Source organism: Polypterus senegalus, chromosome 10, assembly GCF_016835505.1.
Source record: "Polypterus senegalus isolate Bchr_013 chromosome 10, ASM1683550v1, whole genome shotgun sequence".
NCBI lineage: Eukaryota > Metazoa > Chordata > Cladistia > Polypteriformes > Polypteridae > Polypterus > Polypterus senegalus.
In genome coordinates, this window is record NC_053163.1 from 4,072,579 (window position 1) to 4,144,667 (window position 72,089).

Consider the following 72,089-nt stretch of genomic DNA (forward strand, 5'->3'; position numbering starts at 1 on the left):
ACGGACACTGCCATGACGCGAGTCACCAACAGATGACCTCAGGGTCCTTCTGGGGTAAAAGAAAGTGGGGTTTCAGGATTTATCATCTCCATGCTAGGGAGAAGGTGAGGTGAGGTCATGAACCAACAGCTCCCCAAGACCGTCAGGGACTTCCTGAAGGACAATTGTGGCCAAGTTCATCTTTCCAGCTTTTGGTGATTCTCATTGAGACATGGCACTGGGCACAGACACTATTTGACTTCAGGGTCCTGCTGGGTCAAAGGACAGTGGGCTTTCATGATTTGTCTTCTTCAGACTGGAAAGAGGGTGAGGTGAGGGGATAAACGATGAGCTCCCCAACTCCTACAGGGGTTTCCTAAAGTGCAGATGGTAGAGGTGCCAAGCTTATCATGACATCCTTCTCAGTGAGAGAAGACACTGGGAACAGACACTGCCATGACGCGAGTCACCAACAGATGACCTCAGGGTCCTCCTGGGGTAAAATAAAGTGGGGTTTCAGGATTTATCATCTCCATGCTAGGGAGAAGGTGAGGTGAGGTCGTGAACCAACAGCTCCCCGAGACCTTCAGGGGCTTCCTGAAGGACAATTGTGGCCAAGTTCATCTTTCCAGCTTTTGGTGATTTTCAGTGAGACATGGCACTGGGCACAGACATTATTTGACTTCAGGGTCTTGCTGGGTCAAAGGACAGTGGGCTTTCATGATTTGTCTTCTTCAGACTGGAAAGAGAGTGAGGCGAGGGGATAAACGATGAGCTCCCCAACTCCTACAGGGGTTTCCTAAAGTGCAGATGGCAGAGGTGCCAAGCTTATCATGACATCCTTCTCAGTGAGTCAAGGCAATGGGCACAGACATTACCATGTCGTGAGTCACCAACATATGATCTAAGGGTGCTTCCGGGATAAAGATAAATGGGCTTTCAGAATTTGTCTTCATCATATTGAGAAGAAGGTGAGGTGAGGGGGTAAACCACCAGTTCCCAAACTGCTACAGGGGCTTGTTGAAGGACAAAAGTGGCCAAGCTCATCTTTCCAGCTTTTGGTGATTCTCAATGAAACATGGCACTGGGCACAGACACTGCCAACCGACGACCTTGAGGTTCTGTTGGGTTAAAGACAGACCGTCACGAGCACACATCTCCCTAACACACCACCTGTTCCTGGGCGGACTTCACCCCCCTAATCCCCCCGGATGATGAAATAACAGACAGAGGCAGGCTGAGTTTGCAGATTGGTTATTGAAATACAATCCCAGTTACAGGTACATACATTCTAGATGGGTACAGCATGTTACAGTAGATACATTCCATTCTCTCTGTCGCTCGGAAAGAATAATCTTTACAAGCAGCGTTAATGAAAGGCGCAGCCTTCTGGATCGAGATGTAAACGCGTAAAGAGCTTAAAAGGGTAGCGGTGGGCCGGGTGGGGGGCTTGTTTTTCTGCTTCCTTTTCCAATTTAGCTGCTGATCTTTTCTTCTGCTTGGCTGAATGTTGACATTTGTTTTTTTTTTTTTCTGTGATGCGATGAAATTGTGACCAAAAGGGGGCGCTTTGCTTTCTGGCTTGGGACCTGTAGCTAATTCAATTATTTGGGGTGGAGACGGGGAAGTGGTGGTGTTTTGGAGTGCAGTATCTGCACGCGTGTCCATCTCGTGCTTTTAAGTGCATCGCCCACCGCATGCAGGCCCCCGCAGCACAATGGCGGAAAAACAGCTGGGGACTTGGGACTCGCCAGCCAACTGGAAGATTTGGGTTCACCAGGCGGAATCCGTGCAGCTGCTGCTTGCTTTTCGCCCCCTCTAGGGAGCAGCCGACATGTTAAATTACGAGATTCTGCCTCGGGAAATATTCACAGTATTTTATATATACAGAAATTCACACATCATTTACAGAGTCGTTTATACAAGACGAGGCAGACCCGGAGGAGCGTTCTGTCCAGGCAGGCGCACGGTGAGACACTTCACCCAGTGGAACCAGCACCTCCAGTGCGATGGCGTCGTCACATTCAGTTGAGACCTCCGCTAGAGCCCGTTAGTCAAAAGTGTATGGGGGGAGTGGGACCTAGCCCCAGGGGAGGGGACCATTATACTGTCAGGTGACACCTGCCAGCCAATTGCAGCTGTGGAAATCCACTCTGACTCCAGCTACTGTGCCACGTTCATCTCAAAGTCGCCAAGCCGGCCTTGCAGAAGAGCAGACGAAACAGTCATCTTAGCCTAGATGACCTGAAAAACTCCAGCAGCCATCTCTGAATCGCCAATAAGGTCATTTTTTGCAAACAAATTAAAGGTGGCGGCCCCTCAGTGTGATCAGCCTGAGCTGTCTGAACCATGGCAGCCTTCAAGAACTTGACCCGCTCATTGGGTCATGCCAGTCCGGCCAATGCTGACCAGATCCTGCAGCCATTCCAGTTTGACCAGTTTCCAGTCACAATCTGCAGCATGGTTATGATAGGCTTCAGCAAGATGAATCAATTTAAGCCCCCCCCATATATACCCCCTTTTTAATGACCAGTCTGATTAGCTGAGGCTGCCCAAGTTAAAGCAGCTCTGCCAGAATGGTCAACTTAAACCAAATGAACATAACCTCCTCAGCACAGCCAGGATGACCAGCCTGAGCAGCTCCTTCAATCATCTTCAGCCAGGCTAACACTGGGAGACCCTTCTAGCTATTCCAGTATGATCAGATTTGCCAGTTTAGTCCAACCAGTTTCAGCAGCAATGGCACCATGATGAGCCAATTTAAGCTCCTTCATAATATGCCAAGTTCTGAATGACCACTTTGGGATCGGATTAGCTGAAGCAGCAATGCCAGAATGGGCAACTTAATCCTAACCAACTTAACCTTCTCAGCATGGCCAGGTTGACCATCTTGAGGAGACAATCCAAAATGACCCACCCGAGTAGGCCTTTTAATCACTTTCAGCCAGACTAACACTAGAAAACCCTTTAGCTATCCCATTATGGACAAATTCTCCTTTTGAGCCCAACCAGAGTTAGAAGCCATGCCAGCCTGACGGGACAGTTTAGGTCTCCTCACAAATGCCACTTTTAAATGTCCACTTTGGTATGATAAGTCTAATTAGATGAACTGACCAACTTAAAGCAGCTCTGCCAGAATGGACAACCTAAACCAAACAAAGATAAAGTTCTCACCAGAGCCAGGATGACCAGTTTGAGGAGAAAATTAGAAATGACCAGCCTTTAGCTATTCCAGTATGGTCAAATTCACCAGTCAAGAATGACCAATGTGAGGAGACCCTTCAGACATCTTCACCTGGACTAACCCTTTAGCTATTCCTGCTTCTCCAGTTTAGTTCAACCAGTTTCGGCAGCCATGCCAGCACGATGAGACAACTTAAGGTCCCTTAATGACCACTTTGAGATGACCAGCCAGTTTAGCTAAAGCAGCCTTCCTGAAACGCGGACTAACTTGAAAGCAGCTATGCTAGAATGGAACCAACCTAACCTTCTCAGTACAGCAAGGATGACCAGGGGACAATGCAGAATGAGCCACCTGAGCAGCCCCTCAGTCACGTTCAGTTGGACTATCACTAGCGGACTCTTCAGCTAATCCAGTATGGCCAAATTCTCCAGTTTAGTCCAACCAGTTTTAACAGACAGCATGATGGAAGAATTTAAGGTCCTTCATACACACCCGTTTTTAAATGACCAATCTTTTGGCAGCTATGCCAGAATGGTCAACTTAAGCCCAACTCAGCAATGACAGGATGACCAACTTGAGGAGACACCCTAAAATGACCCACCTGAGCAGGCCCATCAATCACTTCTAGGTGAGCCAACCCTGACAGATCCTTTAGCTATTCCAGTACGGCCAAATTCTCAGCCTAGTCCAACCAGTGTCAACAGTCATGCCGGCATGTTGAACTAATGCTTTATGTGTCATATAAGTGACCAATGTGGGATGGGATGACCATTCTTATGAACCGAAACAGTGCCAGCAGAATGGCTAAACTGTCTGCTTTAAGCAACCTGAGAAGACCGTTATGACATCTTCAGCTGGACTAACCCTGACAGACCCAATAGGCAGATGAGGAAAGAATTTAAGGTCCTTCATACACACCACCAATCGCTTTAGTTGAAGCTGACCAACTTTAAGCAGCTATGCCAGAATGGTCACCTTAAACCCCACTCAGTATTGCCAGGATGATCAATTTGAGGAGATGCTCTAAATGACCCACCTGAGTAGGCCCATCAATCACTTCTAGCTGGACCAATACTACTGACATGGGATGAGCATTCTAATTCTTAAACATCTTCACCTGCACTAACCCTGACAGACCGTTTAGCTATTCCAGTGCGGCCAGCTTCTCCAGGTTAGTCCAAACAGTTTCAACAGCCAGCATGATGACTGACCACTTGCTGACCACTCTGTTATGACCAGTCTGATTACTTGACAGCACAGACAGTAGGGTTGTGAAGGGTAGGACTTTTGGGACCTTCAAATCTTGCCTTGATGTTACATTAGACAATTCTGATGGACAAGCCTGTGGAGCTGAATGACCTGATCTCATCAAACTTATTCTTTAGTTCCCTTTAGTTTAGCCAGATTCTCCAGTTCACTCTGACCAGCTTCAGTAACTAGGTATGCCCCCTCGTTTACACCAGACTTGAACAGAGTGGCCAATCTGGGCAGCTGAAGCAGCAGCCACCTCACTAAGACCAAACTGACCGATAAAAAGCATCCATATCCAACATGGAAAATCTGACCACTTCAAGTAGCTTTCCATTATGACTGGTTGCAACAGCCACTGTGTTATGACCAACATCATGTAGCAATCACCCCATGAAGACCAAAAGTGACCAACAGAAAGCATCAGCTTTAATATGAGCCAATTGACCAATCCAAGTAGCCTTTACAATAAGGTAGCAGCCATTATGTTAAGACTAACATCATACAGTAATCTTCCCAGTATGACCAGTTCAAGTTACCACTCTAGTGTGTCCACCACAAGTAGATGACCAGTTAGAACATCCATGCCAGCCTGACAGTATATTCCAAAGAAGCCATGATAAACCCGACCTACTCAAGGAACCACCCTGGCCTGGCCAAATTGACCGTTTAAATGCCATCTTGACCGGCCCCACCAGTTTGTCCAGTAAGGACACAATTAAAGATTTTGCTCGAATTCCTTCTGCAAGCCATTTCTAGTGCCCCTGCTCAATTCTGTATTGACAGGCTTGTCCACCCGTCTATTTTTATTTCTGTTTGTTTGTCTCTTTCCTCGCCTGACAGTCTGGATATTTGTGACGTGCTAACCTTGAGATGATTTTCTGACAATGAGTGTGTAATGGAGTGCTATTATTAGTGCTGTGCTTATGCAGGGTGGTGCTGTTTGCGATGTACAGAAGTTTCAACTAACGACTCTGCCCGTCCACTTCATACCCACAAGCCTCGGCCCCTCCTAAGCCCCCCTTTGTTTTTTCACTGGTATATGTGTGCATTTAAAACATATCAGAAGATACACGCCAGCGTGCCCATGTCGGCAGTGGGCCCAGCCATAGCTACAGCGCACTACATTTCCGCCTGAAGACCATCTTTATTTATCCTTCCCACGATACCCCAGGGCCTGAGGGGGCAGAGCCACCAGACATATTTTGGCTTTGCACTTCATGTTTTTGTAAGCTGTTAGCCTGGTTTTTTTTTTTTTCTTCTTCTTCTTCTTGTTTTTCATTCAGTTTTTTCTCACTGAGAGTCGGGCAATCTGCCCAAACTTTGGCATATTTAAATTTCAACATTTCAGCTCGCTGTAGGGGGGCTCGACAAGAGAGAGAGAAAGTGAGCGAGAACAAACACACACACACACATACACACACCGCACGTAAACACAGGGAGACAGCTTTAGGGGGAATTGCTTGGCCAGGAGGACAATGTCCCCTAATTGTCATCTGCATCTCAATGAAGGAGTCAAAGCAGCCATTAGGGTCCTGCCCTTCGTCAGACCTGACTAAACACGTACTGTACAAACCAGCTACGCCTGCGTAGTCAAAGTCAGGGCTGCAGGGGGTGCCGACAGAAAACACAAGGCAGAAAACATCATGGATGAGATGCCAGTCCAAAGCAGCAGGGCACTTACACCCCAAGTTGGAGTGTGACACACCTACTGATCTTCTCTAAAGTTCATGAACACACCTAGACAGCCATCTGTTCATTCACACAAGAGTCCACTTGGAATTGTCGGAAGTCCTAACCTGTACGTCTCGGGAGGGCATGAGAGGAAAACTTGCATAGACTTGGGAAGAAATTGCAAAGTTCACACAGGCGTGGCATGGAAACCAAGATGGCTGGGCCCAGGAAGCCAAGCACTGCATCATCATGCTGCCCTGATTGACTATGCAAAGAAATGGAAAGTCTATTGGTTTTATAAGAATGGCAACAACTGTATGAACCAAAAATGCACAGTTATCAGCATTTTATACAACAAATGAAGTCCAGCATGGTGGTATTTTATATGGACTGGATTAGTAGCAATTAGGGTCCTAACCCTCCTCCTGACCTCACTAAAATGCTGAACCCGCTTACTCAAGTTCTGGATTTCAGGGTGTGAAGCCTATTGTAGCTACAATCCAGGATGAGGTGCCAGTGTCAGGAATGAGATGCCAGTTCATTGAAGAACAAACACACCCAAAGTCAGGTTCACACTCCAACCTGAGGTACGCCACACATACTGATCATCTCGAAATTTCCTTAACCAGGACCTTCAGACCTCAAAAGATGTACTTTCATTTTCGGTAAACCCTATCATAGTAACACCAAGGTCCATTTGGCTTTGGAAAAACATCTTTGGGGAAATTCACACAGATGTTGGGGGAGAAGGAGTGAGCTCCACAATAAAACAAATGGGCAAGGGAGTCACACCCATGAAGCAACAGCACTAACCATTCCATCACCATGCTGACCCTGATTTACATCCAGATGGAGATGAAAAGCCATTTTGTTGCGATCCAGAGCTTTTATGAGAATGGCCACAACTGCATGCATGTGTTTTATGCCAACAATCAAAGCCCAACAGGCCTGCACTTTAAACCAACTGCCATTCATACTATCAATTCATGACATCATGAAGGCCAGGCAGCAAAACGTGAAACCACACCATCTAGGGAACCAGCTCCAGAATCCAATAAGGATCTCATTACTGGCGTTTACTGATGATGTCGATAAAGCAGGAAGACCAGCCAGAAAATCTAAATAATTAGAACAAAAGAAATGGACACAATTAAAATTGCGATTGAGACACAGAAGAGAGATCAACACCAAAACTCAAGAATATGTGAAGCACCTAAGATCTGGTATGAGCTTCAGTGATGAAAGAAACAACAAATACCAAGGCATGGAGTTGAAGTGGAAACCTTGAGAACCTTTAAGGATCTGGGCGACATGTTGGGATACTTTAGCTATTGGCCAAGCAAGCAAGGGGCTGAATGGTCTCCTCTCGTTGGTCAAGTCTCTTATGTTCTTCCTATGTTCAGAATTTGAAAAAAAATCAAGTCAAATTTATTTTGTATGAGATTTGTGCAAGGTGCAAAACACAAAGCTCACTCTTAGAAGTTTTATTTTTAGACTTTTAGGGTGGAAACCGAAGAATATGTCTCCCTAAAAGTTATTATGAAGCCCAAATTGCTATCTCTGTCCTTGGAAGCTCTCCAACCCCAAAATGCTCTTCCATGGCTTCCTCCCTGCAGCTCCATGAGATCTTGTCGTCTGCATTCACATTTACACCACTCATTTGGGATTGCACTATTTGCGCTCACTTTTCCCATCTTTGTAAGACGATCCGAGCCAGGATCCTTCCTGGACTCGCCGGCAGCCCACCTTCCCAAGCTAATGGCTTTTACTTGTTGAGAAGCGGCTCCCAAGTGCTCCTACTTACTACGCCATACATACATGGAGATGAGGTGAAAATGTAATGATTCTTTTTGCAATGCTGTGGCGAGAAACTCCAGGTTTCAATTTAGTGTTAATCGTATCACTCATCACTATCGGGAGGGCAGATGAAGAAATCAATAGCAGCATCCCGGTTGCAGGAAAGCTGAACTGTATGTTAAATAAGACGTTCATGAGATAAAGCGAAATCCCTAAGGAGACTAAAGTAATGGTCTATAATAAGCTGTCGGACATGCGAGCATCGAGAGTGACTAATGGGGAAGTCAGATGGGGAAGGAGTTTGCTGATGTACCTCACCTCACTTCAGCCTTTGGGATGAAGGAGGAAACTCTCATGAAGCAGTGGCGAGAGTCCCCTTGTGTAGCCCAATGGAGTCTCAGGAATACTTTGGCCATACTGGTCAATTAAGCTTCACTTCAATGGGTTTCTCTCTCTCTCTCTCGCTCTCTCTCTCTCAGGCTTGGTATGGACCCCCATTACATTCAACCCACCCTTGAACGAATTTTGGTTACTGCACCTTTTGTTCTCGGAAATGAGCTCAGAGTGATGCCCCCACCTTTAACCTCCGGGATTTGAACTCAGGAACTTTGGATTGCAGAGACAGATGAATAGAGACTGAGCCATACTACCAAATGTCGGGCAATTTACATTTTTTGGGGGTGTGTTCAAAACTAGTAAAATGGGGGTTAGGGGGGGATCAGATCGGTGACAAAAATAGAAGTTGGGACAAACAAAACTCCAACTCCACAAACAGCATAAGATGAATTGGCTTCAAGAGAAGAGACCTTTGAGGGGCAGAGAATCGCCTGTGGTTGGAGGTTTTATTTTCCTTTTATCAAAGAGACGCCTGAGCTCCACCTTAATCCACAGGATCCACGTGTCATTTCCTTGAGTTTTTAAATACCACCTAATCCACTTTACTGGCTGACCAACTAAGCAACTCTTGTTGCTGGGTAAAGCAAATTGAAAATAACTGAACAACTACACCGAATAGCAATGCCTACCTAAGGAGTTCTTCACCACAGCTGCCCTCAGTGCCAGAAGCCGATTGTTCTACTAAGGTTACAAAGATGGTTCACCCAAAGGAAAAAAGTCAACAAGGACCGGGAGATGGAGAACTACGTGAAGTCCAATGAGGGCTAAAGTGGAATTAAGTGAAGCGGTCCGTGTAGGGCTAGATCCCTAGTAAAGGATCAAAAAGAAACTCATATTTGTATTCACTGGCCTTGAAATAATTTAAAATGATAGCAAAAAATCCTTATGTTTGAAATTTGTCAATCAATCAATCAACATTTGTCATTTCTACTTATCTGCAAGCTTCTCCTAGAGGGCTTAGGACCCCCAGCAAAGAGTCAAATATCAAAAATTGGATCATATCCGTGATCAGGAACCTCAATTTTACCGATCCCCATTTTCTCAAATGGTGAACCCCTGGGGTCGGTAGATGCTGCATGCACAACCTCAACTCCGTCTGATCATTTTTGCTGAAGACACTTGTTGAGGATGTCATTTCCTGAAACAAAATATGGTCCAAAAATGAGGGATGTTCAGGTCTAGAGAGACAAAAATAGGGACTAACCACCCAAAAATCCAACATCTTGCATAACTTGACATCACGCCAAGTTGCATGGCATATCAGGTGGAGGTTTTCTCGTAACCGTCAGGAGACACCGGACAGAAGAAAAACTGAGGCGACTCTTATGAACACAATTAACTAAAATATCAAAGCCCAAAACGTCAACCAAAAGTAAGTCATAAAGTCGCGAGTAAAAGAACTCGGCGACCTGAGGAACCTTTTCAGCCATCTCTAAATCTCACACAAGTACTTTCGTTGTTGTTGTTTTTTTTAAACCAGAAATTTCCCAACGTTCTAGTGCTTTCCAGGAAGTCGAAGCATTCCTTTCATTTCAAATCCTAAACCCTTGTGTCGCACTGAAAAGGAAGATGAAAGGGAAGCATGGAAAAAACATGGAGGGGGGTGCCAACCTCGTCTTACCCCTTCCACAAACATCAGAAGGTTCTTTCAACCTTATGGAGGCCTAAATTTTCCTAATCATGCTATACTGGGACGTTAAACTTTCCGAGATATTCCCTACATTTCCCTAACAGTAGCAGGAGCTGAAAGATGTCAAAGTGGGACTAAGAAAGATTTAGTGCCAGTGACAGACCTTTGCAGACAGCAGGCTGTGATGACACAGCGATATTATTTTAATCCACGGACAGCTGAGGATTTACCGTTTGTCAGAACAAAGCAGTAGCCAGATACAAATTTAGGCTAATTGGCTATAGCAGAAGCATCAGGCTTAGTCGGACAGGATGTAACATTTACAAGTATGAGGAGATGGCACTCAAGGACTTTAAGGACACCACAGAAAAGGGGGGTCACATATGGCCTCCAGGGCGAATCGGGAGATTTCCTTTCTGTCCAATCACAGGTGGGTTTCAGTATTACATCTGTTTAATCGAAACACACTGGTATGGCACCATAGGGGATGCAAAAAGGGAGCGTCATCCTCTAAACGACGTGCTTTGGGAACACCAGAGTTGCTTTAAAAGAGTAGCTGAGATAGGAAGTTTCTCTCAAAATGGAGCTTCAGGAAGCGCACGGTGCATCACAAAATGTGCCTGAATCTCTCCATACGAAATGCTAAGGGTTGACCCACTGTACCTTCACCCTTGGTCTCGGTTTTAATCTGGAGCTTAACACGTGATACGTGTAACACAACCCAGGAACTGGAGGCCTGGTCCTGCGCCTGGAAAACGGTGGCATGGCCACACGACAGGTCTAACGTGAGAACAACGGTAACTCAGATAGGCGAATTGCAAAGGCTGACAAATCGTTTTCATCGTGGACACAGGTCATGCACTCCGAGCGAAAATGAACGTTATAGCCAACTAAGTGATTGGAGGAGTGGATTTGATAAGAAAGGTGGTCAATAAAACAATGACGGACACCTTTAACGAAAAAAGTTACCGAGGGTCGTAACCAGAAAGGCAAATAATCTTACAACAAAGGCCTAATATGCAAGCAAAGGAAAGAGGTCCAGATATGGAGATTTTAGAAGGTAATACAGCGCCAAAACGTTTTCAGTGTTATATATATCAATAGCTTTGGACTAAGTGCTGACACCCCTGTCACCCGTATGACATCACATGAGGTGACTTCCAGGGCCACACCCCTGACATGAGATGACAGAACCTGACAAAACTCAGTAAATCCTCGCCATCCGTGGATTCTCTTTAGAGTCGTTTATCAAATTTCCATTACAAAAAGAGGGTTCGGAAAAACAAAAAACAAATTTATCACAAAGACAAATCATAACACCTGTTTTGTTTTATGTTTTGCATTGCTATATTCTGATTTTGTGGAGTGTTGTGTCTTTTTACATGTCACGGTAACCCAATTCTAACATTTAGTGTTTTGGCATTTTGTGTTTATCCGGTCATTGACATAATTATTCATCTTCCTGTGAAGTTTGTGCAGATTTGTGTAGCCATTGCTGTGTGGTTGTTAGGAGTGACATCATAGGTCACAGGTTGCTTGACATCACGGGTGAGGGTGTGGCTAAGGATCTGCACTGTTATCTCGAAGGTTGCCGGTTCAAATCCATTGTTAAATTCTACTCCATTGGACACCTTGAGAAAATCCCTCAACTTGAAAAATGTCTCCGGGGCTAAACAACAAAGGTCATGTGAAAAGATCATTTTCCCCTCAGGGATTAACAAAGTCTATCAAATCAAATAAAAGTCGGCCATTTTGGCTTCCTGATTGTCCAAGGCAACACCTGGGATGGACGGAGGAACGGTGACAGCCTGCTATGGGTAGAATGTCGCCTTTTACACGGGGTGGCAGCATCCAGTCTAGAGGAGCCCAGTATGGACACTTGCAGGGCTGCATGGGAGTTGTGGTGCTGTGGGGAGCTGTGGAATACTGACGACTCCAGGACTGTTGGGAATTCCTTCCCTGGGATGATAGATTGAGCACCAGAGGTACTCCCAGTCCTGGAGTTAAAATCGAGCCCTTCACTCAGTTTTGGGGGGTTTGAATCAGGAGGAAGTGGTTAAGACGTCATGGAAGATGATGGAGGAGAAACCTAATGCCTATTGTAAGTACTGAGGTGAAGAAACTGGAAACCTTGTGAAGGTGCTGTTGAATAAACGGCCGTTTGATTAAAGCCAGGACCGTGTTGTGAAGTTCTGTCAGGGGGTTTAGGGAGCTGCGACGACCCTGACAGGCCACCCACTTTTAATCACACTGACGGTAAGACCAGGCTACTTTTTCGCCTGCCACCCTATGGAAAACAAACATAATGATGTCTGTTGGTGCCACCGAAGTGAATCGGGCTCAGCAGCTTCTACTATGTAACGGTGTAAAGATCAGGAGGAGTGGGTTCAAGAGTAACACCAAAGCAAAAGAAAACTCCAGCATAGCTGTCTGGATGGTACCCACTGCTCTTGCATATCATATAAAGGAGGCTGGCATCAGGAAGGACGTCTTGTTTAATATTCTCAACATCTGAGGAGCAGACTACCAACCTAGATGAGCACAGAAGTAGTAAATGAAACCAGAAAAAGAAAGGGCGGGGGTCCCCTTGACTCAGAAATGTTGCATGCTATGGACTTAGGTGGACTTTAGCATTTTATCTTTGGTCTGTTGCCATTCGGGATCCTACTGCATTGGACTGAAAATCGCTCCGCTCTACAATAGCTGGCCCTGTGCTCTTATCTGATCCCAAACCCCATAAAAGGTCACGTGCAAAGACAATGGATGAAGTAAATCAAATCAAATAATAATGATAAAAAAAAATGAACATTTTTTGCTTTTCTCAATTTTAATTGGACACTTTGGAATATAATATGACGCATTGTGAACACAGAGGAGCCAAGCCTGAAACGGACCCGATCCATCCTGGCTGTAACAGCTGAGGGTTATCAACTGCCTTGAAACTGGAGCGTAATGAAGCGCTGGATGGCAAAGTCATGTTTCGTTGTTGTTAGGTTTCAGCATTCACCCACCTCGGATGATCGGTGGACATTTTAAAAGACCCCTTGACACACATGCCTGGTTCATGCAGGGGAGCTCAGTTGATGTCTCTGAAGCACGGCAGCCGCAACAGCGAAAAGCAAACAGCGTCAGTCGAAATTTGCAGTGGCGGCGGCGGCAGCAGCAGCACCTAAACTCGCGCTCGTCACTGCAGGGCGGCCAGCCCACCCATCACCATGGTGACCCCCTAGTCAACAGTCCTACTTTGCAATGGCCTGCATGCACGCACAAAAGAAAAAAAGAAAATAAAGAACAAAGCTTGAAAGAGCGTTGGGGGTTTTTATCTACGGGTCAAAAAACAGGACGGGACATCCCGTTTGGTGAGGGTTCTCCTCCTCCAATAGGGTTACGAGCATTGGGAGACACACACACACACACACACTCACACAAACTCCGCTTCATGTCCACTCGTGTTCTTCTTTGTGTTCTCATTTGCATTCCGCTCCCTACGTTTAGACACCACTGCTGCCACCAACACTTCCCTGCCTGGCGTTCATTAACAAATGACAAGAATCTCACAAGCGGGTCGAAGGGGACGGGTGGGGTGGGGGGGTCCAGTCAGACGAAACGGTGACCCACTTGTCAGGATTCAGCAGGCTCCTAGACTAGCCATCAAAAGTCAGTCAGTCAGTTAGCAAACAGAGCAAACACCTCAATGCGGGTCAAACTAACAATCAACTCCAAGTACTTCAGGTGTAAATATCATAAATAAATAAATAAATAAATAATCAATAAATAATAAATAAATAAAGAACTGAATTAATGTATGAATGGATCAAGAAATAAATAGTGAAGAAGACAAACCAACAGAGAAAAAGCTTCAGGCGGCAGCAGCTAAGAACGCCTTACCACGCCGTGATGCAGTTTGCCCTCCCAAAGAAAAATTCAATAAATGAACAAATACCTGTCTGTGCTAAGAAAAAGAAAAAGAAAAAGAACACAAATTGTTTGGGTTTTATCTCGGGGAATCTTCTGCTTCCTAAGGAACTTCCAGTGTGTCCCGGTTAGGTCTCAGTTTTAAGAGATGGACGATTCCCAGTTGCCCTCAAGCGGGTTGGTTTGTTGGTGTCTTTTAGGAGGGGTCACACTGGGAAGGAGAGAAAGAAACACGGGAGTGAGACGTGAAGAAGGAGGAGCCAATTTTGGGAAGGGCCAGACCGGAGCAGCTTTGTCATCCAATACCGTGAAGAACGCTAGTAATCCAGGAAGAGGTTTCACTTCCCTCATTATTAGTGCCCCCTGTTTGTAGGGGTAGAGGGGGAAGTGGGCAATTTCAAAGTCGGCTCCCGGAAATGGCCTCAGTTGTCCAGTCCCTGCTCCAGTGGGTAGCCTTCCTCGGATGCGTGTCCGTTCCTTACGTCCTCTTCACATTTCGTCCCTCGCTGCCGGAAGCTCCGCTTGAAGAGCCGGAAGGCACCACGGCAGATCAGAAAGAACCAGTAGACCTGGGGGGCCATGAGCAGGGCGGCCCCCAGGTTGAAATGGGCCGGGATGGCCAGAGGCACTCTGTACATCGGTAGCCCCACGTAGCGACCGTACACCCAGTACATGTAAGGGAAGAGCAGGATGCGGCACACGAAGAAGGTCATGAGCATCAGGGCACCGTTCACCTTGTGCAGGAGGGTGTGCTGCTTCTTGTACTGTCAGGAAGAAAACAGGAGGAGAGTTAACACAACGAGTTGGGTGGGCACTGCCATCCTTACCTGTGGGAACGTCGGCACCGAGAAAACGTTCTGGCCTTGCGCCAGTGGCCAGCTAATGCAGCACAGCATTTACTGCTTTAAATAAAAGAGCGCATCCCGCTGAGAGTTTAAATTAATACGCTTGTTACAAATTCATCCTACTTCCAATTTAAAGATAGCCGCACGGCTGCTAGGGGTCTTTCGCTTTTAGCCCTCCTGGAAGGGGGGTATTTTTAGAATGCCGCAGAATCTCTCAAGGGCACAGCCTTAATCCAAAGAAATCCCTTCAATGACATACATTTCATGTGGCCTAGCCATCGGGCCCACGGCCTGGCGCAGGAGAAGACCGAGTGTGACCGGTAGGGGTAGGGAATTTGAGGGTCTGCAGGAAAAGTTCACTTTTAATCCAGCTGAGCCCCTGCTAAATCGGAAGGGTGCACCTGGCGCAATCTGAAACTGAACACGGTCAACAACGGCCAAGGGCATTCGACCAGGTGACAGGGACAGTGGGCTGAGGGGGGTGAAGCTGCAGTGGTATCAGAGTAGCAGGGGTGAGCAGAGGTGGGGACATGGCATGCAAAATGGGATGTCAGAGGTGGCATCTGCGATCCGACACCAAAGTGGAAACAAGAAGTGGCTAAGAGACGACAAGGGGATTGTGGCGCAGTCCTCCTGAGGTCCCAGAGGAAACGTTTACTGCTCAGTGGTTGATCTTTCATGGCTCATGAGACACAAAAAGAGATTCTCATTCACGTCTCATTTAAGAATCAACCAACATTTCTTAGGAGAAATTGTGTCAGACAAACAAAGACACATGAGGTGCCACTGAGGTAAAAGGGGAATTTGGTTTAAAAAGCATGTCATATGTCGTGAGGTCTCTTTCTAGTCCACCACATAATCAAAGCACCATGATGTCCCTCCATTGATGGATTAAAGGCCAGAAGACCACGTGACCGTCATCATCCAGTCCTTCCATGAGAACTCTAAATACAATGAGGACTGATCGTTTATGTTAGGTAGAATGCCTAGAAGGGCCGGGTGGTCTCATGGCCTCGGACCCCCTGCAGATTTTATTTTTTTCTCCAGCCGTCTGGAGTTTTTTTTTTTGGTTTTTCTCTGTCCTCCCTGGCCATCGGACCTTACTCTTATTCTATGTTAATTAGTATTCTCTTATTTTAATTCTTACTTTGTCTTTTTTTCTCTTTCTTCATTATGTAAAGCAATTTGAGCTCATTATTTGTATGAAAATGTGCTACAGAAATAAATGATGGTGGAATCTCTTTCAAAATTTATCTTTAGACTGAGGTGACTTCCAGTATTTGAGTATTTCATTTGTTTTGTTGTTTTTCTACTTGCAGCACAGGCAGATCAAGTGACTTACTTGTGGTCGCACTTTGGTGTCAGTAGTGGGATTTGAACACACAACCTCAGGGGTCTGAGGTCCAAAGCCTTGGCCACTCTGCTAAACTGCCTGGCTTTCTGCTGTGATGTGAGCTTTTGCATGTAAGTTGATAAATATTTTAAATGTCTTTATCTGTAATTTAGGCAAAGCAAATGTAATATTAGTGTTACATTAGTGAGAAGCATTCATGTTTACCTTTGTCTTTTAGGAATGGGTCATGACAGAGTTAGGAAGGAAGTGCCTTAAACAAGTTTGGCTAATGTTTCTCTGAAGTCTCTCAGTTAACCCCCATTGGAAAGTCAGGCTGCCTAACTGGGCAAACTTTAGCTCAACAAATGGTTTTGGGGGTGGCAGGTGTGAAGGTGTTCTGTCCCCCCATTGGCCTGAAGTATGGCTGTTTGGAACTGGCTTGTATCAGAAGTCTTTAAGTACCATGACATCCTATTGGCTGTAGGGGTTGGACAGAACATCTATAAATTTGCTCCCTCCCTCACTCACTCTCTCTTACCAAACTGATGCATGAACTGGAAACGACAACACAATGGAGAGCACAGCTCGGCAGCCATATTGAGACAGGCATGAGGCCTGCTCTGAAGAAAGCTGACCACAAATGAGGACTTAACTAGAGACATTTTAAGTAACTGACAGGTCTGTGTGCCGCCTAAAACTACACATCACCATTTATCACATTGTATGGTTGCCAATATTCAAATGTATTTTGAATATTGTTATAATTTATGAATATTACCAATAATACATCGTTTAAATTGTAACTTAACTCCTGCTTGTCTTTTACTACACCTAATTGCCTGAGGTTATAGATGTAGAAGGGAAGGTGGGGAGACGTTATATACTATAGTACCTTATAAACAGTGGTAAGTCTGGGAGATCTGAGGCATTCTGACAAAGGCTACATATTAATAATACAAAAGGGGAAAGTAGAGTAAAATATTACACTACCAAGACAAAACACCTTTTCTTCTTGAAATCTAATCAAATCACAGCAGCTAATCCTATTATTCAGAACCAAGGAGTACAGTTTAGCAATCCTAGTAAAGTGAGTTATTACTGTAAACAGCTGTCCATACTTTTCACCAGCAACTCTCAAATTATAAACATCTGGAAAAAATAATCTGAGCCCACTGTGTGAGTTTGCGGAGGAGCTCAGGAGGAGACACTTGAGGGGGATTTTGTCTCGGGAGAAACAAACGTCTGAGAAGGATGAGACAAAAGAAAATGTCTCCATTGAATTGGGTTTAGATTTCAATATAGGTATGACGGAGATCTCTTTTTTAGATTTCTCATTCATTCCTATAGGTTGGCATGAGTGTGATTGTTCTAATGTTGAAATTGCACAATGGTGGCAAGGACAGCAAGATTGCAAATGGGCACTTGTGTGAAACATTATCGTGCATTATGGTGGGCCAAAAAAAAAAAATGCAGCATTCACAGAGTGGCAGAGGATACCACGTGGCATCAGTGTCAAAATCATTGAGGTTGTGCTGACAGCACGGAAAAGACGAATACGCCACATGATGGAATGTGTGTGAGAGGAACGTTGGGGGCAGACATGCACTTATATTTCTATTAATATTGTTATGTTTCTTTATTGTTTAGTGTTTTAATGCTCCTCCATTCCTGTTGTTTTATGGCTGAAATGGGGAAAAATAACAGGTGGTACTCCTCCTTGTTGTGCGCACCAAACAGCACTGGAGTCGCCCCCTTGGAGGTCCAAAAGTGCGGTGATACACACGGATTGGATGAACGAGCGGAGGGGTGGTGTACGCGTATTAAGTGTACGAAAGACAAGAGGAAGGACCTGCTGGTATGGAGGTCAAGCAGTGGGCCGGACCCCCAGGATATCAATGTGTTTATATTGAGGTCAAACAGAGGGTCCCAGCAGTGGATCATTGATCTTTGTACAAATGTTTCTCAGTATCGCTTGTCTTTGATGTTTTTTTTTACTGATTTCTGGCTTCTTCTTTTCTGCCTTCGGGTTTTATTTTCAGATTCTATACTTGGATTTTTTCTTTGCTCTTATTTGCTGTAGGCTTGCCTTTACTACTTTTGTTTCTCATTTTAATTTGTTGTTAAAATAAACTCTCAATTTATAAAGATTCCTATTGCAACTTGTCCCATCTAGCCAGAGGTTTTAAGGTTCCTCTCCCTAGAGGGTCCTACTTGCATTTAGTTTGGGACTATCGATCAACTTGTCCATCTTCCAAACCTGCTGTATCCTGAGCAGGAGAGTGGGGAAGCTGGAGCCTATCCCAGCAGGCACTGGGTGCCAGTCTATCACAGAGTGAACACACAAAAAAACACACACAGGCCAAGTTTAGCATTGCCAGTCCACCCAACCTGCATGTCTTAGGACTGCGGGAGGAAACAAAACCAAATGGAAGAAGTCCACGGAGAGAACATGCAAACTCTGTACAGGGTGGACCTGATGTGATGTCATCCCTGCAGTTTGGAGCTATTTAAAGATATTTTTGAAATTTGAAAACCAGGACCCCTTTTAGGCCTGTACAAGCCAAAGCCTGCCTGTTTGAGGTGGTTGGGGGCTGGCTATCTGGGGTGAGGCCATAGCTGGACAGGTTGAGAAGCTCCTGGCCTGCTTGGTGTGACTCGTACCTTATCCATGACACCTTTGCACAACTGCACTACACTCTTATCAGTGCAATGTAAAATGTATTTGCAGTTTTAGTGGGCAGAGATACAGAGTAGGATTACAAGGGGGGCATACCAGGTTCGAATGTGTCATTGTATGATTGATTTAAAACTTATTTTTAATTTTAGCGTATTTTTCCAAAGCTGAATATCTTCTAATACCCCATCTTATCTCATTTCCTGAAATCGCTTCTCCAGATGAGGGCAGCAATGGCAGCAGGCCAAGCAAGTCAGCCCAGACTTTCTTGTCTCCAGCTCTTCCTATGGAATTCCCAGGCGTTCCCAAGACAGCCAAGAGATGCAATCCCTCCAGCATGTCCAGTGTCCACCCAGTGGCACATTCCTGGGGTCACTCTAGGGTGAGCCACTTGAAGGGGTGTCCTTAAAAAATGCTGAAACCTTCTCAACTGGTTCCTCTCAATCCTGAGAGCAGCAACTCTACTCTGAGGCTCTCATGAATCGCTGAGCTTCTCACCTTATCATGGAGTGCCAGCCCAGGCACCCATACCTCCTGCTTGTACTTGTGATTTCATTCGTTTGGTCATTACTCACAGCTCATAACCATAGCTGAGGACAGAGATGTAGGTCCACTGGTGAACTGAGAGTTTGGCCTTTAGAGTCAACTCCCACTTCACCTGCACGGACTGCTACACTGCCCACAGAAGAGTTGTCGTTGCTCCGATTCACTTATTGATCGCACATTCTCTTTTTCCTAAACTTGCAAACACAATCTCGAGATACTTGAGCTCCTCCACGAAGGGCAGGTGCTCTTCCTTTGCCTGGAGTGATCAATCTGCTCTTTTCCGAGAGGGAACTGTGACCTCAGACTTGGAGGTGCTGATCTTCACTTCAGCGGCGTCACGCACAGCAGAATTCTGATGATGCTGAGTGGGCGCTGTTAATGTCTGGGCGCTGTCTATGAAAGTGAAAGTGCGCATGCACCATACTCTCAGGGGCACACACTCCTTAAAGTCCACTGTAAGCACACAAAGGGGAGCCCGCACTCTAAACACCAAAGGGGTCCCCCCAAAACAGATCATCTAAGTCTAAGAATACCAACTAACCAATACAGACAACAAGGAGCAATGACTGCCCACCCTGCCTAGAGCTCCAAATGGGGTATTAATGAGCATACACCCATTTGAAAAAGTGAGTCCACCTCAAGAAATATCATTTATTTTTTATTGTATGTGGACATATCAAGATTTGATCTTCATTTAAAAGGTGATTGAGCATAACAAACATCAGGCAACATTTACATATTGTGCTTTATTGTATAATTAAAATAAATATAAATCCATTTCTCGCTACCTCAAATACCTTAAATTAGAATCAGTTGCAAATGATCAGAGCATCATTAGAGAGTATCTCGTCTGAAGCCGTCTGATTTTCTGGTGTTACCACCATGTTGAAATTGAAAGAGCTCTCTGTGGTCCTCAGAAGGAAGCTTCTAGATGTTTAAAACAAATGGAAATCAACCATTCTGCTGTGCAGAAAATCATCTGACAAGAGGAGAAGCTTTCAAACAACTGCCAACTTGGCCAGGTCAGCCCAACCTATCAGGAGATGCTGAATGAAGTCTCATAGCCACACAGACTTTCATGACAGGACCTACTGGTAGCATTGGGAAGAGGCTGCACAAATTAGATCTACACGGAAGGACTGCCAGGAGGACACTAGAAAGAACATCGGGACAAGACTAAAGCTTGCTTATCCTAAACAAAGACCAGAACCTTTGGAACAGATGAAGCAAAGATAGCATTATGTGGCCACAGTATTAGAAGAGATGGCAAAAACCAAAGACAGCCTTTGATCATAAGAGGCCGATACGACTTTTAAAGCATGGTGGTGGAAATGTTCTACTCATACTTTGGGGCTGCCATTGCTTCATCAGGGCCTCATAGAATCTACTAGGAATTCTTCACTGCACCAGAGGATGCTTGAGGATAAGGAGAGACTGTCTGTCAGAAGATTGAAGCTCAACTAAACATGGACCTTACAACATCATGACAATTAAACTAAACATACCAGTAAATTCAACCAAGGAATGGCTAAAAAGAAAGAGATGAAGAGTTCTGGAATGGCCGTGTCAAAGCTTGGATCTGATACTGTGTGGGGGGCATTTGGAGTGGGGTGGTGCACAAAAGACACCCATCAATCATCACACAGCTGGAAGAATTCAGCATGGAGGAGTAAGAGATGCTTGTCGATGTCAGAGACAACTAGATGGTTATGGAGAAAGCCGACTTGATGAGCAATACCAGCTATCAGAACCATGGGTGGACTTACTTTTATCCACAAACGGAAATGGCACATCGGTTCATTTTTCATTTTCTAATTTTTCTTGGCAATGACATCCCCTTTATCTAATTTTACTGTATAAATGAAGATCAGATCTTGATATGTCCACAGATGTAAAAAAGAAAAATGATCTCATGGGGTGCACTTACTTTTTCACGTGACTGTTTTTTCCTGTAATTAAGTCAGCATTCATTATTTATCTTGAATCCTACTATCACTGCTAGGATTACTTGAACCTACAGCGTTGAGGACCAGCAGGCACATGGAGACCACAGGATGGCAGATCTATGGGTTGGGGTGTGTGGAGATCATTGGCATCTCACCTGTATTAATACCTTGCCCAGGCAGACTGACGGCGTGCTGAGCTCAGCCAGAAACATGCAACCCTGGAAAAAGTCTCCTTTCCCCTGTCGCCAGAACTGTAGAAAGAGCAAGAGAGAAAGAGAAATGAAGGTGGCCATGGAAGGTGGTCTGCTAGACACATGCACTGGCAGACTGAACAGATAGTTACCACTGAAATGGGGAAGCAGACGGTCACCATGACAACATGGTGCAGCACCATGAGGAATTCTTTGCGGAGGTAGCTGAAAAGAGCTGCACCTAAACTCTCCGAGCCTGCCCCATGGCCTTTCACCCGGTACTTGTACCAGTAGCACAGGAACATGGCGTAGATGTCGTACACGAAATAGGGCACTGCAAAAAGGATGTACGAGCTGGTGAGCCAGTGCCTGCCACAAAGAAAGACAAAGAGAAATGAGAGCAGCCCTGCAATAAATGGGTCTGGTGGTACCCAGCATACCACTTTGCCTCTTCCTAGCATCCAGGTTCCCAGCCAAAGTGTTGAGCTCATTTCTGTTAATGAGATTAAGGAGGGGAGCGAGCAAGGTCAAGGCGAATGGCCGAGCTACTGCTGCACCCGACACATCCTGGCAACTCAGAGGTGCCGCAGTCTGATATTGGCAGCGTGCCACCCATGCTGCACCTAAAATCCCAATGCTGATACAGCAAAAGCAAAGTGAGCCACACCGGCGTGCTGTGCCAAAATGGGCAGCTTTGTGCCAGAGGCTGCTGCTCTTCATTGGGCAGGCACATCGATCAGCAACTCCATTAGTTTTGTCGATAGTGCAAACCGTGGAAACAGCTGCCCAGGGGCATTGAAAAGGAAAAAAAAAAAAAAGGAAGCAGGGTCCTGCCCCGCAAGTGACCCATGCGCTCAACCGAGAACCACGAGAGCCTCTGGGCCTGAAATAAGAGCACTCAAGAAGAAAGCAACTCACTGGTCCTCGATGATGTCCTGGCAGGAGGTGGCAATGATGTAGCCTGCTGTGGAAGCCAAGATGGCCTGAATGCATGAAACCAGCCTGTGAAGGGACAGAGAGAGAGAGAGAGAGAGAGAGAGAAAGAAAGAGAGAGAAAGAGAACTGTGTAAGTGTGGTCGTGTCAAGGGGCTACATCACCAAAACTTCTTCATTTCAGTCCAGGAAAAGCCAAAGGATCTTCAGTCGGTCAGGTGTGTCCATGACATTAGAGGGGTGAACCTATAGGTGGCACTACAAGTCGGAAACCCAAAACATCAAGGTTCACATCGCAATTCTGCATTGCCACTGTCTATCTGTCACAATTCTGTTTTTACAGTATTTGGGGTAAATGTCTTCAGGTGTATGCACCTAGGAGCCTCTAGAGGTCATGATGTTACACAGTGGTGACATTCATGTCACAAGTCTGATTAGAATCAGCGGCACCCTAATTCTACAGGCACAGTATTTAGAGTCAGTGATGTCACAATTCTGTATCCACAGTATCTGGGATCAGTGACTTGATAGGTCTACAGGTATCAAAGGCAGTGATGTCATAGCTTTACACCTCAAGTATTTAAATTCAGTGATGTCATAGCTTTACACCCCAAGATTGGTCTCAGTGATGTCTTAATTCTGCGCTCAGAGTCAAAGTTATCATAAGTCTGAATGAAGAAGCATTTAGAGTTAGTGATGTCACAGGCATCTCTACCCTGAGCTTCTAGACTGGACCTGGATGTATGCAGAGATGGTGTCTGGACATGCTGAAGTCACAGCTCTTCACCTAGATATTCTAAAGTCAACAAAGTCAGAACTGTGGGCCAAGAGTACCCGCCATCACAGTAGAGACCCTCTAGTGATGGCACCAGTCGGCACCCAAAGCACTGAGATCCATACAAGTCTGGAATCATGCATGTCATAATTCTACTACAATGTCAGCATTCAGATGAGGATTTGTGAGGAAACCAGGAGGCAGACATATGGGACAGAAAAACCAAAGAGATCAATAATACATGCGTCAAAGTCAAAATGGGAGAAAAAAGTCACAGTCAAAAATAATAGGTCAAAAGCAGAAGAACATTTTAAATCGATTAAAGATCATAACATTTTAAAATAAATTTTTGCTATTGGCAGCTCACATAAGGAGCCATCTAAGTCTTTACTACCCAAGTGTCAGTCGTACTATGTGACACGCCCTACCCAGAATGCCATAAGGTCTTTAGACGTGATGTCTGGAGTCAAAGGCCTGCACCTTGATTGTCTCGAAGTCAGCGATGCAGGGCCTTCAGCCATCATAAGTGTGCACACAAAGCAAGAAGAGCTACAGATAACACTGTCAAAGATGTCACAGATGTAGCAACTAGCGTCACCATACAGAAGGTCTATGGACAGAGTACCTGGAGTCCAGGACGTCACACCCAGAACTTGTGATCTGCTCAGTTTATGTTCAGACCTGGAATCAGATCAATGCTGTTATTAACCTGCACCAGGAACATCTGGAAACAGTTGTCACACACGTGCACATTGGAGGCAGCTGAAGGGCTCACAAAGGGATAATTCCATGCCACACCAGGGGGTGGCGGAGTGCACTAATCCTCCCTCTTTTTCATCGACAGACCAACCATGGGAAATTTCACTTCCGGTTCCTGCCTCGATGACATCACTTCCCCTGCCTCCTTTAAAACTGCCATCTTTGCCTGTTATGTTTGCTCTATTGTTGGACTGAAGTCTGCTGAGACCTGTTCTATGGAACTGACTTTTTAATTTTGGCAGCCTAATTCAAGTATATGGACGGCCGACCCCAAACCTCTTCCTGTGTCCGTCCAATCTTTTCACATAGTGACAAGTGTCACCGCACATAGCACATCGTAAGTCCTCGATTTCATGGATCTGCCTATATATAGGGACCCAGGGCCACTGATTCCTCAGCGTTTTTATTGTTTCAGGGTTGTGTGAATCCTATGCCCTGGTAACTCTGAAGTGGATACCACACAAGGGCACTTCATGTACCCAGGGGCAAAAAAGGTGCACATTGTAAAAGGCAGGGGATTTAAGAAGATGGCTGCATGTCCACCTGCATTTTGAAGCCACTCCTAGATTTTAATCTCTGAGAAGTTTAAACAAACAGCACACCTCCTAAGGAGACAGCAGCAGGTATGTGACCATCTGAACAAAAGGTCTCACGATACCAGGAGTAGACCGTGTTGACCTCATAATGAGCTTGAAGGATGAAGGGCAGGCTGATAGACCTGAGGCGTTCAGTCTCTAGACCCTGTGACGCCCTCATCATCACCCTGTACAATCGCATCGCACACATTGTTGGACCACCTCCTCTCACTTCACTCCATCTGTTATGTTAATTTGGACAGCAGCATGACTTGAGAAAGTATGGAGTCCAACATTAATGAAATCATCATCAAGTGGACACCTCTGCTCTAGTCTCCAGCCTGTGACATTGTTTCTTCTTGTACATCATTGCTGTATGAGCTCTGAAGTTATCAAACTGTACATCACCGATCGCTAGAGTGTGACATCATCACAAAGTGACCAGTACTGGATAATAAATGGCCTTTGTTACCATCACAAAATACGCACAAGGTGTTGCATTCCTGTGACATCATCACTACTTGTACACCATCACCTGACTTCTTTGACATTGTCCCAATTTCAGTATTACTGACCTACACACTCATCCTCACCAAAGTGTTCACTGCTGGTCCACAGTTTCAGCATCCACGTTAAATACATAATGCTTGTTCAACACTTGACTTTTTGGCATCATATTGAATTTGACACTATTGACCATTGGGTCCATCTTTATGAAACATTCCATTAGTGGTCAACAACCTTGGAACCAACACAAAACACACATGACTTGTTCAGCTCTTTCATATCACTTGGCCTCTTTGATATTGTCCCAAAATTTGGTGTCACGGACTTATGGATCCATTCATCCATCTTTCTAACCTACTTACCTGGGACAGGCACAGGGGCAGCTACAGTCTATCCCAGCAATCTTTGGATGCAAAGCAAGTACAACACCTGGGCAGGGCGCCAACCCATCAGAGGATGAACTCACACACACACACACACACTCTTGCCTGGCGGATTCATCTTTATGAAACTGTCCATTAGTGGTCAACAATCCTGATATCAACATGAAAGACATATGACTTGTTCAACACTCAAGACTCTGCCAATGTCTTCGCCTCTTTATTGGCCATCTTTGACATAATCCCAAATTCATTATTTGGACTTAAGTACCTTATGGCAGTGACAACTTCTGGTCAACAGTCTCAAATATGACAGAAGACACACATGACTTGTTCAGCACTTACGACATGACCACTGTCTCTACGTCACATCTATTGACACTGCCCCAGACTCAGTATGGCCGACCTCTGCACAATGTCTTTGCTAGGTTATTTCGCGCCCAAGGCCGACTGTTTTGTAGCAAATCTGTGTAGCTGGGTTATTCCCCCTACTAAACGAATGCCTAATTCACCTTAATGGGGGCACGGGTCCTGGTCATGCACTCCATACAGTGAAAGTGGTCATTGTAGGTTAGTAATCTCAAAATCAACCTAAAACACATATGACTTGTTCATCGTTTATGACATCTCCACTCTTTGGACATCATCACTTGGCCTCCTCGTCATCATCTCTAATTCAGTGTCACTGACCAATAGACTAAATCTTTATACAAGTGGCCAGGACTGGTCAACAGCTTCTGATAGCAACCAAAACACTTGGGACACCATGAGTATTTCTATATCATCCATCAATATCTTTGATAGTGCGCCAGATTCAATATAGAGGGGATACAGACAGTACTCGGACCCCTTCACTTTCTGCACACTTTATCGTGTGGTAGATTTAATCTGAACTGAATAAATTTGACATTTGTGCCCATCAATCTACATTCAATAAATAACCCATAATGACAAACATGTTTTTATTAAAAATCAAGGTGAAATCTCTTACTTCTAGAAGTATTCAGACCCTCTGCTGTGGCACTCCAGATTGCACTCAGTTCCATCCTGTTGGTTTCTATCCTCCTGGAGATGTTTCTAGAACTTGCCAAACTGACTCGATTGGACGTTCTATAGAAAGGCACACGTGTACCTGTGTATAGAAGGTCCCACAATTCACACTGCACAGAGGGACACAAACCAAGCCAAGGAACTCTCTGTAGACCTCCACAATAAAATGGTGGGAAGGCATAGATCTGGGCAAGGGGATCAAACCATTCCTACAGCTTTGAGGGTTCCTGAGAGCACAATGACCTGTGGAACTTTGAAACAGAAATTGTTCAGGACGACTAGGACTCTTCCTTGAGTTGGCTGTCCGGCCAAACTGAGTAGGTCCTTAAGAGGGCAGTGGTCACTCTAACAGAGCTTCAGCAGTCCTCTGCTGAGACAGGTGAACCTTTTGGAAGAAGGACCATCTCAGCAGTGTTCCATCAATCAGGCATTTATGGTAGAGGGGCTAGACGGGAGATACTCTTGAGCAAAAGGCATTTAAAGGACTCTGAAAGCATGAGGAGACAGACTCTTTGGTCAGATGGGACAAAAATTAAACTCTTTGGGCAAAACTCCAAACACTGCATCTGGTGAAGACCTGGCATCACCTGCCCAATACCTTTATTGAAGCCTGGAGGTGGCAGCATCATGTTATGGGGACAGGCAAAGTGGTCAGAACTGAGGGACAAATGAATGCAGCCAAACACTTGAGGGGTCCTTGAAGAAAACCCCCTTCAGAGTGCACATACTGGGGTGACGGTTCATCATTCAGCATGACAATGACCTGAAGCATGCAGCCAAGTCAACGCTAGAGCGGCTTTAGGACAAATCCCTGAGTGTCCCGTCCAAAGCCCAGACTTTGAACACGTGTGGAGAGACCTGATGTTGGCCGCTGACAGATGCTTTCTATTCAGCCCAATGGAGCTTCGGAGGATCTGCCATGAAGATTGGGATCAAGTGGTCAAATCCAGGTGAGCCAAGCTTGCAGAGACTTACAAAGAAGACTCACTGCTGAAATTGCTAGACAAAAGGGGCTCCTACAAAGAATTAGGGGTCTAAAAACTCCCATAAAGGAGAGATTTCAAGTTCTGGTTTTTAATAAATTTGCAAACCTTTCTGAAACCGTGTGGTCACGCTGTCATTATGGGTTATTAAGGGTAGATTGATAAGCAAAAAATGGCAAAGGTATCCTTTTCAAATGAAATCTGCAACGCAATAAAGTGTGCCGAAAGTGAAGGCCTCTGAATGCTTTCTGAATCCACTGCAATTGACCTGTGCACTTGTTTTGATGAAAGCGTCCATTACTGGTCATCAATCTCGATAATCAGCGTAAAACACATTTGATTCGCTCAACGTTCATGACAATTGTTTGTACAACATCGTCAGCCAGCACTAAATCTACATGAAAGTGTCCATTACTGGTCAATGGTCTCTGATATCATCAAGAAACACATGTTATTTGTTCAACGCGTACGCCGTCACCACTGTTTGCACACCATCAATTGGTCGCTGACACATCAGAAAATGTGTTTTAGTTGTTCACCACGTCCAATGTCACCGCTATTACTTGTATGGATTGTCCTCCATGGTATGCTCCCAAATTCAATGTCATTTAACTATGGAGTCATTTTCCTTGAAGTGTCCATTACTGGTCAAAAGTCCCTGATATCATCAAAAAACTTGTATTATTTGTTCAACACTTACAACATCTCGACCATCAGCCTCTACAAAGCTACTCCAACTTTAACCTTATTGGTCAAGGGATTCAATTTTATGTGACATCATGACAAAATGCATACCACTCATTTTCTGACGCCATTTCAAATCTGCCAACACTGGTCTATGGATCCATCTCCATGACAGTGTCCATTACTAGTAAGCAGCCTCTGATGTCATGACATTATGAGATATTACAAGTTCAACACATTTGACATTGTCACATGTGCACACCATTGATGGGCCTTCATGACACTGTTTCCAGGTTTAATATCATTGACCCATGGACTCATTTTTGGTTCCAAATGTGACAACACTGGCCGTCTTCATGACTGTGTCCATTACCTGTAAGCAGTTTCTGATATCACAACACAGTCCATATTACTTCCTCAACACTTATGACACAAACACAGTCTGCACACTTCATCTAAATTTCATTTGTTTGGCCCATAGACTTGAAAGTGTCCATTACAAGGCAGGATGCACTTCACCCAATGTCTACAGACTAGTGGCACTTACGTCTAACATCATGAAGACATTTGAGAGGCTGGTCCTGGACTATACGAGTCCTCTTGTGGTAGACCACCTATCAGATGAAGATTGGAGTGGAGGATGCAATTATCTAACTGCTCTACAAGCACTATGAGGATAAAGCATTTTGATTTCTTCAGTGTCATTAATACCATCCAGCCCTCCCCATTAAGTGGAAAGCTCTGAGATATGCAAGTGGATGAGCCGGTGGTGTCCTGGATGATGGACTATCTGTCAAGCAGTTTGTGAGACTCAAAGACTGTGGAGGAACACTGGAATGCCTCAAGGAGCAGGCCTGTCTCCTTCTCTCTGTACTCTGTACACCTCCGGCTATAAATGTAACAGCAGGTCATGTCACTTATAGAAATGATTCTGCACTTATGAGGTGCACTGAGACAGAGGAGGGAAGTCAGGTGGAGGACTTTGAGAAAAGCCTGCAACTTAATAACAGCAAAACCAAGGAACTGCTCATTGACATTCACCACAGCAAAGAGCCTCTATGGCCAATCACTATTCACCTAGTGGGGTTGTTGAACTCTTACAGGTACTTGGGGGTCCACATTAATGACGGGTTGGACTGGTCTTGTAACACAGAGGAACTAGAGAAGAATGGACAGAGCAGACTCTTATCTTAGGAGACTGAGCTTCTTTAATGTGGTGTGCTGGGCTGGTCCCATCACTTCAAGTGAGGCCCACTGAGTCAACAGGCTCATTAAAAGGACAGGCTCAGTTATAGGACACCCAGGGCACCCCCTGGAGGAGGTAGTGGAGGAGAGAATGACGACAGACCTGACATAATGAGCAATGCTGCACATCGTCTCTCTGACAGGCAAACACTGAGGACTTTCAGCCAATAGAGAATTCAGCAGACATTTGTCAAGAAACACGACTGGGGCTCCATTACACTAACACCAGTACACCTGTATAGTGCCTTACTAAGCCTGGGACTGCTCTTGTTATCTTTGAACAAGTCAAAATATAACTTTCATTTTAGTTATTCTGGTGTATATTTGAGGTTGAAAGTTGCTTGTTACAAGATCATAATATTTATTTACATAATATTTTATTATCTGTAGTACTAGAGTGTTGTACCGTGTTAGCCATTATGAATATAGAGAAAAGCCAAGTAAAAAAAAAAAAAAATTTCCCCCTGAACAAACCAAGTTTTTTCATTCATTTCTATCTATCTATCTATCTATCTATCTATCTATCTATCTATCTATCTATCTATCTATCTATCTATCTATCTATCTATCTATCTATCTATTATATAGTGCCTTTCACTTCTATCTATCTATCTATCTATCTATCTATCTATCTATTATATAGTGCCTTTCACTTCTATTTATCTATATATTATATAGTGCCTTTAACTTCTATCTATCTATCTATCTATCTATCTATCTATCTATCTATTATATAGTGCCTTTAACTTCTATCTATCTATCTATCTATCTATCTATTGTGAAAAAAAGAAAACAAGAATTGAAAATATGAAAAATATATCTATTGAAACCAAAACAAATTAACTTAAACTACATTCTGATACTGGAAAAATAAATATAAAGTTAGATAAATGTTGATAAAAGTTAAGTAGGTGTAATAAAATATGCATCTATGATATATCATTAATTAAAAAAGAACAAATTGGTATTAATGGGCTCCTTTCAAAAAATGTTAGGGGGGGGCGCAATTAAAACTGTTAATGAAAACTCGGGTCGCAAATACTTAACGGTTGAGAAACGCTGCTCTATGACACTGTTCCAAATGTAATACCATTGACCGATGGACTCATTTTTATTGAAGTGTCCACTACTGGTCGTCTCCAAAGTGCACATTACTTGTTCAACATCTATGACATTTTCTGTTTGCACACCTTTTAAATGTCACTAATGGCCTATGGATCCCTCTTCATGACAGAGTCCACTACTAGTCTCAGATATTATCAGAAAATAAACCCCATCATTGATCTATGGACTACTTTTTATTAAAGTGTCCGTTACTGGTGAACAGTTTGCGCTATCATCACAAAATGCACATTACTCATTTATCATCTATGACGTCACCATCGTTCACGCATCATCAATCAGCCATGTTGACGTCATCAAAAGGTTCAACATTATCAACCTATGAACCAGCCAGCAATCTCTAACATCATACATTTTATAATTTGGGTTGGTTTTAATTTATTTTCTCCTTTCCTTGAGCTCTGTTAGTTACATTCTGCATTATAATAAAGGATCTTTGGGTTCACTTTAGAATTGGTTTTCTGATTAAAGATCATTTTCTAATAGTTTTTCCAACACTATTTTATTTTTCTGGGCATTGCTGTTTTGCGCCTTAGCTGCTGTGGCGTTGCTATGCAACAACCCTCGGAGATGCGCGGTGCACGGGATGAAAGGTCGGCCCCTTGCACTTCCCGGTCATCCAAGTTTGCGGATGAACCTAAAGACTTTGCTGATGATCATTACTCTTATTCATTATTAACGCTTGAGACTCTTTTTTTTTTAGTAAGACAGGGTTTTCTGATCTTCCCAGGATGTTGTTTACATGGTATTTTTTTTTTCTCGGCTAGTATCCTGTGCCTAAGGTTTCATCATTTTTTTTCCTCTATGCAAAAAAACACATCGTTCTTTTCATTTTCACTACGTATTTTGTGTATCGTGTCTCTAGGGCGCATCTCCCATGTGGGTGACATCGCTAGTGTGATGCTTTATAAATTATTTGATAAACTTCTTAAAAGAACAATGAATCATGTCTGCAAACTTTCTCTCCGACTTCCCAGATTTCAAATTTATTGTTCCTCCTTGTTCTACTTAAGGTTTTGTTTTTCATACTCAGGTTTGTTATTTAGGCCTCCTTTGTCCTGTTGGTTAAAACTCCTGTATTACCTCTGACCTCATTCGTTTCTCCCGTGTTCAACTCGGTTACGACTTTCTGGAGTTTTTCTTTGTTTAACATCTTTTGTCTCAGCCACCTCCATTATTCTAGGATCTGCCCTTTCGTTTGGCCGACATAACAAAATCAAAGACAGAACTACTGTTTGAGCACATATGACATCACAACTCTTCACACATCGCATTGACGTTGTCCCAAACCAAGCACATTGGACCATCGACCCATCACACTAAAAAAAAGAGTTTGTTATTGGTCAGTGTGCTCTGACATTCCCTAAAAGTTCATGTGATGTTGTTCCCTGCCGCCCAGCCATATAATGTTATGTCTTCCCATACTATCAAACAACATCGTTACCAAATCGGGCCTAAAGCTGGACAGGAGTTTTGATTCTGTGCGACTGACATCACCCCGCAAGACTATAGCCTGGGACCTCATCACAAAGCCTCGTCTGGAGCCAGAGAGGAGTTTACTTCTTCTTCATTTTCAATATCGACATCATCCCAAAAAGTGCAAATTGACTTGGCCATTCCATGGAAGCACATCACAAATCATGAGAATCCCGTCCTCCCGACCCGTAACGTTGTCACAAGTGTACATTATCAGTCAATGCCCTATGACATCCTCAAAACGTTCACATTACTTATTCATGACATGCAATGTCATCCTATCCCACCCCAGGCCATATGCTGTAATGCCGTCCCGTACTATCAGATCCAGCGAGGAGTTTGTACACTTTTAAGACCGACATTGTCACGAAGGCGCACAGCACCAGGGTATAGCCTGGGACCCCTCACCACAAAGCACGGGTCTTGAGAAGCCCATCTCCACAACCTGCCGCACTATCACTACTTGGGCACTTTTGTCATTTGTATACGGCTGTATAGTCGTTGTCATCCCATCCCACCCGGCCGTATTCTGTGATGTCATCCCATGCTACAAAATATCTTTATCAGGTGGATGTGAGAGAGGAGTTCACTTCTTGCACATTTTAAAATCGACATCATCCTGAAAATCCTCGGCTCTATGCTACAGCTTAAGACCTCATCACTAAATTCCAAAGTCTTCGAGAATTCCATTTCCCTGACCTCTAACATCAACATGCACGTACATCAGCAGTTGATCACCTTTACAAAGTTCATATGACTTATCCAAGGCTGGTGAAGTCAGACCATCCCACCTGGCCGTATGCTGTGATGTCGTCCCACCTTATCAAATCCTGGTCCGGAGCCAAAGGTGAGTTCACTCCTTGTACATTTTACGATCGCCGTCATCCCAAAAGTGCACAGCAGTGGGCTCTAACCTAGGAGCTCATCACAAAGTGCAAGTCTTCAAGAAGCCCATCTCTATGGCCTGTATCATCAGCTCGACTTGGACGCATCTGTAAATGGCTGTACAATAGTTGTCGCTCCGTCCCACCTGGCCATATGCTGCAATGTCAAACCGTGCTATCAAATATCTTTACCAAGCCCAGTCAAAAGCCAGAGAGGAATTTACTTCTCATACATTTTAATATCGTGAAAGTGCACCACATCAGACTATAACTTAGGACCTCATCACAAAGCGTGAGTCTTTTAAAGATCTCATCTCCCCAATCGGTATCATCATCACAATTTGGACACATTGGTCCTTTGTGTACGGCTGTACAGCAGTTGTCACCCCATCTCATCCTGCAATGTCATCCCATCCTATCAAATCATATCCTTATACCAAGTCTGGTCTAAAGCCAGAGATGAGTTCACTTCTTGTACCTTTTAGTATTGACGTCATCCCGAAGATGAGTGTGGGGAGCGCAGACATTCAGGAGGAGCTCAAAGCAGAACCGCTGCTCCTCTAAAACAAATGGAGCCTACTAAGGTGGTTCAGGCCCTAGATGTCTCCTGAACACCCCCCTTGGAGAGGTGGCCATCCCTTGAGGGGGCAACCTCAGGTGGAGAGACTCAGGGCATGGTCAAGAGATTATATCTCTCAGCTGGCCAGGGAGCGTCTCGATATCCCTCCAGAAAAGTTAGAGGAAGTGTGATCAGACTGCTGCCCCTGCAACCCGGACCTGGACAAGCGGTGGAAATTGGATGGATGGAGGGATCATCCCAAAAGTGTAGAACACTTCAGAAAGCCTAAGTCTTCAGGAATCTCATCTCATTGACCTGTAACTTCACTACAGTTTGGACACATTGGCCATTTGTGTTCAGCTGTATAGCAGTTGTCATCTCATCCCACCCAAGTCTGGTCCAGAGGTGAGGTGAATTCATGCACATTTTAAGATTGGCACCACCCCGAAAGGGCAAAGCACCAGACTATAGCCCAGGACCTTTGAGAATCTCATCTCCATGGCCTGTAACGTCATCACAATTGGGACACATCGGTCATTCTGCATAGTAGTCACATCACTCTATATGATGTCTCAGTTTACACCACTCATCCATGACTTACAACTTCACAATATGGACAGCTTCACTTCTATGATAATGAGAACATGTTCCCTCGATGTACAGAATGCTTGGGTGGCTACTTCTGACCAGACATGTGCTAACTCTTACAATTTGCAGGCCCTATGAAGCTCTGCAGATTGCCTGTCAGAGGAAAGCTTGCTGCACCAAACCCCACCAGCTCACATTTGTGAAACCAAGACCCCCAACCCCCCCGAAACAGATCACCATTGACCATCCTGGTGGATGTGACACAGGCACAGGAGCGCAAAGTAAAGGCAGCCTCCTGGACAACTTCAGATAAGGCAGCATGGAGCTCAAGTTTAAGTGTGCGAGCAGTCCATCAGAAAATGAAGAAACCAGTATGTGGACTGTGCCAGGCATTCAGCCATTCCATGACATCAAGCAACCCCTCAGCAGACCCCCTGACTGAGCAGCACGGCTCCACCACACACATCAGCTGCCCGGCGCCCCTCCAGCTTACCTGGCAGAGATGAAGACGGCGTCCGACTCATCCCACTGCGGGGCTGGCAGTCGCTTCAGGCAGTTCTTGGACAGCAGGAAGAGTCCTGGGAAAAAGAGCGAGCCAGCCGCTAGGATAACCAGCATCTTAGCACCGGGGGGTCGGGAGCAGCTTAGAGTGGGAGCCCAAGACGTGCAGGAGGAGGAGGACGAGGACAAGGACGAGGAGGAGGAGAGAGAAGCGCCAAGAAAGCGCTGGCCTGCACTGCTCGGTTCATACAGCGAGGAAGAAATGGGGATCTGAACCAAAGGTGATACTGAAGATCCTGGGCTGCCCTCCCCGGCCTTCCCTGTCAGCGGCTGAGGCTGAGAGGAGAAAAGACGCAGATTAAGAAGCTGTTTGCTAGGAGGAGGTGGAGAGAAGGAGGAGAAGCAGGAGGAGGAGGAGGGCACGGGGCTCAACACCGTCTGCGGAATTAAGGGGATTAAAATGAGCGCCTCAGGTAAGGAATCGGCAGCAAAGACAGCGGGGACCCTCAGCAAAGCGGCGCTCCCCACATGGCCACAAAAAAGAAAAGAGAGCGAGACCGCTAGGTGAGCAGAGCGCGGGCACGCGCGCGCTCTCCTCTGAGGGCGCGCGCCCCGGGCCCCGAGCACGCGCGCTCAATCTCGCCTAGTCTCCTTGGCACAATGCAACGGCAAAGCGCGGCCGGGATGCGCCGATTTCAAAAGACGCACTGCGCTAAGGATGAAGGCCGGTTAACGGGGCCACTGTGCTGGGCAGCTCCACTGGCAAATGAAGAAAAAAAAAATTTAAAAATGAAACGGACGGAGAGAGAAGAAGAGAAGGATAAAAAAACACCCTGCCCTCCTGGCTGCTCGCGACAAAAGAAGAACAAGTGTCCCCTCCTCCGCTACAGCATCAGCGGCATCCACGCCAGGCAACAATGAGCAGCATCACAGGAACGCGAGAGAAGGCAGTCGGGGTCCTCTGTGCCCGCGGCAGCAGCGGAAAGCTGGCGCATGGCGACCGCAGCTCCGCATTGTCCAGTGGCCGCACAATGTGGCTGCGTGAGCTCAGCTCCACTCCGGTCCCGAGAACTGCAGCGACCGCCTATGCCTGCGTCCTCCCCGGCGCTGGCGGTCTGCGTGTGCGACACCGTGCGTGTGACTGACTGGCGGTGTGTGAGTGAATGCGACTGTGTGTCCGGGATGGAGAAACGGGGCGGGGGTGAGGGGAATCTGCTTAGAACGATGTCATAGAACCGAGCGTGCCTGCAGGGGGTGAGCTTTTAAGGTGGAACGGTCCTAATTCCACCAGTATCTGTCTAGTCAGCGCCGTCAGAGCTTGATTGAGACATCGGCACGTTAGAGCCATCTACACTCTCGATACTCTCTGCCTTTAATCTCATGTTTATATATATATGCGTGTGTGAATACATATATATATATAAAACATTAAAATGTCAAACATAGGGGTCGATAGGGTTTCCAGAAGCATCGCAGGGCAAACACAACACCAAACCAGGACGGGCTGCCGGTCCATCCAAGTGACTAGTTAATCCAACACACCTGACATTTAAATGTGGGAGAAAACGAGAAGATATGTAGGAAAGTTCACATAAATATGGGGAAAACCCCAAACAGTCCACATAGATTGGATTTGAATCAAAGGAGCCAGATCTAAAGCAGTAGCAGCATAAACTATTGAGGCTCCCACCATGAGACACCTCAGCCATTCCATGTGTTTGTTAAATTCCCCGGGGTGACATCAAGACGTCATATCGCGTGATGCTGAAAAAAAAAATCTGTTACTACCACAGAGGAGACCGACAAAAATCTGTCTATTATATAGTGCCTTTTATCTAATTAGTAGTATTACCTTCCTACATTTCATATCAATAACACTTTAATCATAATAAATAAAGAAATCTATATATAGTGCCTTCCACAATTCTCTATCAATTACTTAAAACCTTTTATGTATTTACCTATAATTCAGAAGCCTTCATCTATCTATTATGTGCAGCCTTACATTTATCTATCATATAGTGCCTTTCATCTATTTAATTATTATATAGTGTCTTTACTCTTGTATGTATCTAGTGATTTTTAGACATCTATCTGTTATATAGTGAATATGTCTGTCTTTCTGTCCATCATATAATGCTTTGCACCTATGTTTATTCTATAACATATTCCTCCTATTATATAGTGCCTTTAATCTATGCAGTCTTTTGTACAGTCCCTTTCGTCTATCTATTTATGCATTACATAGTTCCTTTAATATCTATCTATCTATCTATCTATCTATCTATCTATCTATCTATTATATAGTGCCTTTCACATCTATCTATCTATCTATCTATCTATCTATCTATCTATTATATAGTGCCTTTCACTCTATCTATCTATCTATCTATCTATCTATCTATCTATCTATCTATCTATCTATCATATAGCACCTTTCACTCACTCTATCTATCTATCTATCTATCTATCTATCTATCTATCTATCTATCTATCTATCTATCTGTCTATCTATCTATCTAATATTTAAGTATTTATATCAATTCCCATAAAGTTTGTACTAAAATTTGCAACTGAAGTAGCGGGTTCAGAAAAGATGCCCCATACTGGTCAAAGTACTTAAAATCTGAAATAAATAATGAATTCAAATACTACTATAGGTAGACTTTAAAGGCCATTAAAATTAGGTTTATTAGAGCATTTAAAAACAGTTAAATATCGATTAAAGATAAGGACCCTGAAGGCCATTTTTAACATCAGGGCCCAAACTACTGAGTAGGATTAGCGCTGTATTTACAAACATTAGGGTTTTGCATGTTCATTTTTATTATTTCCTTTAGAGTTTGATTAAAATTTTACATTTATTCTACTTGGTATTTTTTTTTTAATCCAGAGCACTTTGGACGCGTGTGTGTGTTTTTTTTGCCTTACCTTTTCACCTTTGTGTTTCTCACTCCACATTTGGAAATATCTGAGCACCATTCCAGCATTGTCATGAACTCGGCTCCTAGTTTTACTAAGCATGTGATCAAACAACGAACAACACATAACAGCAGGAAACAGCACAACTATGTAGGAAATAAATCCAAATGGTATCCATCATCCCTCATCATGTGGTCTGGTGCCACAACAGCTATGCCAGCTCACCATCGCCATGCCCAAATAGGACAGGCACCACATCACAAACATATAGAAATAAAGCATTTAACTTGAGAAGTCATAAAATTCCAGTTCTGGATGGACTCAAAGGATCCTTTGTGAATTCTCGGAGCAGATAACCCCAGGGTGAATCAAATTATAAAATGAGGACAGCCAGTTCCTTAAAATGATTAATTCAGGGGTCTTCCATCAGGGGAAATAAAGCACAATTTAGCAGCTACTGGGCCAGAGCAGATAAAGTTCAGTGGGTGCCCAGAGAGACGTCTTATGGTACAGCCAAGATGGTGTTTCACTGGCTCAAGTTTAATTGTTGTTGCTTAATATTTATGATATTATTTAAAAATATTTTTTCAAAGTATGCTATTACTGCAACCCTCAACAGGCAAAGAAGTTTTAAGATTAGATGAAATGGCACATCATGCTATTCTGTTATTCTTTTTGTTTTGTCTTTTTATTTATTTAAAACTAAGAAACATCCAGTCCTCCCGAGATTGAGGCTCCAGTCTCAGTAGTTCTGCAATCAGCCTCACACTCAGCAGATGTCACTGCTCCTCTTTTCATTCTCTGCTACATCACCATTTTAATCAGTTCGCCTATGCAGTTTTCTGCAAGAAAGTCACAAACCCCAAATGCATTGCAGAGGTTGCCACTTGCCACATTTTTTGCTTCTCCAGACCATACACCAAATTCAAGGTTCTATCCCCAGTGGTTTAAGAGTAATCGTATGACAGACAGACACCACCATTAGCATTGTATACATTGTGACCAGTAGGGGGCATTACAGCACCCCAAACACAACCACATAGACTCAAGTCCTCAGTACAACTGCAAGATTTATTATTAACAACTATCTTACAAAAGCCTTCTTTTCCAATAAACCAAACTGTACATTAAAACTTTTTCTCTGTCTTCCTCTTGTTCCTCCACTCCTCCATAGCAAGTGTTGCCCTTCTCCACTCCTGGCTCTGACTCACTAAGGTATGTCTGCTGGCTCCTTTAAAGTTGGACCCTGGAGTGCTTTCAGTGGTGGCACATCGTGGTTTGATGGAGGCACTTCCAGGTCTTATGGAAATGAGGGAGATCCTCCCCTGGCAGCGCCCTCCATCGCCCCCAACCAAGGAACCCTACAGGGCTGCACTTCTGAACTCCAGTTCCCATGAGGCACTGCAGGTGTCCAAACTGGGACTACTTGTGAGGAAAAGTGCCACTTATTAATTTGGGGGATGAACACTTACTGTATATATAGTATCACACACATACACATGAGAGACCGTGTACAGGCTCGAATACTTCCCTGCGGGACTTGGGGTTGGCACTGACCTCTAGCAGACCAGCAGAAGAATCCTCCTCATAAACTCTTTTCTGGTCCTCAGAAGCCATCCTCCATCACTTCCACTGCTCAAGATCCCACCTCACTTTATCCTGATGTCAAATCCAGTTCCCAGGATTCCACCCATCAATTGCATCACTTCCTGTCTGCTCTGTATGTGTATATATAGTTTTTATAAAATATATTAATATATATTTAAAAAAATTTTTTTTTCCTTTGGTCCTAAATTAAATCTGATTACTTGGGTGGTTGCCTATCAGGTAATGTTGTCGGCCAACATCCGCCATGTCCTGTCAGTTACGAGAAGTAGATCATAGATACATGATACAGAATCTTCCAAAATAATACAAAGAGGACACGACACGTGTTTCACCCTTAATGGTGCTCGTCAGGTGTGTGCACTCTTGTATCCCCTCATGGGGATCAAACCTCGGATGTCACTGTAGGAGGCAAAGCCTCTGATGTTGTGCCAATGGTGGGGGGTTCATTTATTTGAAGTGCAAACACCTCACAGCTTTGTAGAAATCATTACAAGACTCATATTGCCCCATATATGTCAGTTAGATGAGTGTCTGGAAACCTTCTAATACTGCGATAGATAGATAGATAGATAGATAGATAGATAGATAGATAGATAGATAGATAGATAGATAGATAGATAGATAGATAGAGTGAAAGGCACTTATATGATAGATAGATAGATAGATAGATAGATAGATAGATAGATAGATAGATAGATAGAGTGAAAGGCACTTATATGATAGATAGATAGATAGATAGATAGATAGATAGATAGATAGATAGATAGATAGATAGAGTGAAAGGCACTTATATGATAGATAGATAGATAGATAGATAGATAGATAGATAGATAGATAGATAGATAGATAGATAGATAGAGTGAAAGGCACTATATGATAGATAGATAGATAGATAGATAGATAGATAGATAGATAGATAGATAGATAGATAGATAGATAGATAGATAGATAGACCGTCTCTTGTTAAAATCCTGAAGTCCGGACAGTCTGTATCTTTATCAATGCAATGCCAGGCGCCATGACTGGGGCAGCACTATTTCCTAATGGTCTAATATTTCTTTTAAGTTTCACATGAACTCCGGTTGGCAGGACTAAACCAGTTGCCCAAGATGCACTTGCCAGGTGGCATATCCCTCAGGTGGCCCACTTGACAGGACCCTAAAGGGAGGTTGGCTTGGTGGGCTCCTGCCGCAGACAGTTTCAGTGCCCTGGCACGGTGGCTCAGACGGCTGCCAAAACCCAATCAGTAAGACTCAAAGGACTCGCCGGAAGTCGCGCCACTCTTGAACGCATATATAATTAAAGTGGAGCATTTGGCGCTGACATCTCTTTCGCTCTCTCCTTGGCATCAAGCTGTGGCGCAGCCCGCACTTTCATTTGAATTTCATTTGATTACTGTGCACCCTGCCATTTCGCCATCATACCAGCTGGTGAGGAGATGTTTGATTTTTAGGCTCTGCTCATTTACCTTAAGTCGCCTCATGTTTGTCTTTTGCATCCCTTTTTCATTTTTTTTTTTTTCTTTGCCTCCTCAAATTTCTCAGAATCAGTGAAAGACGTAAGGCAGCAGGTTCACTGCTCGGTTAGCAGGGCTGGTGGAGGTCGCTTAACTCTTCTTATGTTTAACAATTCTAGTCGGTTGTGTGGATTGTTTGTTTTTTTTTCCTGATGGTCCAGATGGGGTCTCAAGTTTAAGCACAACACTGTTTGTCGCAATCAAAGTCATATCAGTCACCTTTCTTCTTCGCCATTCTGATGCTCAGTTTGAACTTCAGCAGTTCTTCTTGATGAGGTCCACTGGCCGGAATGCATTGAGTTGCTGCCATGTGATTGGCTGCTTAGATATTTGTGTTCACAAACAGTTGAGCAGGTGTACCTAATAAAGTGGCCGGTGAGGGTACATTTACTTGTTTTTTTATATGGATAACATGGTGCACAGTGATCCTTTCTCATCCAGCTTATCAATTCAGTGTCACAGATTCAAATCCCTGCCTGCTAGATACCTACACTCCTAAAATGTTGTCTCCTTAATGGCACTTTTCTAGGTTGTGTGGTTCCTCACAGAGCCATCCCTCAAAATAGAATTCAGGGAAGAGTTCTCATATAAAGTTGGTTCTTTGGGCTTTCAAAATGTTCCTAAAGTAGAAATCTTTAGGCTACCTAATAGGATACAACAGATCGAGAAAAGCTGAACTAAGCCTGTGTGAGTCCTTGTGAAAGCAGGAAGCCATTGGGATTTTCTGTTGTTACCTTTTCATTTAGGGAACCTCTTATGGATCCAAAGAAAACGCGCTTTCTCAAACCTTAACGTGAAGGGTTCTTTTGGAAAGCTAAAATGGCATCGCATTGAGGAGCCGCTTGGGCAGATTTATTTTAAAGAGTGTATGAGGACTGGCCAATCTTTATTTTATATAGCGCCTTACTGCTTACACTCTGACTACCCATTACACGCTTACTATGGAAAAACAGAATTAGCAAATCAAGGGAATGAATCCGCGGATTTGTTTACTAATTTTTACAAAGTACTACCGTTAATGAATTTGTATCTTTTCTTCTATTATTTTTAATTGTTGTCGAGGGCGCCGCGTTCGTCCGCACGATTACGCATAAAGCGCGGCAGACCCGCCCCCCTTCATCAGGCTCCTCCCTCCAGTCGCCCCTCCGACCGGCGTAATGGCGATCTGCGCTTTGAGGCTGCGAGTTGCGGCCGCGTGCGGGCTCGGCAGCGGCTCTCGTCGTGGTCTAATGGCCGCAGCCGGGTGGACCTTTTGCCCTCTTGCCGCGCCTCTGACCCTGCATGGCCACGAGCTGAGCCGCAGAATGTCCTCGACACCCAGGTAAGACGGTCGTCGGTCGCTTCTTGTTTTATTAGCAAACCGAATTGCGCTGAAGGCTGCGCTCGCTTAACGACGAAGGTACACCGACATTTTTAAAGATGGTCCCCTTACAGATTTTGAAAAAGTGATGAATGGATCCTGAAATTTGACGAAATTAAAAGCAATTGACCCCTATGTACCTGAATGTCTGTGATGTGTCATCAAGCAAAGCAAAGCAAGTGTGACAGGAGATCAAGTGTTGCTTATTCTACAAAGGTCTTCTGAAATGGCCTGGACACATTAATTGGGACCCCTAGAAAAGACACTAAAACAGTGAATTGGAGGGATTTTTGAAACTCACCATTTTCTTAAATTTGTATCACACACATCTCCAGTTGTGTAGTCAGCCATTCAGATTTAAATGGAGAAATCTCGTCACCCTGCTGTTTGGTGTCCCACGCTGGTCATGGACCAGAGAAAGCAAAGGAGAGAGATGACAGAGAAGATCAGAAAGGAAATGAGAGGCAAGGGCTAGACGACCATCTTCAAGAAGCTTGACGTTCCTGTGACAGCAGTTTGCAAACATTATTAAGAAGTCGAAGGTCCATGGGACTGTGGCCAACCTCTCAAGAGGAAGATCAACCCCCAGAAGTATAGTGAGAATGGTAGACAAAAATGAAAGGACAACTTCCAAAAAGCTACAAGATGAACACCAAGGTCGAGGTGCATCAGTGTCTGATCATACCAAAGTGACAGTGAGCTCCATGGAAGAAGACCCAGGAGGACTCCATTATTAAAAAGCCAGACTGGAGTTTGCTCAAATGCAAATTGTCAACCCACAATGTCCTTTGGACAGATGAGACCAAACTGGAACCTCTTGGCAGGTCACATCAACTCTACATCCACAGGCCAAAAATGGAGCTTGCCTAGAAAATGAACACCACAGCTACTGTGGCTCAGGGGGGAGACTCGCTTATGTTTTGGGGCTGCTTTTCTGTGTTTGGCATGGGGGGTCTTGGCTCTGTGTAGGGCAAAATGAAATCTCAAGACCATCAAGATCTTCGGGAGTGAAACGTCCAGCCCAGTGTCAGTCACAGGTCGTGGACCCTCTAACAACATAATGAGCCAAAGCACACAACTAAAAGCACCAAGAATGGCGAAGAACAAAACCTCGGACTATTCTGAAGTGGCCGACTATGAGCCCCAATTTGAATCCAAAGGACCATCAATGGAAAGAACTGAAACCTGCCATCTGGAGAAGACCCCCTTGAAAGCTGACCCCACTGGAGAAGTTTGCTCAGGACAAGTGGGCCGAACAACCAGTGAACAGCGCAGAAGTCTCATGGTGAGCTCCAGGGGTGAGAAGGGAATGAAAACTCTAAATGCTGTGCAACAAAATACGAGGTGCAGGGTCTCACCATCTGTGTTCTTATTTGGATTAGTGTGTTGAATCAAAACTCTAAAGCAAAGTCTGCTTATATATGAAATGTGTCTTCATTAAGGGCTCAGACCCCTCCATTTTTCAATATGCTGCAGCCTTGTGCCAAACCCTTTAAATTCATTTTATTCCCCATCATCAAGCAACACTCAGCATCCCAGAATGACAAAATGAAATTTTAGAACTTGTGATAATTTATTAAAAATAAGAACCTGAGGTATCACACTGACCAAGCATTCCATTCTAACGCTTTGCTCTTCCACTCAGGCCAATGGTGATCATCACTGAGATGTTTCTTCACCTTCTTTGGAGTCCACCTGCGGTCAATTTCCATTTATTCGACTGGTTAGGAAAGGCACACATCTGTCTAGAGAACGTCCTACAGGTGAGCAAACACGAAGCCATGAGGCTGAAGGACTTGCCTGCTGAGCTTAGAGACAGGATTGTGCCGAAGAGAAAATCTGGAGAAGGCTATGTACTCCGTAATTATTAAATGGAAGACGTTTGGAACATCCACAACTCTTCATAGAGCTGGCTGTCCGGACAAGCTGAGCCATTGTGAGAGAAGAGCCTAATTAAGAGAGGAGACCAACAAGCTGATGGGCCTTCTTTCTGAGCCTTTGAGATCCTGTGTGGAGATTGGAGAATCTTCCAGAAGGACAACCACCACTGCAGCCCCCCATGGATCTTGGCTTTATGGCAGATGGTAGGCAGGGCCATCTTAACAGCATTATAAGCCACTGGGCAAAGCATTGCACTCGGGTCACTACCTACACAACCACTCAGCAAGTCACAACATACATAGATTAGCGTGAGGCCCCCACTGTGTCCATGTGTTAAGATGGCCCTGATGGTAGCCCACCTGAAGTTTGTAGAAAGGCACCTAAAGGACTATCAGACCATTAGAACCAACGTTCTCTGGTCTGGTGAAACTAGAATGGACCCGTTTGGCTTCAGGCCTGTGGGACAGCACTCATCATGTGCAGTGTCATTCCAGTGGTGATGCAGGGTGGTAGCAACATCAGGAACTGGGAAACCAGTCAAAAGTTCAGAGACATCCTTAATGGAAACCTGCTCAGAGGACTCTGGACTTCAGACTGGGCTGAAGCTTCACCTTCCGACAAGACAACACAGGAGTGTCTCAGGGATGACTCTGTTAATGTCCTCGAGTGGCCCAGTCAAAGTCCAGGTCAAACATCTCTGGAGAGATCTGAAAACAGCTGCCCACCAATGGTCTCCTTCCAACTGGGAATAACTCGATGGAATCTGCAGAGAAGAATGGGAGGAAATCCCCCAAATCTGAGTGTGCAGTGCTTGTCATATTGGACCTAAGAAGACTCCACACTGGAATTGCAGCCAAAGGGGGCTCCAACTAATTACTGAGTAAAGGGTCTGAATTCTTGTGTCAGTGGGATATTTTATTTATTTATTTTCTTGATAAGTTCACAAAAATTTTGAAAATCTCATTTCTTGAAAGACATTATTGTGAAAGCTGGTGACTGGCAAGCAATTTGCAGTTGATGGCCATAATGGAGCCTTCTCATTTTTACATTTTAATGGTGTTCTGCAGGTCTTGCTATGTCCTTCCTGACCACATTGTCCTTTTTTTGCCAGAACAACACCTAGACAGCTGCAGCAGGTGGGACAACTGGAGACCCCTAAGAAAGAGGGCTATGCTGCTGGCCAGGTGAGACACCCTGCTTTGGACGGCCTGTTGGTGTCGCCTCATATTTTCATCTTTTTCACTTCTCTCGGTCACATGAGCATGTAGCACCTGTCCAGTAGGGGGCAGAAGAATGTATTGTGCCCACACAGAATGGGCCGCAACATTGCATAGAACTTCCTCAGAGGGCTGTATGGTGCCCCCCTAACAGAGTGTATGTATGATAATCAGCAGGGGCCCGATGAGTTTGTAGGGGACCCCCTGAGTGTATTGCAAGCCCCCAAGTGATCACATGAGTGTATGGCCCTACAACAGGTGTCAGATAAATGTATGCCACTCCCCCTTTAGCAGGTGTCTGATAAGGGTATGGCATCCACTCCAGCAGGGGTCAGATAAGTGTATAGTGCCATCTCAGAAGGGGTCAGATAAGTGTTTGGCACCCCTTCAGAAGGTGTCTGATGAGTGGTTAAATGAGTGTATTGTGTGCCCCCAAGTGGTCAGATGAATGCATGGCCCTCTCTTTAGCAAGGCTCAGGTAAGTGTATGGCAGACACCCAACATAGGTCAAACGAGGGACTGGTACTAAAAACACACACACACCAGGGGTCAGATGAGTGCATGGTGCCCCCCAATAGCCGATGGGGTCAGATGAGAGTATGGCATCAGAGGTGTGTCTGGCCTCCACACCAGCAGGGGTCAGATAAGTGTATGGTGAACATCCAACAGGGCGCAGTTGAGTGTGCAGTTCCCGTCTCAGAAAGTGTCTACCACCCCTTCAGATGGGGTCTGAAGGGTATATGGTGCCCCTTTAGAAGGGGTCCAATGAGAGTAAGGACATTTCATTTGAGTGCATAGCACACCACCAACAGGGCTCACAGGAGTGTTTGCCGCACCCCTGGCAGAGTGAAAAGTGTGGGTTCAGCGGGTTTTAGACAAGTGTGTAGTGTAGGGGCAGAGGTCAGATGAGTGAATAGCGCCCAACCCCAGCAGTGGTCCAATCAATGTTCAAGGGCACCACCAGCTGTGCTCTGTGTGCTCAAACACCTCTTTAAACCTCCATCTCTTTAAATGGTGCTGTGTTCTTCTGTCCTACCACCGATGAGCTTGGCATTGGTCCTCGATGCCCACAGGTTCAGGCTGTGTTGTGCATAATGTTAGAGATGTAAGATCAGGGACACCCGTGTTGGCTGGCAGGGAGCACTGCTGGTACGGTGTTGGTTCCATCAAGATCACTTTAATAGAGTGAATGTGTTTAATGGCCCCTAGACCACTAGAGGGCAGTGTCAGGTATGTCACACGGTGACTGGGGAGGACAGCCACTCTCCAACACGACAGTACAACCGGGGGAGCATTCAAGAACGCCTGGTGCTGCTAGGAGGACCTCAGAACTTTGAGCCCAGGGGTACTTCTGAAGGGTTACCCGAAATATGATCTCAGCCCCCAAGCCTAAACCTTCCCCCTAGTCAGCCATAGTTTGAATTTGGTTGTTGGGAGGCAGTTGGAGATGAAGACTCAACTGTCTGGCATTGATATGAAGGGAGTGATCTGTGTATGCGAGCGGGAAAGTGGAGTAGCTCCAAAGGGGGTTAGATGGGGGGTCCTCTGCTGCATAGGTACACATGTCAGTTTTATATTTGCATTTATTTACTTAGCAGATGCTTTTTCCCAAAATGACCCACAAAGGAGGTCAACATAATAAAGTAAAGTTCAGTTTGCGGGACTTTGGGAACAAGAGTTACAGGACAAGAGGGGCAGAATTGATCATCACAAGTGAAGAGCAAAATAACAAAATACAAACGAGTCACAATTCCTAGATTTTAAAAACCTAACCGGTAGAAATTCACCAAAACAAGAGCCTTCAAACGCTTCTTGAACACATTGAGGGAGTCAGAATTCTGAATGGAGGTGGGCAGCTCGTTCCACCAGCTAGGAGTTACATGTGAAAGGAGTCGGGAATGAAATCTGAAACCACGCAGAGGTGAAGTCACCAGATGCCGTTCATCAGCTGACCTGAGTGGGTGAGAAGGAGCACCGGACCCCAGGAGTGTCTCCATATATAAAGGTGCTGATCCATTGACTACTCTGTAGGCAAGCATCCAGGATTTGAACGTAATATAAAGCCAATGGAGTGATCTGAAAAGAGGAGTGACGTGTGCCTGACTCAGCTGGCTGAACACAAGATGGACTGCTGTGTTTGGTGACACAGGCCAGCATTAGTCCAGACATGACAAGTCCCTGGCCTGGGCCAGTAGTTGTGCTGCATACGTTCTGATATTACATGAAGACTGACAGACAGCCACAGGATGGTCCATGAAGGACAGCTGGTCATTGATCACCACCACAAGGTTGAATGCAGGGTTGGCGGGTGTCAGTGGGTGTTGTGTAGGAGACGTGCAGCAGCGATAATGAGCCAGACCGAACGGAGATGGGGGGGCTGAATAGACGGATAAGATGGGATAGCAAGAAGGTCAGCTGGAGATGATGTTCCTCCATCCAGGTTGCAATATCTGTAAGACGTGCAGAGATCTCAGTTGACGCTGTGTGGTCTTCTGTAGGGGCCGACGGGTACAGCTGTCTATCTTCAGCATAGCACAGGTAGAAGAATCTTGGGATGTGATGATGGGGCCTGGTGAGGAGGGCTATAGGGAGAGTTCTACCCGTTTCTATTCCTGCATCTATTCCTCTCTTTCTTCCCACCCCAGCTGTTTCTCCACAGAGTGTTTGGGTATCGAGGGGTGGTGCTCTTTTCCTGGCTCGCCTGCCTTTATGATCGCAACTGCACTGGTGGAAGACACCCCAGGTGAGCATTTGTGCCCATTGCTCCATTTTTTACATCCCACTACTTTGACACTGAACTACCTTCTGTGCCCACCCTACCCAGCAGCTCAGACAAGCGAGCTCCAGGTGGCTCCGAAGAGATGCAGAGCCAGAGACTGATGTGCTACCAAGTGCTGGTGGACTCGCGGGACAGTCCGCACATTGTGAGTACCCTTTCACCCTGTACCAGGGGCTGTGGACGACCCACTCACTCGCACGCTCACACCTTTTGCCGTGCTATTCAGTATCGCACCATGGCCCCTTTCTCCAGCTTTCCGCTTGCCGCTGCATTTTCAACACCTGCAGGTCGGGAACACAATCTCCCCTGCGTTGCAAAGTAGTTTTCCGAGCTGCGGCCGGGTGGCCATGACATTTAAAACCCTCTGCTTTGGTAATCAAATGCAGCAGGGGTTCATGGTGACAGATGGGCTGACTTTTTTCCTTCCTGTTTCAGCGGGCCCATGTGGAGGCGGTGGCCTTCCTGGCTAACGATGATGACAGCCAGGCTCTGTACGCCATCCCAGGTATTCTCATTTTCATGGCAAAGGTTTCAATATCTATCTATCTATCTATCTATCATATAGTGCCTTTCACTCCTATCTATCTATCTATCTATCATATAGTGCCTTTCACTCCTATCTATCTATCGTAAATAATTTCACCGCAGGTCTGGACTATGCAAACCACGATGACATCCTGCCCTACAGCTCCGACGACTCCAGACCAATACACCACGAGCTCTTTGACCATTTTTTCACGGCGACCTGCGAGAAAGGTGAGGCTCACCAGCGCCCCCTAGTGGAACTGAAACGCTATTAACACATTCTCTTGTTTTTTCAGTGTCATCTTCAGGAACGCTCTGGCATCCCAGTGAGGCCCTGCAGACCTGGCAAAGCAAACAGCAGCCCTGGCTGAAACTGAGCAGCGTCCACCGCGAGACCACCGAGGGAATCCGTGTCAGCGCCATGCCCTTTTATATGGGTATGCGGGTAGGTAGCTGAGTTAAGGAAAGGCGGGAGTCATCTGGGTGCCCATTTTAATCGAGGCATCTGCTCTTCTGTGCAGGAGACTCGCAGCACACGGGTCTACTGGGTGAGTTTTTTGTTTTCTTTCCCTCTTGGTGTTTAATTATTTGGGGTCCCCACAGTGGAGGCTTATCTCTTTTTTTTTTTTTTTTTTGTGGCATCCCATTTGCTTTTCTAGCATTTCTAAATGCTGAGAAAATGTGTTCACCCCATGGAAGGAAGGTTTCACATTTTCTTGCAATGCAATGATTTATTTGAGCCCGTTAAACTTAAAAAAGACACTTTGATATTAAATCTGTAAAGTCACCCATTGCACCTAGGGTGCTTTCTCCATTGAAGGAGTGTCACGAGTGCCACTGGCCATGTCTCCATCACATGTCCCTCCAAAGCATCGCCCCCACATCTCTAATTCCATTTCCGTTTTGTATAACTGAAGATCCATCCATTTTTGTAGCCCACTTCTACAGAGTGGGATCACAGGGCAGCCAGAGCGTAATGCAGCCAGCTTTGGGTCCAAGGCAGAAACAACACCAGGAGAGGGCGCTGGTCCGTCACAGGGTGAACACACACACACACACACATCACTGTGGAGGACACTGGAGTGTTGAGAGGAATCCTACACTGACGTGGGGAGAACATGACACCTCCAGGCAGGGACTTTGATCTCCTTGTTCTGAGGCATCAGTGCTACCCGTGTGCCAACGTGTTGCTTCATAATGGAAGATCATCTGCGAAAAGTATGGATCATAGTATTGAATATAGATGTTAGACATAATTTAGAAAAAAAAAAAGAATATATAATAGTGTGTGTGTGTGTGTGTGTGCATATGTATACAGCATGTGTGTATACTGTACAGTATATGGAAAGACAAGGTAAAAGGACACTGTGACAACACACTTGAGATAAAACAGAGGGGCCGGGCACTTTTAAAATACACAGTTGATGTTCACTGTGCGCCATAAAGCCATCAATGAGGAGGAAAAATAAATTCTGTGCCTCTGATTTCTGTACCTCTGCGTCATCACAACATCTGCTAACAAGGGAGAATCGCAGGTAGAAGAACTTCTAGAAAATGTCCTGGTGAGTGGCTCTAATGTAGCTGCTATACTGAACAAAAGCACACCCTGGGATTATCTTTGATATCTTCAGCATCATAAAATCTAGAAACGTATACTGGTGGCAGAAGTGGGATTCTAACCCACTCTCTCAAAGAAGGAGCTAAAAAAGAATGCATAGTGTAGGGGTTTACGTGTGAGTGTGTGTGTGTGTGTGTATGTACAGGGTGGTCCACATCTAATTATGCAGATCCTGATCGTCTGGATGACTTTGATTTATGAGGGGACGATTCCAGTTTGGCACAAAGATGATTCTTCATATCGTCAGTTCGCACACTTCTCGATGGTCCAGGATTTTTCGGGTGATTTTCTATGTAATTAACTTATGTTATAGCGTAATGAAAAATTGCATAACTAGATCTGGACCACCCTACAGGTATGTATGCGCGCATGGCTTTCTATTATACTAAAAAATCCTGTGACGGAGACTTTTTTGAAGATTTTTTCAAGTCACGCCGTCCTCTCAGCCACGCCAGCGGTCCTCTCACCTCTCATTCGTGTGAATGCTTTGGTCAGACACACACACAGTTCCTGCGCTCTCAGCTCTTACACATTTCTACGTTTTTCTCACTTTAACTTCCCAATTAAAGAAGACGTATTATGTCAAAATCCTATTGAAGAATTTCATCATGAAGGGTTATCAACAGGAAAAAATGAGTACACGGGCAATCCTAGCACTGAGAAACGATGAAGTCAAACGAATTCACGCCAAAAATGTCAATTGGTTACACGGCAAATTGTTTAAATGCGTATCGATGGACTCTGCTGAAACAGTTGGTGGTGATGGTGAGGAAGATGAAAACATCAGCTTACAATATCATGAAGAATATCTTCAACCGTTAACACCGTCTGGTCTTCCACCGGCCTAATTACTGTTGAAAGAAGGACGCATCCAAGAAAGGTAATGTAGTACCTGTCCGGCGGATAACGTGAGACACCAAAGGAGATCTTGATATGCCATTCATAATAAAATGTTAACAGTTTCCCATTAGAATAGTTTTTACAAAGACAATTAACAAATCTCGGAGACAAACATTTGAAAAAATCAGTTTATTTAATAGAGAGAAAGAAAGGAAATCCACTCACGGGCAGTTAGTTATACGTTGCATTGTTACGATGAAAGTCCAAACATGGAATCAAAATTCAGTGCGATACAGACGAAAATTTAATTCAAAAAATAGTTTTTACTGAAGTTTTACAGTAAAAATGTAAGTTTAAAAAGTATTTGCGTGTTAATTTCAAATCCAAACAGAACAAAATCGTATTACGCAACAAATAACTCTAACGCAACTTGAAACATAATTTACTTTCAAATTATTACGTTTTACTCTTTTTTTTAATATGGTTAATTGCTCGCTGTAATGTAAAATAGTTAGTCCTATTATGCATATGTAACAATTCCCATGAAAATAGCAATCTGTTTAAACTGTACGTTCACTTCCCCAAACGCGAGCGGCAGAACCGCAAAGAGGTTAGCGGGTAACGCAGGCTGGGGTTTGGCGGGCGAAGCTCCCTAGTGTGTAAATATGTAACGGTACGTGTGTGTGTGTGCGTGTGTGTGTGTGCGTGAGTGTAAATTAAATAAAACTTTTGAAAGTCAGGGTAAAAGGCCACAGTGATGACACAGTGGATCTAAAAGCAGTTTTAAAAACGCGGCGGGTATGTAACTGATGTGTAGCAGGTCTGTGAAGATGGGCATCACAAAGCCAAACGTACAGCCACTCTTTAAGGGGAAAATGACTAATGTCTTTTGTGTCATCACGACATCTGCTTTTCTGCGACCAAACGGCCTGCTGAGTGGCTCTAATGTAACTGCTCTATTGGAGAAATGCACTCCCTGGCCTTCTCTTTGATACCATGAAGAGTTTGAATGCCATCCCCGTGTCCATGTTGGTTGCCTCCAGGTGCCCCCAGTTTCCTTCTGCAGTCCAAAGACATGCAGGTTATGTGAACTGGTGTCTGTTTGCCCCACGGTGGACTGGTGCCCTGGCCAGGGGCTGCTCCTGTTTTGAGCCCAGTGCTTGCTTTGGTGGGTTCCAGTTGCCCAGTGACCCCTCTCTGGATAAGCAGGGTAAGAAAATGGATACATGGGTGGACTCAAAAGTGGTGCATAACACCATTCACTCAGTTTACTGCTCCCCCTTAAGTCTCTAGTCCATGATCCCTTTAAAGGATCTTCGCCCTCTTTTCAACTCAGACACCATACGTGCTGATCATCTCTAATATTCTGTCAGGATTTGTACTTTTATTATTGTCTTTCTGCTGCTATGTACTCCGTGCTTCACGTTCCTTTTATTCGCTTCTTCTTTCCCCTCCACGTAACACACGTGTATATTTCTTGGCCACACAGTGGCGCTATTTCATTCGCCTAGAGAACCTGACGGAGTCCCCCGTGCAGCTGCGGGAACGCCACTGGAGGATTTTTAGCCTCTCTGGGACCCTGGAGACCGTGCGGGGGAGAGGCGTCATCGGGAGGGTGAGTTGCTGCTTAATGGGGTCGATTTCCTGTGTGTGGGGGTCTAGTGGTGCAATCCGCTCTTCATTCTGGACGCCTACAGGAGCCCGTGTTATCCCGGGAGCAGCCGGCTTTCCAGTGCAGTCCCCTAGTGGACACATGTGGTGAGTCTGCTCGAGTCATGTTGGGGTGGCCCGCACCTCCCGGGGTTCACTTTGGTGTCATGCAGGTGTGTTGTGATTAACTGTCTCTCTTACACTCTCAAGTGTGTTTTGTGCTGTCTGTCTCACACGCTCCTGGGTATTGGTTGTCTTTCAATTTTCAAGCAGCACATTCCTGCACTTGGGGGTCTCATTCCAGTATCGGTTTTGTTTTACACTGAAATCCTTTCATTTTGAGGACCATTCTTCTTGATTCAGGGGCACATTCCTAATGGAGCGAGGGGACGGAGATTCCTTTGACTGCCGCATCCCACCCTTCCCGTTAGAGAGTCGGACTGAAGACCAGCCCGAGTGCGGCGGCACAAAATGAACGGAGACCACGAGGGAGAGTAATTGGAGTTGGCAGCTAGAGATAAAAATGAATGTAGCGTTTAAAACGAGTACAAAAGTAATGGGACAGCCAGGGATGGAGGGGATCAAAGTGAAAAAACAATTGAGCTGTACGTCGGAATTGTCCTCTACTGGTCTGATGGTGCCACCTTGCGGCCTAACTGTGCAACAGCGCGTCAAAAAAATGCTATCCGTATTTCTTGTTGGAAGCGAGCAGCCTTGAATGTGAACATGATTCGTTAATTTTTGGGAAATGTGTGGTGTAATAAATATTTCTTCAAGTGTGTCAGTGTCTGTGCTTTATTTTGTTTTAACCACCAACCGTATTCTGTACGTACCAACACACCCCTGAGCAAGGACTGCATTAGGATGGTCATGCAGCGCTCATTCCCCAACTTGGGATGCTCTCCAGACCACATGACCTTCTTCCAGTCGGTCGACTTCCAGATGTCACACCGAGACGTGCAAAGCATCATGGGGCAGTTAGACCGTCCTCTTTTTCCGCTGTTCTTCCGGATATCCGGAGCCGTACAGGCTTAACTGAAGGTGTTTTTCCCGTTCATTGTGAGTTGAAATGGAATTTCTTATGGAGCAGAACGTTGGTTTTCTAAGTGTTTTGGACCAAGGATCACTCTGTCAAATTCTATAGGCAGCGGCAGCTAATTACCATAAATTCCACATTACACGTTCCATAATCTTTTATTGTATAGGTGCTCTATTAAAAATACGGCATTAAGCCAAGGGGCAAAGAACATGGAGTGGCACACATTCCCAGATAGTGAGTTAGTAGTCCTGAACAGTAATGTTTTTTAGACAGCATCTTCAATTAAGTGTCTTTACTGCTGCTGCTGCTGTTAGGCCTTTAGATGGTCCCCTAAGAACATCATCAAAACCCACCCGGCACAAACAGAATTCCATCAAACTCGTATTGCCCCTCGGACTCTTTCTGTGTAGCAGGCTAATCCTCGTCCTGGTACTCTCTGAGCTGCCATGCTGTTCCTTTTTGCTCGTTTTACCGTCCGGCTCCCAACCACTCGCCTGGTGTCTTCTCCCAGCTCTGGGTGGCATACACTGTCCTTATTTGATTCTCAACTCTCAACTCTACCTGAAGCTCGACCTGCCCACCTGGAAGGAGAGTTTCTTTACAAGACTAACATTCACACCTTGCTGGCTTTGCATTTCAGAGTCCCAAATAATCCAAATTAAAGCCATCAAGATTGTGTCCTCCCACCATTATGACGTGTGCCTGAGGGGGCTCTGTGATATGCTGGTGCCCCATCCAAGGCTGTTTTCTTGTCCTGCACTCAGGGCTGCTGGGATAGTCTCTGGCCTCCCATGACCACTGATTGGAGTAAGTGTGTTCAGTGATTTGAAGTTGTTAATAATAAGGTGGCAGGGAGATGGAGCCTGTCCTAACAGCTGGAGCCACACAGCAGGAAACAAACCTGTAGGGGGCACCAATCCGTCATTCTTTCACAAGGGCCCTGTGAGAATCACCACAAATCTAAAAAAAATGCATTTCATTTTGAACACAGATATTTTAGTGTAGTTGGCAGGATTAGATAGATAGAAAGTATTTGGTATAGTGGGAAGCATAACAGATAGTATTTGGTGTAGTAGGCAGGATTAGATATCTATCTATCTATCTATCTATCTATCTATCTATCTATCTATCTATCTATCTATCTAATCCTACCTACTACACCAAATACTGTTATCCTGCCTACTACACCAAATACTATCTATCTATCTATCTATTATATAGTGCCTTTCACTTCTATCTATCTATCTATCTATATATCTATCTATCTAACTATCTATCTATCTATTGATCTATCTAATCCTGCCTACTACACCAAATACTATCTATCTATATTGGTCTTCACATGCTTATGTTTTGTTTCCTTTGCAACAGCAGAATATAAAACTGAGAACAAAGCCATCCAATCTGATTCCATTCCACACACAGAACTTCAGAAATGGACAAAATGGGAAAGATTATCGGCACCTTTTCAAAATTGCAATAAATAACCGGATCTCAGTCATGTGCCACTCATTTCATTTGCATTTGAACTCACCTGTGGCAGGTGACAGGTGCTGGCAATGCAAAAATCCCAATTGTTAACAAGTTAAATGGTGAAATGTTGACTCAGTCTCTGTGTCTGTGTGTTCCACACCTAGCATGGAGAAAACAAAGGAGATCACAGAGTTGTCTGAGGATTTAAGAACCAGAAATTCATGGATTACCTCAAGCTACAAGTCCATGTCCAGTGGTCTTAGTATTTCCTGTATCCTGTATCCACTGTGCACAACGTCGCAGATTCTGCAGCCCACAGCACTGTAAGTAACTTTCCTGGATGTGGACAGGAGAAAAAACTTGATGGAAGATTGCAATGAAGGATGGTTTGAATGGTGAAGAAAAAAACATCTCAATCAACTTCCAAACAAATGCCTGCTGACCTGTAGACACAGGGTTCAACAGTGTCCACCCGTGTTCTCCATCGCCATCTAAATGAAATGGGATGCTATGGTAGGAAACCCAGGAAGGCTCCACTGATGACACAGAGACATAAAAAAAGCCTGACTGGAGTTTGCCAGAGTTTGCCCAAAGAAGCCTACATTCTGTGGACAGATGAGATTATCATCTGGCTTTTTGGTAAAGCACATCATCGTACCATTCACAGAAAATGAAACGAGGCCTTCAAAGAAAAGAATGTGGCCCTTACAGTCAAACATGGTGGAGGATATTTTGAGGTTGCTTTGCAGCTTTTGACACTGTCTGCACAGCATAATGAAATCTGAAGACCACCAAAGAATTCTGGAGCATGTAGGGCTCAGTGTCAGAAAGCTGGGTCTTCTAGCAGGACAATGACCCAAAGCAGATTTCAAAAAGCAAACCAGAAGTGGTTTATGACAACACACTGGAAAGTGGCCCACAAAGAGACCAGATCTAAATCCCATAGAGCACCCGTGGAGAGATCTCAAAACAGTAATTGGGAGGAAGCACTCATCAGATCTGAGAGACCTGGAGTGGCTGCAGCAGAAGATGAGTGGTCCAAAATTCCTGCAGAGAGGCCTAAAAAGCTCATTCATGCATACAGGAAGCAACTGATTTCATTTATCGTTTCCAAAGGGTGTCCTACCAAATATCAAGTTGAGGGTGCCATTCATTTTGTCCAGTCCATTTCTGGAGCTCTGTGTGGAATGAGATCAGACTGGCCTCATTTTTCTTTGTTTCAATGCAAACAAAAGCGATAAACATGTGAAGAAAGACCAAAGCACTTGGAACTGCAACGATTTTTTGGGAGTTTTCTAACATTTTCTAAAAGTAGTGCAGGAGTGCCGATTATTTATTTGTCTTTCTCTCTCTCCCCATCTCCTTCTAATTATTTATACTCACATTTCACTTTGTAATTATTTATTTGTTGTTACAGTTCACGGTGGTTTTATTTATCTGCGTATTTCACGTTAGATTTGATTTAATAAACTTTGTTAAATCCTTCGGGAAATTCAGATGCATACAGCAGCAGAAACACAAATCAAGCATACAGAGTCACAGGACTGATAACACGTACCGTAACGTCCCAGCCAGGCTGAAAGCCCTTGGGGGTGACTGTTGGGTCCGATTGAGGGAGCGCGGAGGACTGACAGCGGGGGTTTGATTGGTACCCGGGACGGAGGAGACGGAAGCAGCGTTGGTGCTGGAAGGTACTGTTGAATTTACGTAGTTTGCGCTTTTTTCTTTTTTTTTTTTTGCTTATCTTTAACACCGTCTCTCAGGGCCAGAACAATGAGAGGTTTATAGGCATTTGTAAGTAGTTCAAGTTCAAAGCCGTTCATTTTTGCTGTTATAATCCTGTTATTTTTTACTGTTTTATGATTCCTACTTCATCATTCTGTAACATTGATGTCCAATGTTCAACCGCCGTAAGAGGAAGCTTAGGTGTGCACAACTGATTAGTCCCAATTAGAGCGAAAGACATGCGGTGTACTCTTTGTATTATTTGGCAGGTACTAATATATATAAATATATGTTATATAAAGTATGTAGTGTTTTTATTTTCCCACTCATGTAATAAATCATATAAAGTTTCGTTTCCTTTTGATCTATTGTTGCAATTTCCCCTCTTATGTGAAAATTGTGTTTGTTTAAAAATATCTTTAGTCATCAATTATTTTTAACTAGCAAAATACCCGCGCTTCGCAGCGGAGAAGTAGTGTGTTAAAGAAGTAATGAAAAAGAAAAGGAAACATCTTGAAAATAATGTAACATGATCGTCAATGTAATTGTTTTGTCATTGATATGAGTGTTGCTGTCATCTATCTATCTATCTATCTATCTATATATATATATATACTAGCAAAATACCCGCGCTTCGCAGTGGCAAAGTACTGCATTAAAATTTTTATTAAGAAGAAAAGTAAACCTTTTTAAACTGAGGGAAAATCTACCAATAATTATTTGTGAAGGATCTCTTTGTATACCACATTGTGAGTTCGGCCCTCCAGTTGTAATCTGACCAAGCTGTGCGCTGAGCTTACTCTTGAGCATGTAACGTACAGTCGGCCATGTGAACAGTAATCTTGTCTCAAATGTCACATCTTGGATTGCTGCTGTCATAATCGGTTTGAGTTTCATGGTTTGTTTCAGTGACGACAGTATTTGTAGGACTTGTTGTGTTGAAGTGACATTCGGCATCTGTCAAGTGTTGTAAGCACACAACCAGTTTCATCGATAACTTCACATCCAGCTTTTGAGAGTTTAAACATTCATAAACATCAAAGTGTCCACTACTCAAATCGTCACCTGTCAATCTAAGATGTTTAAGAGGCATTGGCAGTTGTCCAAAGGTGTAAAATATTTGGCCATTTCGGTACACTTGAAAGTGACAACCAAACAATTCAGCGGCAGCCATCAACTCACATGCAGATCCATAGGTGAAGGGCTTAAGCATTTCACTCTTCTAGTGCTCCTGTGTAGTCTAATTATCTCCTGTACGTCATCAGTCCACACCTTGAACCTGTCCAGTCATTCAATACATAAGACACAATGGATATCAAGAGTGAGCCTGATATGGCCGTGCAATATGTAACACAGAGAATGGAAAAGGCAGGCGGCATCTCCGGGCATGGAAACCACTCGGTAAGTGACAGTTCTTTTATTGATGGTGATCACCTCGATAGACATGTTAATGAGGGTACGGTTGGAATGATAAAGGAAATGGGGACCTGAACAATGTAAAGTAAGTCTAAAATACCTACACAATAACTATAGTCGTAATAAACGAACAATAAAACAGTGGAGAAGCCGTGGATTAAATTAAAAGGCTGTAGTTATCAGCAGGGAGACGTGAATCCCGTGGCGAAGCAAGGAAGGGAATGAAGAGACCGGAGCGACGGACGGCCTTATATAGGCAGGCAGCCAACAACGTGGGAGGCATTGGGATGGGGGACCCAATGCCACCTCACACAGTGACCGAGCTGCAGGCTATGGACGTATATATGTACGTAAGTAGGATTCAGTTAGTGTTGGGAACCCGTGTACCAAATTTCTTGAAGATGAGCCCATAAGTAACAAAGACTGTTGAAAAGTTCAATATGGCGGCCGACAGTGGCATCATACCACCGAAATAAGTACGTACATTGGTTTCTGTTAGATCAGGGAAGCCGCCTACCAAATTTCGAGAAGATGGGGCCATAAATAAGAAACGGACGTTGTCGACCGTTATGACCGTTACGTGTAGAATTTCGAAATGAAACCTGCTTAACTTTTGTAAGGAAGCTGTAAGGAATGAGCCTGCCAAATTTCAGCCTTCTACCTAAACGGGAAGTTGGAGGATTAGTGATGAGTCAGTCAGGGAGGGCTTTGCCTTTTATTATTATTAATAACATTGCCATTTGTCTTAATGTATCCAACCAGTTTTATACAAATATTTGGTCCTTTTTCAAAAAAAGAAAAGAATTAACACAGTGTTGCATTTCATTGCGCTGACTGTCCCTGTCCTTAGTGTTAACTGTTACTGTCCACTTGTTAAAATTCTTTAATTTCTTTTCAGTTGTGCAGTCAGGTCAGATGCTGAAGAAATGAAGAGCATAAAGCCTCCCACCGGTTCAAATCCTCATTTATTCCAATGGCTATTAATCTTACAGAGAAGTTTAACTTTATACCCACAGACTTAAACTAATGAAGTGCTCTGTTAACACTTGAATCAATCTATTTGATCTTTTTTTTTTTACAGTAAGTGCTTGTTGCTGTAGTTCATATTTGTAATACATTTGTTCTTAGTGATGTGTTTTTAATTTTATTTCAAGGCGTCTCTGTAAAACCCGCTGAGAAACCAACTTACTGATTAATATAATAAAACTGAACTGAATTGAACAGCTGTAAAATAAAATATTCTCCACTAACTGAGCAGAATTTAAACAGCATGAAGTAGTTCAGTTTATGGTGAACAGCATGTGGACGGAGGGCAGTGATACTCATTCTTACAAGTTTAATTAACACAACGCAGCGCTGTTTGTGTGCAGACTCCTCGTCTCATGTCAGTGATTTTATTCACCCATATTGACAGAGCCAGTTCATTATTATAACTTAAAAAAAGAAATACAATACACTTATCGAACATTTTTATTGAAGGAATAAATGGTATGTTTAAAAATAAAAGTGAAAGATCTGTGAACAATGTTTCTCAAAAACAAATTATATACACCCCCATATTTATATGTATATTATGAGTAGAAAATTCAAAAATCATAAAGATGTATAAATGGGAAATGCATTTAACTAGAACACAACTACAATGAAAAAGGCCAACAAGAGGTGGTGTTAAAAACTATTAGGGAAGGAGAACACAAATATATTTACAGATTTTTACCTTAGTATTTAAAAAAATGTTAGCCAAGGTTTTGAACACAATAAAAGTGAATCACTAAATTTGTCGAAACAGGAAAACTGCTATTTTAGCTTTGTGAACAAGATGCTACTCAGAGTCAGAGTTGTTATCCTGCAATATTCCACAAAAATTCTGTTCTTTGTAAACTGACGTTTTTCCTGCTCTGTCCCTTAACATTTGTTCACTAATAATATTTTTATATCACCTTTGCTTACAAGTGTAGTTTAAATTGCTGTACAAAAATATTCAGTTACAAAGAAAACTGAAGTCATTATAAAAGTAAATGAGAAGCAGATGGAGGGGTCCTTGTCCTTTGTAATAAATACACTGCCTGGTCAAATGGCCGGGGACAAAGACAAACTTGCAGCCTTCAAGGACACTGGAGATAATAAACCTCTGGGGGTCCCAAGCTAAAGCCCGCACAGCCCCCTCTGCACATCCCAGCATACATGACTGTGGCCGTCTCAGTCCAATTTCAATTCCATTTCAGGACGTCTTGTGAACTTTTCTTCTGTCACAGGCAGTTGGAGTTGATTTAACAGATGGTGGAGACGCAGGGGGGCACCATTGGAATAAACTGGGAAAAAACAGAAAAACAGCAGAGGTTAGTGCCCAGTACAGAGCTTACAAAGTGTACACAGCGCCATTTCTAATCTATTACAACCAATGCAAGTCACTAAGAAAAAGCCAAATTAGAAAAGTGGGCTTGTTGAAGTTTTTCGAAATGCTTGACATTTGTAGCCTGGCACTTCTCTATTGGCAAAGCACTCCAGATTTTGTTGCACGACTACAGAAAGCTGCCAGTTTTTATGGTTGATCTTGGAATAAAAAGCAAAGTAACGTTTGAGAAAAGAAATGTTGGGAGCAGACACTCGAAAAAACAGGCAGGGTCTAAAATACTCAAAGCCTTCTAATTATTTTAATAGAACCTTGACATCAATTCTATGTGAGACAGACAGTCAGTGTAATGAGACGGAGACAAAAGGCCAATACCTCACGATCACTTGCCAAAGGCACAGCAGATCAGAGCAGAGATTGAGATGGAGGATTCTAGAAGTGCTAGGCAGGAGGGGCAGCCGCTACTTCAACATGGCACACATCTCTCAGTCCTTCTTCTTTAACTGCTGCCCCATAACACGATGAGACTCTTCTACTTCACCGTAACTGTTAAACACATCAACACAGTAGATATTCACTCACGGAGGTCAAACATTAATAAAGTGTACTCTCACTTCTTGTTCTGCCTCCTTTCTTGGTTCACCTGTAGATTACCAAAGTAAACCATCACAATAGATGAAGGTCTGCTTAGAGTCAAGTCTAACATTATTCTTAATTGTGTTTTTTTTGTTGGATTTTGAAAGAACCCCAACTTAACTGTCATTGTATGTAACATCATTTTTTTCCTTTTACATCACACATACAGTAGACATTGTGTTACAATCTCTGTACATCTGAACTTCTAATGTGTTGTGCTCAGGTGTTCATTACTTACATGAAGACATCTTTGTTTTGCACTCCTGCCTTAGTTTTGTATTAATTTAAAATTAAGTCTCAGTTCTTTCAAAATCCAACAACAAAGCACAGTAACTTAAGAACATAAATGTTATTTTACAAAACAGAACAACATCCCTGTTTAGTGACTGCTGGGACTGATGCTCCTCAGTCTCTGTGTTTGTGAGGATTCACACTCTGAGGCTTTCTGTCTAAAGTTAAAAAGCCGTGTTAGTTACTGGACAGAGTGAGCAGACATACAGTACAGTATTCAAGATATTACAGATCAAGTAATAAATATGGGGAGGCTTTGTAGGAATTGTGCACAAATTACTTTTGAAACTGGAAGCCTCAGAAGTCTTACCTGTAGAAACAGAAAATCTAACATGAACTGCACATCATCTTGAACTGGAAATCATAAAAACAGAAGAAAAGAACACCCAGTTGTGTCTCAGAATTCAGGTACACTGGCATCTGTTCAGCCACATGGAAAGCTGGTTACCACCGGGCATCCTGTAGGGTCAGGAAAAAAAACACAATAAAGGGGCATTGTGTTTCTAACTGCAACAATAAGAATTAAGTTCTCTCTAAGGAGCAAGCCTTCTACATTATACAGCATTCAGTAAAATGTGTTTGTACTCCTCCTAAACCAACAGCTAAACCAATGACAAATGACAACAGCAGGTGCCCAGCCGGTCACTGTGCCACATCAGACGCACACCACACTTCTCTGATGGCTTTGGATATAAATTTTAAAATTGCCTGTTTTCAACCATGGAATTTTTTTCTACTAAATAAGGTTAAAGAAATCCATTAACAATTTGTAATGCTATTATCTGCATCCTGCATTCTTGTAATAACTTAGTTGTTGCTATTCTTGTATGTAATTTAGCCTTCATCATTGTATTTTGTTAACTTTATTATGGAAAAACTATTGCATTGATGTAATCTGATATCAACATAATAAAAAAATACCGATGGCTTTGGAGGGCACACTTCACACCGGTCGAGTGTCAGTCCTGCACTCCTAATTCTATTCCTAATTCGACACCTCGATTACATTGGTTTTTTAATTATTAACACGCCGTTCGCTCTTTAATATAAAACATGTGGACAAATGTTAAAAGAAACACATCACCAAATGCTAATAGGGTGTTACGAAATAAATGACATACATCTATTAATCCATTAACCCAAACACGGAAAATGCTGTGATTTTTACGATTAAACCACGAGATTACGAAGTGGTTTAACTAAAAGTGATGTACTTACAAAAAGCTGTACATATCCACTATAAAGTTCACAGACACACGTCGCATTTCATTTCGCTCCCTCTTCATTCGACTGGAGTTAAATTTTTCAAGCGACACATCTTCCATGACGTTATAAAATTCAAAAGTTGCCATCTTTTCCAGTAACAAGTCCACTTACCGACGGAGTTAAACGACAACACAAAAATGACTCGCAAGTAGTGATGTGCCGTTCGCGAACGAGCCGGCTCTAAGAGTCGATGCTTTGAAGCGAACGAGAGGAGCCGATGCTCATCGAGAAGAGCCGAAGCTTCAGCCGCTCCTGCTCAGCTCTGCTGAAAATCCATTCGGCAGGGGCGGGACTTTATTTAAATGGGCACACAGAACATTGGCTCATAATGCCGGCTCGTTCACGAACGACACATCGGAATAGGATCGTACCATTATGTGAAGGAAGGAAGGGGGACAGACGCTCCAAAGACAGCGAGTGTTGGTACAGGCCAGGTACACAGAGCAACACTGTCGCTCTGTGTACCTGTTGCTGCGACAGACGAGGAGCCAGATTTAAATGCAAGCGCATCGTGAAGAAAAAAAGAAGAGTGAAGAAATGAGTGAAAGCCGAAAAAGAAGCAGCACCTGTCTGCATTTCAGTGATACCGGGAACTGCAAAGCTAAGTGCAGAATTTGCAATATGAAAATGTCGATTAGAGCACGGCCAACAACAAACCTGCACAGACATATAAGAACCTCCCACCCATCCGTGCAACTGGAGGAGAGCGTGCCCTCTCTCCTGCCATCCACTGACCCTGGAAAAGAGCCAAGTAGCCTACTGCTGCTGCAGTGCTGGTAGGAAGACTTTGCATTGTCGCTACATCGCTCCCCTCAGAAATAGTCTTCTTAAAAACAGGACAAATAATCACGGAGAAATTACATCAGCCCATCTAAGCTGAGGCATCTGGCATTTCTGAATGCCAACCTGGCCTAAAAACTTTTATTCAAAGAGTCATAGTGTTGTATTGTTGCTGAGTTTGGCCTTTATTTAATTTGTTTACTGTGATTTTGTGTTAAGTTGTTAATTTTAAAGCTTTTATTAAAATGTTAAACAATGGTAACTATTTTTTGTAATGAAAAAATGCATAAAAATACGTAATGTCTGAAAACAATAAATAAGAAATTTCTTATACACAAACCATAATTGCTTAATTAGGCTAAATTATAAGCATCCAAGTGATACTAAACGAAGAGCCATTCGGGAGCCGTAAGAGCCGGATCTTTAAAGGGAGCCGATCCAAAAGAGCCGGAGTTCCCATCACTACTCGCAAGTACAAGTCAAACCTGAAGAGTGACGTGTGTCGTAAAACATTCGACATGCGCAGAACAAATCGGGCAGCGTCGTGAAATGGATTTTAATTGAGCAGCAGAGAGCGCGGAGAGGGGTCTGGCTGCAGCCACTGTGGCTTGAGAGCGCGGGCGCGAGACAAATCGGATAGGGACTCATGTCGCAAAGTAAAAAAAACGCAGATCGGACAGGGTCGTAATAGTAGAGCTCTGCGCATGCGTGCGCAAATAAGGTAGGCACTGCAGATCGGGTAGCGACACGCCCCCTGTGGTATCCAGCTGGGCTGAGGATAAAAACTACAAAGTCCATGACTCCCTGCTGGTCTTCGGGGCACCTCAATACTGCAAGAAGCGCACTATCTGGCGGCTTGGGGGACTTGGACGGGATAAACTGCCGGCACAGTCCACAAAGGTTAGATTGTCCTGGGACTGCAGCAAGTAGACCTGTTATCTGCAAGCCATTTCATTATTGTTGGTGATCAGGCCTATGACGGTGATGTCAGTAGTATTTTTAATGATGGAGCTGGCGTGGTGTCCGGACGCAAAGTCACACCGGGGGATTAGCACACTGCCGCATAGTGTGCCTGGGTTGAGACTGAGCATGGAGGATACGATGCTGGCAATCTGCAAAGCCGAGGTCTGCTCGCTATGAAGTCCAAAATCCAGTTCTGTTGGCACAACAGTGTTGAATGCTAAGCTATTGAATATAAACATAACTCTGTAAGAGCAGTTTTTATGTTACCCAGATGGGCCAAGATGGAGTATAAGACTTAACTGCTGCACCAGTATACATCATGGAGATGGTGAAGTGGAGCAAAGTTATCTACTAAGTTAAAATTAAGTAAGAAGTCTGAGTGAGTGTAGTTAGATGTATGTGATAATTCATTGTATAACACATGAAAGGCATGAACAAACAGATAAGCACATTTTAAACATTATGTGGCACACTCAGGGGAAAGAGTGGCCACAATAGTTTATCTTATTACTGTAATCACCAAAAGTGAATACTATTTGGTAAACAAAGGGTCCCTGTTGTCGATTGGACCATGAAAACGGACTGTGACATGAGCAGTAATAGATAGGAACGTGTTTCACACTGAAGTGGTTCCGTCAGGGTTGTAGTAAAGGGACGAACTTCGGCCCGCCCATCAGACTCAACTTGGACAACAAACTGAAAGCGGTGTGCTCTCATTGCTGCTCCACTTTACCAATTTCACAGGGCCAAAGACCTGGATTACATCACTATTTAGGGCCAGTGGAGTTCAGTTCCAGGCCTGGTTGACGTAGCTCATCCTCTGGTGGAGGTGAAGTTCGCGTACACTTCAGGATTTGCTACTTTTGTCATTTCTGTTGTTGTGGCCCACTAATGGGGCCTGTATCAATTACAAAAGATGTAAATCATGAAACACACTCACACACACACATATATTAATAATCCTGATTTGTAACATGGCATTGGTTCATACAGTGGTTCTCATATTCAGTCCCAGAGGCTGCAGATTTTTTCACAATTAATTTATGCTTTTAATTCAATTCTCTTCTTGAACTTGCAAGCCAACAGTCTCGGTCTTAAAAATTAAAGTGATGTATCAAAACACAAAGCTCATTGTTATAACTGCCACATAGGGAAGTGTAACCTGTGGGGGGAATTTTAGCACCCAAACCCTGGACACAACCACACACACACACACACACAAGAGAGATCCAGGTTCAAATATGAATTTATTTTTAAGTAATAAAGCATACAATCCCAGTTAGGACATCCACCCGTGTCCTCCATCCATCACATCGGTCATTTCAGTAGACAAGAAACTATTGAAGCAGGTCAGAAAGCCAGTCCATCCCCACTTTTCTTTACAGTGAGTCACTGATCAAATCCACTGAACAAAATGTCATCACTGTAGGATTTCTGCCACATGTAGGCTCCTTTGAAATTTTGAAGGCTGAAAAAAAAATAATAAAAACACAAAAATCTAATTTGTAGAATAGCAGCAACCGATGGGATTTTTTTTTTAACCCCATATCTTATCAAGAAAAAAAAGTGCATGTCCTTCAGGCAGTCGACAATAAACAACAAGGTGGGCAGGACTTCTTCAGTCTCTTCATCGTCTTCCCTTTGTTTTAATTTTTCAGTTGTGTATGTAACTTCATCCTCGTTCATTTCCGGAATTCTTGGCCAGAGTTCTGTCCAAACAAGTCGGTTTTTATTGGCATCCAGCCGGTCACAAGCAGTCAGGATGTTTTGGATCAATGAAGACTTTTTTATGAAAAAGAAAAAAAAATAAAAAATACTGTAAGTAATTTATTAGGAATATCAATCTATTAACTCCACTTTTACTCAAAGAACAGTCACATTGGCTTATGAAATAAACCCACCAACATGACCACAGCATGTCGTAGGAATGCTCAGCTCGCTTGATTTCTCTCGCTTTTTGCCTCCGCTGTACTCCCTGTAGGCGTGAGGTAGAGTGGAAAATAAAAAAAATAAACTCCAGTGTACAACCACAGCAGTTCATCTTCAAGGGAACGTCATGTCCAGTTAGAAACCATTCAGAAAGTGCACAAATAATTCAAAATGACTAAGTGCTCTGTTGTGAATAAAGCCTACATTTTTATTTACTAATACATTGCTGTAAGAGCCATTTCAGTTCAATCTGAACGTCTACAGGAATTGTACTGAAGTGAGTCCCTGAAAGACAAAGAGTCCAATTAGCACAGCATTGTCACTTGTGAAGGCCACATTCATCATTTCAAATAATATGTAATTTAATTGTTCCCAGTTTAGTAAGCATGCTTTAAAAACGGCTGAAACAGTCACGCAAACATATTACAACAGAAATGCTACAGTGGTGTGAAAAACTATTTGCCCCCTTCCTGATTTCTTATTCTTTTCATGTTTGTCACACAAAATGTTTCTGATCATCAAACACATTTAACCATTAGTCAAATAACACAAGTAAACACAAAATGCAGTTTTTAAATGATGGTTTTTATTATTTAGGGAGAAAAAAAATCCAAACCTACATCATAGCCCTGTGTGAAAAAGTAATTGCCCCCCTTGTTAAAAAATCACCTCACTGTGGTGTATCACACCTGAGTTCAATTTCCTGATTACTGCCACACCTGTTTCAATCAAGAAATCACTTCAATAGGAGCTGCCTGACACAGAGAAGTAGACCAAAAGCACCTCAAAAGCTAGACATCATGCCAAGATCCAAAGAAATTCAGGAACAAATGAGAACAGAAGTCATTGAGATCTATCAGTCTGGTAAAGGTTATAAAGCCATTTCTAAAGCTTTGGGACTCCAGTGAACCACAGTGAGAGCCATTATCCACAAATGGCAAAAACATGGAACAGTGGTGAACCTTCCCAGGAGTGGCCGGCCAACCAAAATTACCCCAAGAGTGCAGAGACGACTCATCCGAGAGGTCACAAAAGACCCCAGGACAACGTCTAAAGAACTGCAGGCCTCACTTGCCTCAATTAAGGTCAGTGTTCACGACTCCACCATAAGAAAGAGACTGGGCAAAAACGGCCTGCATGGCAGATTTCCAAGACGCAAACCACTGTTAAGCAAAAAGAACATTAGGGCTCGTCTCAGTTTTGCTCAGAAACATCTCAATGATTGCCAAGACTTTTGGGAAAATACCTTGTGGACTGATGAGACAAAAGTTGAACTTTTTGGAAGGCAAATGTCCCGTTACATCTGGCATAAAAGGAACACAGCATTTCAGAAAAAGAACATCATACCAACAGTAAAATATGGTGGTGGTAGTGTGATGGTCTGGGGTTGTTTTGCTGCTTCAGGACCTGGAAGGCTTGCTGTGATAGATGGAACCATGAATTCTACTGTCTAGCAAAAAATCCTGAAGGAGAATGTCCGGCCATCTGTTCGTCAACTCAAGCTGAAGCAATCTTGGGTGCTGCAACAGGACAATGACCCAAAACACACCAGCAAATCCACCTCTGAATGGCTGAAGAAAAACAAAATGAAGACTTTGGAGAGGCCTAGTCAAAGTCCTGACCTGAATCCAATTGAGATGCTATGGCATGACCTTAAAAAGGCGCTTCATGCTAGAAAACCCTCAAATAAAGCTGAATTACAACAATTCTGCAAAGATGAGTGGGCCAAAATTCCTCCAGAGCGCCGTAAAAGACTCATTGCAAGTTATCGCAAACGCTTGATTGCAGTTATTGCTGCTAAGGGTGGCTCAACCAGTTATTAGGTTCAGGGGGCAATTACTTTTTCACATAGGGCCATGTAGGTTTGGATTTTTTTTCTCCCTAAATAATAAAAACCATCATTTAAAAACTGCATTTTGTGTTTACTTGTGTTATATTTGACTAATGGTTAAATGTGTTTGATGATCAGAAACATTTTGTGTGACAAACATGCAAAAGAATAAGAAATCAGGAAGGGGGCAAATAGTTTTTCACACCACTGTACATGTAAAAAGTTATACATAATGGAAAGTGTTTACGTGCAGCAAACAATCACTCCATTCTAGACTGAATGATTTCTGAATGATATTGAAAAGGAAAAAGAAAGTCATCACCTTTAAGGCATTTGCTGTGTGTGAGCCTTAAGAGTCATTTCACTACACACGGTGTGTGACAGGGCTGGCTGTGCCTTTGTGAGGACCACACTTTCCATACTACTAGGCACTGCAATACAGATTATCAAGTATTATGCATTTCTGCAAATCAATTATGTAGCATTTCAACAATTTAAATACATTACAATTTGCTAACAACTAAACGTAACCATAAATATGCCGACCTGCACATTCAGTTAATGTCACCTAATGGCACAGATGAAACTGATCTTTGAAGAACAAGGAAAACGGTCAAAAAGTGACCCTCCACAAAATCAACTCTATGAAGCCATTCATTGCCTAAATCAGAGATGCCCAAACTAGGGCCCGCGGGCATGGTAATGTTTGATTTGGCCCGCCACACCATCTGAGAGGGGGTTGGGGATGCCTTCGACACAGATCGTCATTTGTAGTTTAACATAACATTTTTGTTTGTTTTATTGTTGAACTACAAAAGAGTAAACCGATATTAAATGTTTAAATTAAATGTAAATTAATTTGATTTTTTTCTTTTCGTGCATGCACAATTCAAGGTGCAGCACCGCCTGCTTTGCGACACTCCACATCAATTAACATCAACAAATTAACAAACGCAATCCTGGAGAAATCAAGGTGGTGGCACACAGGCAAGAGAAATTTAAAAGAAAAAGTTTGGCAAGACGAGTTTTTATTCACTGAAAATCAAATCAAAGGCAGTATGTCTAGTTTGCAAACAGTCGGTTGCTGTTTTAAAAGATTACAGTATCCGTCGTCATTATGAAACAAAACTTTCTGCAGCTTTCTCAAAGTACAGCGGCGAGGTGCGAAAACAGAAGGCTAACGAGCTGCTTGCTAAACTTGGATTCGAACAGAGCGCGCTGCTGCGTCCTTTAACAGCACAAGAAAGCGCCACACGGGCCACTTATCAGATTTCCACTCTGAAGTGGAAGAGCCTTCGCTCAGAAGCAAACGAAGTGACTCTCACCTACAAAATATCTTGTCTTTGTCTGTAAGTCAGCTACAGCCCAATCTTGAAAAACTTCTGAAAAATAAGGACCAGTTTCAGATCTCTTATTAGCTCACGGACATTGCAACCGAATGGTTTGATTATTGCTTACAGCTTGACTGGTGTGTCTGGCATTGAACTGTATTGTACATTGAACACTTGCAGATTGTTTGTTTTTATTGTAATAAGTTCATTAAGCGTTGCTGCCTCACAGTTAGGAGACCCGTCTGGGTTCGCTTCCCGGGTCCTCCCTGCGTGGAGTTTGCATGTTCTCCCCGTGTCTGCGTGGGTTTCCTCCCACAATCCAAAGACATGCACGTTAGGTGGATTGGCGGTTCTAAATTGGCCCTAGTGTGTGCTTGGTGTGTGGGTGTGTTTGTGTGTGTCCTGCGGTGGGTTGGCACCGTGCCCAGGATTGGTTCCTGCCTTGTGCCCTGTGTTGGCTGGGATTGGCTCCAGCAGACCCCCGTGACCCTGTATTCGGATTCAGCGGGTTAGACAATGGATGGATGGATGGAAAATGCAAAACTTTACAAATAAAATTGCATTAGTTAATCAGATTAAAGTTGTTTTATATTTATTTTAAATTATGAAATCAATAAGGGGAAACCATAGCAACTTTAAATGTAATGCAGTTTGATATATGATGCAAAATTTACTTTTGGCCCGCGGCACCTCAGTCAAGTTTGATTTTTGGCCCTTCACAGGAAAAAGTTTGGGCACCCCTGGCCTAAATGTTAGGAACAGTAAAGCAAATTTTATGCTATTAATTGTACTGACAGAAATAATTCAGTCAACATTTTCATATTCTTCAGTAATGAAAAAGAAGTGTGGGGGAGAAAAGTCCTCGCTCTTTCCTATCTTGTCTGGAAATGCTGGAAGCAGAAACAATTGCCATTTAATAAGTCAGTTAGAGCACACAAAACACTCATTTTTAAAGACCACCATTCTCTGCCCCCATAATGCCACTGACACAACACAAGGCTGAAGAAAGACAAGTCAGGGAAGGCCTCACTGAAGACCTGCTGTGTGACCTGTTGGTCAAAGTCTTTTTGTGAAGTTCTAAAGTACAGTAATCCCTCGCTATATCGCGCTTCGACTTTCGCGGCTTCACTCTATCGCGGATTTTATATAGAGAAAAGCCAAGCAAAATGACACCTTTTATTGGCTAACTAAAAAGTTAGCCAATAAAAGATGTCATTTTGCTTGGCTTTTCTCTACATTCATAATGGCTAACACGGTACAACAACCTAGTACTGTGGATTTTATATGTAAGCATAACTAAATATATAACGCGGATTTTTCGCTGCTTCGCGGGTTCTGCGGACAATGTGTCTTTTACTTACTGTACATGCTTCCTCAGTTGGTTTGCCCAGTTGATTTCATACAAGGGACGCTATTGGCGGATGACTGAGAAGCTAACCAATCAGAGCACGCAGTTAAGTTCCCCTGACTGAGAAGCTAACCAATCAGAGCACGCAGTTAGGTTCCTGCCTGCTGAATGTTAACCAGGAAGTGTCGTCTCGCTCATTCACTCAGCATCAACGTGTTTCTCTGTGTAAAGAGTTGTGCTCTTTTGTGTTTATCTTTGTGTATAGTCAAGCCCTTCATTATGGCTTCAAAACGATCAGCTACTGCTTCAGGGGCCGTGCCGAAGCGCAAACGGAAGATGTTAACGATTGCGAAAAGGTAAACGCTTTGGATTTGTTGAAGGCTACGATTCTTTTTATTTAAAAAGTAGGAAAGGAATATAAGATCTACGGCCACAGTGTCCTTTTAACCAGGGTGCAAAACGAGTTGTAAGTGGATGTAATAAGGCAGTAGTCGGGATGGAATCTGCTTTAGGGATTGAAGAAGAACAACGGCGGTGCTACACAATCGTCTGAAGTGGCTCCTTTAAGGGCTGTAACGCTCTCCTTTGTTGTGCAGTAAAATTAAACTCATTGTTATCGGACAAGTCATCGTGTCATTGTTGGTGAGTAACCATAATTAATTTTCTACTTACAGTACTTAGTACATGTACGTATGTTTAGTGTCACTATACACACACACATTTACTGTATACTATTTTTCTTGCGTTGTACGTATTTATTGCTGGTGGAATGTCTATCGTAATGGCTGTAACATAAGTGATATCGGAGACACTCAATATCTTTAAAATAATATTTAGGTTTTACTGTATATAAACAGTGTGTTTATATACATAATTTCAATGAATCTTACCTAATATCTAAGAGAATACAAAAGGGATTACGCTGTATAACTCTGCGGGGAATATTTATAAACAGTGTGGGAGAGTTTATAAGGGCTTAAAATATATAAAAATAACCATAGAAACATATGGTTTCTACTTCGCGGATTTTCACCTATCGCGGGGGGGTCTGGAACGCAACCCCCGCGATCGAGGAGGGATTACTGTATATAAAATAAGTGTCAGAAAACTGAGAATTACGAAGCACTACCCGTGGGACACAGAATGTCCTTCTTCTCGTATGGAAAGTGAAGACCGATGTCTTGAATGGAAGATTAAAAAAAAATGTAGAAATACTGTAAGTTGACAAATTCTTATAACTGTTCTTCCCTTAAAAAAAAAGCTTGAAAAGTTATACACGTCTAATGCTGGATTTGCAATATTAGGGACAACACCACCATCTTCTAATTTATGGCATGTCTTCCTAAAAAATGTAAATCGGGAAATTAAAATAAATTCTATGAATAAAAAAAAAAAAAAAATCGCAATATTCAA

At 43.7% G+C, this 72,089-nt stretch overlaps 1 protein-coding gene, 1 long non-coding RNA gene and 1 pseudogene across 2 annotated transcripts in view; 1 reads left to right on the forward strand and 2 right to left on the reverse strand.

Moving 5' to 3' along the window:
* Positions 1–1,499: 1,499 nt before the first annotated feature.
* tlcd3bb (TLC domain containing 3Bb) lies at positions 1,500–35,543 on the reverse strand. The gene is made up of 5 exons (XM_039764939.1): positions 34,372–35,543; positions 22,277–22,360; positions 21,511–21,727; positions 21,323–21,418; positions 1,500–14,587 (listed from the first exon to the last, which is right to left on the reverse strand). Exons 1-5 carry the CDS (start codon positions 34,494–34,496, stop codon positions 14,246–14,248), a joined length of 864 nt encoding a protein of 287 aa, XP_039620873.1. The 5' UTR covers positions 34,497–35,543; the 3' UTR covers positions 1,500–14,245.
* A 5,862-nt stretch (positions 35,544–41,405) lies between these two features.
* LOC120536556 lies at positions 41,406–53,070 on the forward strand (annotated as a pseudogene).
* A 17,467-nt stretch (positions 53,071–70,537) lies between these two features.
* Positions 70,538–72,089, reverse strand: part of LOC120536557 — a 14,138-nt gene continuing 12,586 nt past the window's right edge. Inside the window, exon 3 of the long non-coding RNA XR_005635148.1 lies at positions 70,538–70,548. This is a non-coding gene — a long non-coding RNA (uncharacterized LOC120536557). The remainder of the gene's footprint in view (positions 70,549–72,089) is intronic.

Coding starts and splice junctions, on each gene's coding strand:
- tlcd3bb (XM_039764939.1), bottom strand. CDS start 34,496: ATGCTGGTTATCCTAGCGGCTGGCTCGCTCTTTTTCCCAGGACTCTTC. Junction 21,419..21,510: donor TCTGCTTCCCCATTTCAGTG/GTAACTATCTGT, acceptor CTCTTTCTACAG/TTCTGGCGACAGGGGAAAGG. Junction 14,588..21,322: donor TGGGCAAGGTATTAATACAG/GTGAGATGCCAA, acceptor TCTTCCTGACAG/TACAAGAAGCAGCACACCCT.